This window comes from Helianthus annuus, chromosome 5, assembly GCF_002127325.2.
Source record: "Helianthus annuus cultivar XRQ/B chromosome 5, HanXRQr2.0-SUNRISE, whole genome shotgun sequence".
Taxonomy (NCBI): domain Eukaryota; kingdom Viridiplantae; phylum Streptophyta; class Magnoliopsida; order Asterales; family Asteraceae; genus Helianthus; species Helianthus annuus.
Genome location: NC_035437.2, coordinates 10841463 through 10913551, shown reverse-complemented (window position 1 = coordinate 10913551; position 72089 = coordinate 10841463). Strand labels below are relative to the sequence as shown.

The 72089-nt window shown below is 37.4% G+C and overlaps 2 protein-coding genes across 2 annotated transcripts; one reads left to right on the top strand and one right to left on the bottom strand.

Annotated features, from left to right (window-relative positions):
• Nucleotides 1-22726: 22726 nt before the first annotated feature.
• On the top strand, nucleotides 22727-25632 carry LOC110939960 (ethylene-responsive transcription factor RAP2-7). Its single transcript, XM_022181529.2, has 8 exons — nucleotides 22727-23401; nucleotides 23485-23510; nucleotides 24053-24083; nucleotides 24148-24235; nucleotides 24312-24466; nucleotides 24580-24644; nucleotides 24747-24880; nucleotides 25102-25632. Exons 1-8 carry the CDS (start codon nucleotides 22917-22919, stop codon nucleotides 25333-25335), a joined length of 1218 nt encoding a protein of 405 aa, XP_022037221.1. The 5' UTR covers nucleotides 22727-22916; the 3' UTR covers nucleotides 25336-25632.
• A 13704-nt stretch (nucleotides 25633-39336) lies between these two features.
• On the bottom strand, nucleotides 39337-39918 carry LOC110942663. The gene has a single exon (XM_022184435.1). The coding sequence runs from the start codon at nucleotides 39916-39918 to the stop codon at nucleotides 39337-39339; it is 582 nt and encodes a 193-aa protein (XP_022040127.1).
• Nucleotides 39919-72089: the final 32171 nt, after the last annotated feature.

The window sequence follows — 72089 nt, the reverse complement described above, 5'->3', positions numbered from 1 at the left end:
AATTACGTACAGTACCTGTCACTTAATCTTTTTGGAAAGTACGTCAGTTTACACTAGTAAATACAATTAACTGACTCTTTTGAAAACATTTATGAAAATTGATTTAAATGCACAAGGGACAAATATCCTTTTATAACTTGGGGCAATTATATTTAAATAATCTTGTATACAGATTTACATGTTCGTTATACATTCAGGGCCCGATATAGAAACCGAGTCAAGATTAACAGAAACACCACAAGTATAGGCCCACATGAGAGTGAGATACCGTTTTTCCTACGCAACCGTCAGGTGTATGCCTACATCACGTGCTTAAGATGTGGCCATTTCTTAATAAATGATGCCAAGGATATCTGGGACATGGTCATTAAACCCCCAAAGGCTTTGTTTCAAACAAGACAGATTAAAACGGGTTACCTCAATAATTTAATCACTAATCGATTAAACATTCAATACCCGACCAAGCGGTATTACTATAATACCGTATCCCAAGCTCGTATAGGGAAAATAAGTTAAAAGTATTTACCTGAGCTAAAATGTAATTTTATTCTCAGCCGTATATTCAAATCAGCAAGCACAAGTACCTCTACTGGGGCTCTCAATCTGGAACAAAGGTTTTATTAACCTATTAGATTCCTAACGGGTCTTATTTAAGTTGTAACTTAGACCGGTTAGTTTTAAGGAAAGGTTTACGGTTCGAAATCGCAAGATTAGGCGAAGACCGGATTAGAATGTGATTTAGACCCGACAAGTATGGAGACTTGTATAATATGGGTAAACTAAACACATTCTGAATTTTGAAGTGAAAATGATAAGGTTTGACCCGTCTTGGTTAATTTATGCAAACTAGTTACATAAACAGTACCGAACGCGAAAAATGCATAACGGGTAACCAAAAGAGTCATGAACATGTTTCACAAGTTAATATGCCTTAAATATGTTGTGATATCAGTAGGATATCTTCCATTATGCCCAAAACGGATTTAAAATCAATTTAAGCTCCGTAGGGGTATTTTGGTCATTTTAAAGGTTATAAAAGAGGTTAAATAATAATCTGAGGTTCTGGTCTAAATTGATCAGTAAAAATATTTATTTTAGTAAGTTATATCACTAAGATGTCATACATATGTGAAATTTATCAATTATGGCCAAACTATGCGCCGTAGGGGCGTTTTGGTCATTTTAGATATGTAATAAAGGTCAAATTTGGAAATCTAAGTTCAAAACTTTTACTTACTGTTTAAAGTATAAAAATTTATTCATAACATCAGTAGGTAACAAGCCTTAGGTGCCAAATATGGTTTTAAACCATACTATGCGCCTAAATCGCATAAAAGTCGGTATTTGACGATATTCGGGTTGATTAAGGAAATCTGAGATTTTGTTTAGCCTTTACTGTTTAAAATAACTTATTTAATATATAAAATCAGTAGAAAAAGGTTTGTTATGCAAAGAATGTGTAAAACTCATTTTATTAGCGAAAAGGGTATTATCGTCAATTACCGAGTCTATGCAAGAACTCTATGTTATGATCAGTTTAAAATTTAATAAAAATTTCCAAAAATCCCTAAATATTATATTACATCAGTAGGTAGAAAGTTTGGTGTCAAAATTTTGGGTTTAAATAGGCTTTATGCCGAAAATGTCGTTTAATTAATAAAAAGCTTTCAATTTACGATATCGAGCATAACTCTTAATTTAGACCTCCAACTGATGTCAAATTTTTAGGACATGTTTATAAATCAGTAATAAAGGTTTTTGTCCTCTCATATTTTCAAAAATCTCGTTTTAATATCATAAGGGCATAATGGTCAACTTTTAAGCATTTAACGGAAACATGCAATGAACTAGGATTTCTATGGAACCATGTTGTATAACCTTGGAGGGTTATACTAACATATAATATGGTCCTAAAGGAATCCTAAGGCATAACTAAACTAAGCTAAATCAGATCAGAATTGAAAGTCAAAGCAAAAGTCTACTTTTGCGACTTTCGGTTTCGAACCGAGCCTAAACTCAGAATTATCGGGTTGAACATGCCTAGACATGTTCAATTAATATTTACCAAGTTATTAAAGTGACAAAACTGATTTTATTGCCTTTACATCATTAGTAATGAATTTTATTCAAAAACCGACTCGTTTGACTTCTATTTTAATTACTTTGACCCGACAATTAGCTAAGTAAACGTGGTAATTAGGAGGTGCCCTTTTGAGGGTTTAATACCTACCTAATTACGATCACGTATCCATGTTCGTTGCGAACAATGGCTTGACCGTTTAAAAGTCAAAGCGTTTATTGTAACGCTTGACTTTTCGGCTTTCTAAGCTAAATAAAAATAAGTAGCCATAAGAGGGCACTTACAAGGGGTCCAAGCAAGGATGAATCTGATCTAGAATACTCAGGTATGAAGCATAAGGCATCAACTTAGAGCAATTTAGATCAAGTGTGAGAATGAGAGCAAAACAAGTGGGTATTTATAGGATTTCAAGAACCGTTAGGATCGTTCCTCGATAATTGAGCTTTGATCTGGACCTTACACATAAGGCACATGGTTTTAGAATACTAGGGGTGTCCAAAACCATCACACAGTATTGAGAAAAGTTACACTTAGGCCCCTAAAATTCAACCTGGGTGCTAAAATGAAGTTTCTGCCCAGATGAGGCCGTGGCGTCATGCCACGACAAAACCATATAGTGGTGGCGCAGCGCCACCACCTACCAGTGACAGAAACTTTGCTAAATTGTCAGGTTTGGTCCCTGCAACAACTTTGAGCCATTTTCGATGCGTTTAAACCCCGTTAACCCCATTTCAAGGCTCTAAAATGAAGTTAAAGTGTAGGTAACATGAAATATGCTCAAAAACATCTCGGATGTCGGTTCGTTTGGTCATACGGTTGCGTTGTTCGGTTAATTACGACGAAACTCGAATGCATGCGAATAACGATCCAAATTACACGACGAATGGAATTTTATCATGCCAATCACTACAATAAAATATTTTAATGATTACATAAATTTTTGGATGTCCGGATATATTCAGAATGTTGGATATGCGCGAAAATGCAAACTTATGCACTTTTTGATGCTTTTAGTCCCTGTTGATCAAATAAGTTTATTTTTGCGCACCAAACACCTCTAAGCCTATTTCTAAGCTATGTAAAGGATACTTAGGGCATATTTAACCTATGATCATATTCCGTAAGGTTCGATACCATACGAATCAACAGACTTTTGCAGTTTGACGCAAATAGTCCCTCTAATGCGCAAACTTGCGCATATCATCGTTTAATAGCATCGAAGCCTTATCTAATCCATATTAGGTATTCTTGAGAGTGTTATTAAACATCACTATGCTTCGGGTTCGTAAAAAGGTCATTCAGAGGTATGATCAAACATATTGACACTTTTAACCCCTTAAACTTGCAAAGTTGCGCGTAACGTCACTTAATGGCATAAAAGCCTTAGACGGCCAATAATTGGCATTCCCGAGAGTATAATCAAATATCATGAAGCTCCCGGTTTGTTAAAAGGTCACTCAGAGGTAAGAATTAACATGTTGACGCTTTTAACCCTTCATCGCGCAAACTTTCAATTAATCACGCAAACGGCTACTCTCGATCAATCAAGCGGCTCATTTGTGAATATGAATACTGTAAGAGGTTATTCAGAAACGTATTTTAAGCTTGTTAACACTTCCAGTCCTTCCATAATCAAAGTTTTCGACTTTTCGAAAAAATTAGTCCCTTAAATTCAACGTTTGACTTTATTAGGGTTTACTACACGTGTCAATACATCATTGGACGTGACTTTACGAGGTGTTACAAATTTTGACGAAGTTGGAGCTACACTGTCACACCCCCAAAATCCCACCTGCGGAGTACTACCGCTTGGAGGCGTGACTGACCAGGATCCAGCCACCAATCATACTGAACAAGCATATAATAATCATAATAGTTTAACCCATAGGATTGGTGTTTCAAAACAAACAAGTTAAGTCGCAAGCGGAAGCATAAGTTTAGAGTTATAACATAAGTTCAAATGGTTTCAAGCTTAACATAGTACGCAGCAATCCGTGTCCCACAACGACCCTCCTCCATGCAAGCTCCAGCTGAGTACCTATGGTCCTGCAAAGCATGTAGTAACGAGTCAACAACTAGTTGAGTGAGTTCACGATTGGGTGTTCGTTTTAGTTGTTTCGAAAACGGTTTACTTTAACTGGCATCCTGCCGTGGGGGGTTACCCCATAGTTTAAAAACGTGACATGTTCATTCTCAGTTACTCCGGCATTCCAGCCGTGGGGGCTACCCCATGTTAGTTATCAGGCATTTCGGCCGTGGGGGCTACCCCATGCGTACACTAGACTCGTTACCATATCGACTGCTGACTGTAGTCATGTTTATGTGCCCTGAAAAACATCAATGTCTATCATCATTGACGTGCCCCAGATCCATTAGTTCACGCCCGTCCTCTGCGGCACGGTGTGAGGCTTGTCAGACCTAAATAGCGCTATCTAACTAATGACCCGCTCGCCATTGGCCCGGCGATTAGTCGATACAAAAAGGAGGGACTTCGTGATAGAGTTTTAGTCTAGTACGTTTATCCGTCCATCCGGACGAGGAATCACATTCCTGAACCACTGACGTCCTACCCAAGGAGGACGAGGAATCCACGTTCCTTAACCCCGTTCCCAACCCAGGGAATCCCATGCTTTGTAGAGGGTGTGAACTCACCTTGGTTTGCTCGGCAGTTAATCACAGAAAGATCAATCAAGTCGCAAGTAGTCAATAACGTCCTAACACGGATATCACTTATAATTAGATTCAACCCAAGCAGTGCACGTACAAGTAGCAGTTACGGCATACAGTTTCTATCATGGCGGTTTAACAACAGTGCACAGTATCACATTTGGCCCACAAGTTCTACCTAAGCCCAATACACGTATTAATCAGTCAACACAGAAGTCCACAAGGCCGGCCCACCAACTTAGGCCCATAAGTGTGGTCTCGAGTCGCAACCGGACTCGCAAGCATGGTCTCGAGTCATGCTGTTTGTGCTGATCATAAATGGTTGCGAGTCGCAACTGGTGTCGCAACCATGGTCTCGGTTTATCATGCTAAGGTCTCGAGTCGCAACGGGACTCGTAACCTGTGGTCTCGGCTTGTCCTGTTATGGTTGCGAGTCGCAACCGCGTGGTCTCGAGTTGTCACGCTGTGGTTGCGAGTCGCAACCGTGTGATTGCGAGTCGGTATGCTGTCATTTTCACGTTCAGTGTTGATTCAGATATGGTCAGCTTAATGGTACAATGTAATCAGGCCCAAATCAGGAAACAACCAATAGAATTTCACTAACAAGTTTTCCTAATCAGGCTATTAGTGAGAATGGATCAAAATCATGAGGGTTTTCATATCTTCAACTATCATTCAAATTGTTCTTCAATCATTCAAGCATATTCATCACATATTCAACCTTTATTCAACCAAAACTATGAACCACAATGAAACATACTTAACATACTCATCAAAACATCTCAAAATCATATCTACACCTATCCGATTATCATAATACTACACATAAACAAAACCGGTTTTTCATAACATCAATACTCAAGGGTTTGTGTCATATTTGGTCATAAGATATCATGAGTTCTTTAGCAACACATTCAACATTAAAGCTTTTTAACATATATAAAACATCATCAAGCATATCTTACACTAGTTGAATCATATTACTCATATTATCATGAAATCAACAACAAACATCAATCAATAAACATGATAAATACTAACCGGTTGGTGAAGTGTGTGTGTGTGCCGATCCAAAGTCCAAATCCGAGAGTTCTTGTGCCAACCGATTGGATCCGAAAGATGAGGAGTGTTTGTGTTCTAGAGTTTTAGTGAGAGAGAAGATAGGAGAGTGTGTGTGTGTTCTTGTTCAACAAAATGGCAAGGTTTAACTAAGGTGTGGTATATATACTAGCTCCAAGTGTTGCACCCTTAATGGGTTTGTAATTCGGTTAAGGGATTTACGGCCCAAATGGCCCAACCGGCCAAGGTTCTCGGCCCAAGGCCCATTCGGTCACTATTCACTCGAGACCTCATGGTCTCGAGTCGGGTTCTTTGTTTTCGGGTTGGGTTCTCGGTTCACATAAAACACGTACACATATATATATACAAATGCACACATAACAAAGCACATAAAGTTCACGTTTATCATTAAGTTTGATCGGTTAGCTAGTCACATAACGTACAAGCAAGCTACATCACGACACAACGAAAGGTTCTAAATTTCGAGTTGTCACATCATCCCCAAGTTGAAAGAAATTTCGTCCCGAAATTTGATGGCACTCACTGAGGAAGCTAGTCAAGTTGCATGGTTTTCCTGGTTATCCTGGGGTGTCACATCCACCCCCCGTTGATCTGGAATTTCGTCCCGAAATTCCGTAGCTTCAGCCTCAGTAGTGGTTGTACTGTTCTCAAACAGTTGGGGATACTTTTGTTTCATCCGATCTTCGCGCTCCCAGGTAAACTCTGGGCCGCGACGTGAGTTCCAACGAACTCGAACGAGAGGTATTCTAGTGCTCTTGAGGACCTTAACATCCCGGTCCGTGATTTCGATTGGTTCTTCGACGAATTTCAACTGTTCGTCGATCGTGAGTTCCTTCAGAGGAACTACGTGCGTCTCATCTGACAGACACTTCTTCAGATTCGACACATGGAAAACGTTGTGAACTGCACCGAGTTCTGCTGGTAAGTTCAGTCTGTAGGCCACCTTGCCTATTTTCTCAAGGATTTCGAAAGGTCCAACGTATCGTGGGTTGAGTTTGCCTCGTTTACCAAAACGAACCACACCCTTCCAGGGTGAAACTTTGAGTAATACCCGCTCCCCAACCTGGAGCTCAAGTGGTTTCCTGCCCTTATCGGCGTAAGCCTTCTGACGGTCACGAGCGGCCGCCATGCGCTGTCGTATTTGAGCAATCCGCTCAGTAGTGTCTACCACATGTTCTGGACCAGTGATTTGACTATCCCCCACCTCTGCCCAACAGAGGGGTGACCGGCATTTACGTCCGTACAATGCCTCAAACGGAGCAGCTTTAATGCTGGTGTGGTAGCTGTTATTATACGAGAATTCCACGAGTGGCAGATGTCTTTCCCAGCTGTTGCCAAAGTCGATTACACAAGCGCGAAGCATATCTTCTAATGTTTGAATAGTGCGCTCGGACTGCCCGTCCGTCTGCGGGTGATACGCTGTGCTCATATCTAGACGTGAGCCAAAAGACTTGTGCATTGCCTGCCACAGTTCCGAAGTAAAACGTGCATCTCGATCAGAGATGATAGAAGTGGGCACCCCGTGCCTCGAAACAACTTCCTTGAGGTATATTTCTGCTAAAGTGGAGAACTTATCCGTCTCCTTGATTGCCAAAAAGTGTGCGGATTTTGTGAGTCGATCCACGATCACCCAGATAGTATCGTTTCCGCGCTGTGATCTAGGTAGGCCAGTAACGAAATCCATGGAAATTTGCTCCCATTTCCATTGTGGTATCTCTGGTTGCTGAAGTAGGCCTGAGGGTTTCTGATATTCCGTCTTGACTCGCGCACAAGTCAAACACTTGCTGACATAAGTTGCTATGTGGGCCTTCATGCTAGGCCACCAATACGTAGTTTTAATATCGTGGTACATCTTATCCGAACCAGGGTGTACCGAGTAGCGGGATTTGTGCGCTTCATCCATCACAAGTTCTCGTAAGTTGCCATAGAGTGGGACCCAAATGCGTCCTGTTACATAATAAGCACCGTCTTCCTTCTGTTCTAAGCGTTGCCTTGACCCGCGTAGGGCTTCAGCTCTAACGTTTTCTGGTTTCAGTGCTTCTATCTGAGCAGCTCGTATCTGCGAAGGTAGACTAGAATGGATCGTGAGTTGTAAAGCTCTTACGCGCTTAGGCGCAGTGTCCTTTCGACTGAGGGCGTCAGCCACAACATTGGCCTTGCCCGGGTGATACCTGATAGAGCACTCGTAGTCATTCAGCAGCTCGACCCATCGTCGCTGCCGCATATTCAGTTCCTTCTGCTTGAATATGTGCTCTAGACTCCTGTGGTCGGTGTAGATGGCGCACTTGGTTCCGTATAGGTAATGCCGCCATAACTTAAGTGCGAAAACAACAGCTCCCAGCTCTAAATCATGCGTAGTGTAGTTCTTCTCGTGAACTTTGAGTTGTCGTGAGGCGTAGGCTATGACTTTATCTCGTTGCATCAATACACAACCAAGACCCTGAATGGATGCATCACAGTAAACCACAAAATCGTCTGTGCCCTCTGGCAGTGAAAGGATAGGTGCACTACAAAGTCTATCCTTTAGATGCTGAAAAGCTAACTCTTGTGCATTTCCCCAATGATAAACAACGCCTTTCTGTGTTAGTAAGGTGAGAGGCTGTGCGATCTTAGAAAAATCTTTAATGAATCTCCTGTAGTAACCTGCCAATCCCAAGAATTGGCGAATTTCCTTTGGTGTGCGAGGCGCAGGCCAGTTCTTAATAGAGTCCACTTTGGATGGATCAACGTGAATCCCATCCTTGTTCACCACATGCCCTAGGAAATGGACTTCACGAAGCCAAAAGTCGCATTTCGAAAACTTTACATAAAGCTGTTCTTTCCGAAGGAGTTCCAGGATAAGTCGTAGATGCTGTTCATGCTCTTCTTTGCTCTTAGAATAGATCAGGATGTCGTCGATGAAGACTATGACGAACTTGTCCAGGTACGGCTTACAAACTCGGTTCATCAAATCCATAAAAACTGCCGGTGCGTTCGTCAGCCCAAACGGCATGACCAAAAACTCATAGTGCCCATAACGAGTTCTAAAGGCTGTCTTAGAGACATCCTCTTCTCGAACTCTCAACTGGTGATATCCCGATCTCAGATCGATCTTTGAGTAGTAGCTCGACCCCTGCAACTGGTCGAACAAGTCGTCAATGCGCGGTAGAGGGTAACGATTCTTCACAGTCACCTTGTTAAGTTCGCGATAGTCGATACACATTCTGAAGGTACCGTCCTTCTTTTTCACAAAAAGTACCGGAGCTCCCCAAGGCGATGAGCTAGGACGAATAAAACCTTTATCCAGGAGTTCTTGTAGTTGCGTGGAGAGTTCTTCCAACTCTGATGGCGCTAAACGATAAGGTGCACGGGCTACAGGCGCAGCTCCAGGAGCTAGTTCAATCTGAAACTCGACTTGGCGATGGGGCGGAAGACCAGGTAATTCCTCAGGGAATACCTCAGGATAGTCGCGTACAACTGGAAAATCTTCTAGCTTCTTCTCCTTCTCTGTGGTATCAGTAACTAGAGCCATAATCGCAGTGTGGCCCTTTCGTAAGCACTTCTGTGCCTTAAGAAGAGAGATGATGTTCTCAACAGCACTTCTCTTGTCGCCACGAATCATGAGAGGTTCACTACCTAAACCAGGAATACGAACGATTTTCTCGTTGCAAAGAATCTCTGCTCGGTGTTGGGATAACCAATCCATCCCAATGACAACGTCGAAACTACCCAAGACAATAGGAATAAGATCAATAGAGAAAGTCTGGTTAGCGAGAATAAGCTGGCAACCCTTGACTACGTGTGAGGCTTCCAAACTCTTACCATTAGCTAGCTCTACAGTGTGCTTGTCGCTCAGGGGTGTTGGAATACGCTTAAGCATCTTACTAACTTCTAGTGACACATAGCTAGTATCGGCACCCGAATCAAATAAGACTGTAACATAAAAGTCGTCGAGAAGGAACTTACCCGTCACCACGTTGGGATCATTCCTTGCTTCACCTTGACCAATCACGAACACTCGTCCCCTAGCACCATTGTTGTTGTTGTTCCCATTGTTACCATTCCCCTGATTGTTGTTGTTGTTCTGGTTCAGTTGGGGACAATCTTTCTTGAAATGACCTTCAGCTCCACACTGAAAGCACCCTTTGTTGTTACCCTGATGTTGTCGCTGGTTCTGCTGAGGTTGCTGACGATTCTGATTGGCGGGGTATGCGCTCCTGCAATCCTTTGCAACATGACCAGGCTTGTTGCACCGATGACAGTTGCCCCTGGTGCATGGCCCACTGTGGTGTAGATTGCAACGATTGCATTTGGGGTGATTCCCCTTGTACCCATCGTGACTCTGACCACCAGACGATTGCTGACTGGGGCTCTTGTGATCGTCCGTCTTTCTCTGCTGAGACTGAGTTTGCACCGAAGTTGAACCCCTGCTTGAAGTTCCATCCCATCTCCGTTTATCCCCACTAGAAGTACCAGAAGTAGTTGCAGCACCTATACGCTTCGGTAACTTGTTCTGCTCCACCGCTTGGTCAGTGAGACGGTGAGCCAACTGAACAACCTGCTGGATAGTAGTCAAGTTTGCTGATGTCACATGACTTTGAATCTCTGGCACCAAGCCCTTGAGATAGAGTTCAATTCGCTTATAGGGAGGATCCACCATAGTAGGACACAACAAGGCAAGCTCATGCGATCTCTTAGTGTACGCCTCAATCTCTGACCCCGTCATCTTGAGATTGTAGAACTCATCTTCCAGCTTGTGAATGTCGTCACGACTGCAGTATTCCTCCCTGATCATTTCCTTGAAAGTTTCCCATGGGGTGGCGTCGGCAGCAACCAACCCCAGCATCTGCACTTGAGCATTCCACCACGTGAGGGCTAAACCCTCGAGAGTACCAGTAGCATACTTTACCCTGCGCGCCTCAGGGCATTCGCACATTTCGAACACAGACTCCAGTTTCTCAAACCAGTGTAGGAGACCTACTGCTCCTTCAGTGCCGCTAAAAGTTGTGGGTCGACAGTCCATAAAGGTCTTAAAAGTGCACACCGGTGCCTGAGCATATTGACCTAAGGTAGGTGAAAGAAAGACAGAGTTTAACACAAAGGTTGGTTCACGAGAGTAGGATCCAAATGATCCTAGAACAAGTTCGGACTGCAGGATATACCTCCTGCGTTTGCAGCTGCAAGCGCTGCGGCAACTCGTTCGTTGATCAAAGCCGTCAACTGGGCTTGTGTCATGTTAACGCGTCCAGACATGATAATAAGAGTAATACGAGTGAGAGAGGTTCGCGAAAGTACGATAGTAGGATAGGGTAAGCACGCACGTGTTCAAACAACAGTAGTTATACTAATCAAATATACCATGAGCAATGTACTATACAACTAACAAGTAGGCAATATACACATATCATATTACCTAGAATGTCGAGCCTTGCATGCGGAGCGAAGTGTCGTTGTGGACCGTTGAGCACTAAACCGGTTATAGTCTGGTTTTAACAAAAACGTTTTCTCCTTTATTAAAACCAAGTTCACTATAACCAATGGCTCTGATACCAATCTGTCACACCCCCAAAATCCCACCTGCGGAGTACTACCGCTTGGAGGCGTGACTGACCAGGATCCAGCCACCAATCATACTGAACAAGCATATAATAATCATAATAGTTTAACCCATAGGATTGGTGTTTCAAAACAAACAAGTTAAGTCGCAAGCGGAAGCATAAGTTTAGAGTTATAACATAAGTTCAAATGGTTTCAAGCTTAACATAGTACGCAGCAATCCGTGTCCCACAACGACCCTCCTCCATGCAAGCTCCAGCTGAGTACCTATGGTCCTGCAAAGCATGTAGTAACGAGTCAACAACTAGTTGAGTGAGTTCACGATTGGGTGTTCGTTTTAGTTGTTTCGAAAACGGTTTACTTTAACTGGCATCCTGCCGTGGGGGGTTACCCCATAGTTTAAAAACGTGACATGTTCATTCTCAGTTACTCCGGCATTCCAGCCGTGGGGGCTACCCCATGTTAGTTATCAGGCATTTCGGCCGTGGGGGCTACCCCATGCGTACACTAGACTCGTTACCATATCGACTGCTGACTGTAGTCATGTTTATGTGCCCTGAAAAACATCAATGTCTATCATCATTGACGTGCCCCAGATCCATTAGTTCACGCCCGTCCTCTGCGGCACGGTGTGAGGCTTGTCAGACCTAAATAGCGCTATCTAACTAATGACCCGCTCGCCATTGGCCCGGCGATTAGTCGATACAAAAAGGAGGGACTTCGTGATAGAGTTTTAGTCTAGTACGTTTATCCGTCCATCCGGACGAGGAATCACATTCCTGAACCACTGACGTCCTACCCAAGGAGGACGAGGAATCCACGTTCCTTAACCCCGTTCCCAACCCAGGGAATCCCATGCTTTGTAGAGGGTGTGAACTCACCTTGGTTTGCTCGGCAGTTAATCACAGAAAGATCAATCAAGTCGCAAGTAGTCAATAACGTCCTAACACGGATATCACTTATAATTAGATTCAACCCAAGCAGTGCACGTACAAGTAGCAGTTACGGCATACAGTTTCTATCATGGCGGTTTAACAACAGTGCACAGTATCACATTTGGCCCACAAGTTCTACCTAAGCCCAATACACGTATTAATCAGTCAACACAGAAGTCCACAAGGCCGGCCCACCAACTTAGGCCCATAAGTGTGGTCTCGAGTCGCAACCGGACTCGCAAGCATGGTCTCGAGTCATGCTGTTTGTGCTGATCATAAATGGTTGCGAGTCGCAACTGGTGTCGCAACCATGGTCTCGGTTTATCATGCTAAGGTCTCGAGTCGCAACGGGACTCGTAACCTGTGGTCTCGGCTTGTCCTGTTATGGTTGCGAGTCGCAACCGCGTGGTCTCGAGTTGTCACGCTGTGGTTGCGAGTCGCAACCGTGTGATTGCGAGTCGGTATGCTGTCATTTTCACGTTCAGTGTTGATTCAGATATGGTCAGCTTAATGGTACAATGTAATCAGGCCCAAATCAGGAAACAACCAATAGAATTTCACTAACAAGTTTTCCTAATCAGGCTATTAGTGAGAATGGATCAAAATCATGAGGGTTTTCATATCTTCAACTATCATTCAAATTGTTCTTCAATCATTCAAGCATATTCATCACATATTCAACCTTTATTCAACCAAAACTATGAACCACAATGAAACATACATAACATACTCATCAAAACATCTCAAAATCATATCTACACCTATCCGATTATCATAATACTACACATAAACAAAACCGGTTTTTCATAACATCAATACTCAAGGGTTTGTGTCATATTTGGTCATAAGATATCATGAGTTCTTTAGCAACACATTCAACATTAAAGCTTTTTAACATATATAAAACATCATCAAGCATATCTTACACTAGTTGAATCATATTACTCATATTATCATGAAATCAACAACAAACATCAATCAATAAACATGATAAATACTAACCGGTTGGTGAAGTGTGTGTGTGTGCCGATCCAAAGTCCAAATCCGAGAGTTCTTGTGCCAACCGATTGGATCCGAAAGATGAGGAGTGTTTGTGTTCTAGAGTTTTAGTGAGAGAGAAGATAGGAGAGTGTGTGTGTGTTCTTGTTCAACAAAATGGCAAGGTTTAACTAAGGTGTGGTATATATACTAGCTCCAAGTGTTGCACCCTTAATGGGTTTGTAATTCGGTTAAGGGATTTACGGCCCAAATGGCCCAACCGGCCAAGGTTCTCGGCCCAAGGCCCATTCGGTCACTATTCACTCGAGACCTCATGGTCTCGAGTCGGGTTCTTTGTTTTCGGGTTGGGTTCTCGGTTCACATAAAACACGTACACATATATATATACAAATGCACACATAACAAAGCACATAAAGTTCACGTTTATCATTAAGTTTGATCGGTTAGCTAGTCACATAACGTACAAGCAAGCTACATCACGACACAACGAAAGGTTCTAAATTTCGAGTTGTCACATCATCCCCAAGTTGAAAGAAATTTCGTCCCGAAATTTGATGGCACTCACTGAGGAAGCTAGTCAAGTTGCATGGTTTTCCTGGTTATCCTGGGGTGTCACATACACTACCGGTCTTCAAAGATGAACTTAGTGGCGTAGCCCCACGGTGGGCGCCAACTTGTTGCTAAAACAAATGTAAGACCAAGAATAGTGGGTGGACCGGTTAGGCAAAAAGGTTCAAGAGTCTTGATTTTCTTAAAGCAGGTCGCGGGGTCCCCCTATGTATGTAATACGTAGGGTCGGATCACTCTTCTATTGATTGCTTCGAATTCAGGATTGAAAGAAATTCAACCCAGAACTGATGCATGCAATGTGATAGTGTTTTGATATGTGAAGAATATAACCTGTAAAGTATAAGTTCTATAGAGAGAGAGAGAGTAAGATTTCAAAATGTTTGGCTGAATGACTAAGTGTGATCATTTATAGCGAAATAGTAAGCCAAGAGTGGAAACCTGTGACTAGTGATCCGGTGATGCAGTGAGGGAGTTTCCCTTTTTGGTAGGTTGAAGGCTTCGGACCTGCGAGTAAAAGGATGTCACTTCTCACGTGCCTCTTTTGCGGTTGAGTGGGAGAAGTCACACGTAAAGTGTGATGGGACGTGACACTGTTCCATGCAGTGGTGTCTCTGAGAATTCACGTACCTTGTTTGAGCTCGAAAAATGTGCCCATATGCAGTGGCGGATCCAGGATTTTTTCCTGGTAGGTTCATTGATTTTAGCTTATCCAATTTCATAGGACCGGACATAAAAAAATTGGGTTGGTTTGATATTCAGGACGGGTAAGGTTCGTCATATAATAAAAATACCACATTTACAAGCCAAAGAAGTATCGTCTCCTCTTAGTGAACATCTTTTTATGGGTCACAATCCACATATAAATATATCTATCTCTTACAGATACTTACATTTCATTGTTTTTATATGTATTGACTGTATCTTAAAGCTATATTAAGTTATGGATTCTTTCAAGGTTTCCTCAAAAAGTATTTTGGGTAACATATACAGACTAGGCTGAGTAAGCATTTAACAGATGCATATATCATAAACTAAAGACGAGTAAATGACTACAACTATCGAAATAAAAAGATTTGTAATTGGAGTGACAAATATAATGAATACTAACAGTAATGACAATAAATTGAATGATTATTGGATTATCGTCATACATAAATATAAGAATTCAACTACGAACTATTCAAGTTTCAATAAATCATTCAGTTTTACATTTTCGCATTTAACATCTTGTTCATCATATAGTAGAATCAAAGGACACAGATAAGTAAAGATACTAGAAGTTTACCTCACAAAAAAACTAGAAATTGGAATAATTTGGAAGTGAACAAGTTGGAACCCGGTAGGGGCGACGAACAGTGGAGCCCTGGGGAGTGAGCGGCGGCCGGTGGTTTTCAGAAAAGGGGGAGTGAATGGGGAGTGTATGATGTTAGTTGATGGTATATAAACCCTAATCTGGATTTCCGCATTTAAGAAAAAAAAAAGAGAAACAAGGAAAGGAAACTTTAAAAAAAAACTTTTTGCAAGAATCGAACTTGGAACCCGTCGTTTAAAAGTGTGAAGCTTAACCATGGAGCTGTTTCAGTTTTTTTGTAAGGGTTCATACCACATTTTATTTATGGGTTCAACATATATATATATATATATATATATATCAATTTAAAAAAAATCTCGTGCCCCTCGAAATCATGGGCTTGTGCTGAAGTCCTCCCCACACACCATATGAGCCGCCCCTGATTCCATGTTTTTTGCTGTTCACTACAACTGATCGTATTTTGAACCCTTTAACCTTTCAACCCTTTAAGCTATATTACACTTATAGTTAGTTTATTAAGCTTTAGCTACTCACATCATCATCCACCTTTAAAATAGAAAAACACCTTAGAGCATTCACATCCAAAGAACTAAATTGTGAGTGTGGGATTTTTAAAATATAAAGAGTATAAAAAATGGTTGTGAGTGGAGGAGAGAGAAAATGTTACTGTTCATCTGTATATTTGGGGGGACACTGTTCACCCATTATAATTTTTTAATATATATTGAAAGTGGTTGTGAGTGAAGGAGAGAGAAAAATGTAATGATAAAGGTATAAAAATATTTTTTTAATTGAAAAGGAGAGATAAAAAGTATTTGTTTTTAGTGGAAATATATTGATATAGGAATTGTTTTTTAGTGGAATGTATGTATAATTTTAGGGAGCTGGATGTGAATGCTCTTACCATCACGAAGCATTTTTGTAACAAGAAGTTATCCTAATGTATAATTGATGACTACTTTTTGTTATAAAAAAAATTAAAAAAAAAAGTTGCTAAAGATTTAGACCGGCAAAAAAAAAAGGCCCCCCTTATTCCCACACCCCCTAGATCTTATTTTCACATCCCTAGTGTATACGGGCCGTATACAAAATATACGGCCCGTATAGAATGTTTTTGAAAAGGAAAATGCGTAGAGAATGTTTTTTTGTTTTATTATATACGGCCCGTATATAGTTATACGAGCCGTATACAAGTGTATACGATTTATAAAAAGTATACGGCTCAATGGATTTATTTCTGAGGTTTTTGATGTTTACCAAATGTATACGGGCCGTATAACTGTATACGGGCCGTATAGATTGATGTTTTTCAATTATCACGTTTTTTCCCGTAAAAGCACCATCATTCTAGGGTTTCAATTATCACGTTTTTTCCCGTATAAACACCATCATTCTAGGGTTTCTAAACTCTTCATAAAATCAAACCTCAAATCTGTTCCATTCTCTCTCAAAGAAAAACCCTTATCTCCGGACTCTTCTAATTAGCGTTGTTAACTACCAAAAGAATGCATACACAAATAGTTCTAGTGGACGAAGCAAATAAAACAAGCAAACATTGATTTTGCCAAGATTGAAGGAAAGAATCTGGCCATAAGCGTTGTGGATTCTCAGCGTTATTCGAATGTAAGTGGATCGGGTTCTGCTAGTTATTCGGAATGTTTCGAATCATCATAGAAAAACTCTTCATAAAATCAAACACAACACTTATGATTTGTTCATGTTTTGACTTTTGGTGACAATACACATGTTTTTGTGATATTTGCTGAGGGACCGAACCCCGGTTGGACCGGTTGAACCAGCCGGTCCGAACCGGTTACGAAAACCATGTTCATCACCTTTAAACAACGTTCGGAACACGCCGCTTAAATCGGAGCACAAGTAAAGTAACGTTACTGATCAGTCCGTTGATCAAGTAACTAGCAGAAGAACCCGACACAAACAAGTTCTCCACAGTTTGTTATTCAGATCTCTGTTCGGTCATCTTTCCAAACTACAACACATGATAACTTTAAACTTTATAGTGTGTGATTTGACCAGGAAATGATTGGAGGTGATTGCTACCTTTAATAAGCTGTCATAGTTGTCAAATTCGATTTCAACAAATCTTTTCCTTTTTCTTCAATTTCTAGAACATTCTCCGTAACATGAAGACGTGTCGGGTTCTTCTACTAGTGGTATTTTAATGAAGTATTGAAGATTGAATTTGCAAACCCAACCGTTTTTTACCACGGAAACGGTGGCTATGCGAAATACAAACCGCAACCATTTTTTACTACGGAAACGGTGGCTATGCGAAATACAAACCGCAATCTTTTGTGAGTATGGGAAACACAAGTTTTCTTTTTGAGCTTGATGGATGTCCGTTATCTCAGTTGAGGCCGGCATTGTTTAAATCTGAATATAAGTAGATGTTATGTGTAACTTCATTAAACCAAGAACAAAGCCTATTTCAAAACACATATGTTCGTATCAGCGTTGTTTATCACCCTGTGTGAGCATTGGAAACCCGACGAACAGTCTTGACAACTGTGACAGCTTATCTATCTGTGTGTGTCACATCCATCCTGTTATAGCAATCGATATGATTAATTTTACAGATTTTTTTTCTAATTAGCGTTGTTAACTACCAAAAGAATGCATACACAATTAGTTCTAGTGGACGAAGCAAATAGACCGTTGTTATTGTGTCTATCTCGGTTGTTCAGTACTTTCGTGATAATAAAACAAGCAGACATTGATTTTGTCAAGATTGAAGGAAAGAATCTGGCCATAAGCGTTGTGGATTCTCAGCGTTATTCGAATGTAAGTGGATCGGGTTCTGCTAGTTATTCGGAATGTTTCGAATCATCACAGAAGACGTGTCGGGTTCAACTCTCCTATATCAACATACTCTTCTCCAGACGCTTAGTTGTTACGAATGACAACTTGAGGGGTCTAGTTAACTTTCAGATTCAGATTCAGATTCAATTCAGGAAGCAGATGATTGGAGCGTAGGAATCAATGCAAAACCCTCACCCTCAAAATCAACCAGAAACCAAAGGAAAAAGGGCAGATAATGGCTGATGGTTCTTCGTTGAGGAAACCAAACGTAGACGGAAATGATAGGCCTGGTAACCGGAAGAGAAAAAACCCTAGCGCATATTCAATCTTCATTGCTTCATTAAAATTACAACACACGATAAAATGCTTGGAACTCACCTGATAACAAATAATCCGTTCAAACTTTCAACAATCGACATCTGGTCCTTGTTTTTCCACGTCATTATGTCACTTTGTGTGTTGACGAAGCTGACAAACACATTGGTATTTTCTCAAAATGTGCAAACTTGAAGAATCTCACATTAAAGGAGTTTGCAACAACGGGATCAAATGGTTTGAGTATCTTTCATCCTCATTTGGCTAATCTCACACAATGATGAACAGATGAATTTGTGTATCTAAATCAGGTTCTCTGCCTTAGATCGGTCATTCCTTGTGATACATGAACGTTGTATTCTTGTCTTTCAGAAGAGTTTGTATTGAACCAAGAATACTTATACTCTTCTAGCAGAACCCGACACGTCTTCTATCACGTGACGGACACAGGTGCAAGAGAATGGCGAGTTATTTTCAGTTATTTCTGTTGATCCACAAATTCCATTGTTTAAATCAGAATCAAGTTCTCAAAACAAGGATCGTTCTAATAGATTAAAGAGAATAAACCAATTTTTACCATTTTTTACCCATAGTATACGGGCCGTATAACAATATACGACCCGTATACAATCATCGTATACATAGTATACGATCGGTAAATATATTTTTTACCAGTCGTATACGGCCGTATAAAAGGTATACGACCCGTATACGCATGGTAAAAAATTTTGAAAATTCAGGTTTACCTTGTTAGTTTCTCAAACATTAATAAACATCTGCTTCCTGAATCTGAATCAGAATGTTAACTCTTTCCTTTTCATGAGGTAAAACCGGTTTCAACATCGAGGGTTGTATCGGAATCAGGCGTTGGAAGGATTGTAGTAGTAGGACATTGGTACCATTGTGAAAGTTGCACCAGGAAGCTCAACTTTAACGGACCGGTTATTCGACCGAGTAATCAATTGTATTTTTTTAGTTAATTCTCTTGTTAAGTTTTTCTGATCCAACCGAAATCCACAAATTCATGTCAAGGATCGTTCTAATAGATTAATGAGAATAAACCCTCGTTTCTTCATCTTCATCTTCAAGAACAATGATGAACAGATGATGTTGGGAATTAAACGCATGTACGTGACAAAACAAGGATCGTTCTAAAGATTAAAGAGAATAAAGCAACCGAAGAGGCAGCAAGGACAGATAATACTTCATTTGTCGAGAAACTATATTGTCAATAAACTACCATCTTTTACTCATAAACCCTTGAATCCCAACGCTTCGCTAAAAGAGCCTGTATTATAAACCATCCTATGCCTTTTACCAACCGAAGAGGCAGCAAGGACAGATAATACTTCATTTGTCGAGAAACCATATTGTCAGAATGTTAACTCTTTCACTCATAAACATCTGCTTCCTGAATCTGAATCAGAATGTTAACTGTTTCACTCATCAACATCTGCTTCCTGAATCTGAATCAGAATGTTAACTCTTTCACTCATCAACATCGAGGGTTGTATCGGAATTAGGCGTTGGAAGGATTGTAGTAGTAGGACATTGGTACCACTGTGAAAGTTGCATCAGGAAGCTCAACTTTAACGGACCGGTTATTCGACCGAGTAATCAATTGTATTTTTTTAGTTGATTCTCTTTTTAAGTTTTTCTGATCCAACCGAAATCCACAAATTCAAGTCAAGGATCGTTCTATAAATCAACCACAACTGACAAAGAGCTTGTATTAGAAACCATCCTATGTCTTTTACCAACCGAAGAGGCAGCAAGGACAGATAATACTTCATTTGTCGAGAAACCATATTGTCAAGAAACTAACATCTTTTAATCATAAACCCTTGAATCCCAATGCTTCTCTACACAAACTCTTCTACATCTTTTAACCAATTGTCCATCACTTAAGACCTTGAAAGATTTGTTGAAATCGAAGAAAAGAGTAACTAGCAGAAGACGTGTAGGGTTCTTCCAACAAACTGTGTATGTGCTTGTGCTGTAGAAACCGGTGATGAATTTGTGTATCTAAATCAGGTTCTCTGCCTTAGATCGGTCAATCCTTGTGATACATGAACGTTGTATTCTTGTCTTTCAGAAGAGTTGGTATTGAACCAAGAATACTTCAAACATTCTAAACCATACTTGGAAACAAACCAACAAAATCTTCTACATCTTTTAACCAATTGTCCATCACTTAAGACCTTGAAACATTCACGAACCATAATGGACTCAGACTCATACTACTCACCCTCCCCTGAGGAAAAGTTTTCCCGACGACTCAAGACAAAGCAGTTGGTTTGGGTTCATATCACCCTGTGTAATCATTGCATTACATCCCCGTTGAAAACAAGTGATTAAAACTCTTCTCCTTACAACTCTCATCAAATGCCTCACCCTTCCTTTTTATTACAGTCATACGACACGTGTAACAACCCTCACCCGAAACTATAAATTATTATTTTATTTAACCTATAGGAAACCCTAATTGAGACACCCAAGTAATTTGGCATAAACCCTAAAATTTTTAGAACAATCGGAATCAGGATCAGGGCCCCTAAAACTCAGGGGGGTAAAACCCTAGCTAACGATTATCTAAATAACTCGCTGTAAAATTTGAATTTATCGAAACTATCGACTCAGCAAGGCTAGTTGGACACGTACCTACCCTACCCTAAAAATGACATCCCAGGGGATACGCGGGAGGTTCCCCGAATTCTTCCGCGACACGCGGGAGATGCAAATTTTCAGTATAAATAGAGGGCCTTGGGACTTGAATCTGGGAGTTGAAACGACGTAGAAATTCCAATTCTACGCTGAGTTATAGTTCAATTACTATAAAATCACTAATTAGTAGAGGGGATGCTGCTACGATACAGGGTATTAACTCGATCGCTATTACGATTCATTTCCCGACCGATCAATATATCCAATGGATGTTTAAGTGCCGCCCACATTAGGGTTATACTTTGTCGTTCGTCGTTAAATCGATGGATGTTTAAGTATCGCACTTTGTCGTTCGTTGTGAGAATTTGATCTCGTGAGTTATCGTAATTGTTGTATTAAGTTACTTACCTAGTTCGTATGCACTAGGTTACAAGGCTAAATCAATAGGCTAAGCTCTGCATGTATAAATCTGCAATATATCAAGGCTTATCTGTAGACTAAACTTTGGCCGTATGAATCTGCATAATTATAATGTGAGTCATTCCCCTTTTATAAACTCTTTTCTCACAGTTTGTGAGTTATTCTCTTTTTATCAACTGTTTTACAATACTCCAAATTATTTTCAGAATTATAATTACAGTGATTAAGTTTATGTAATCACCAAATTACAGCCGGTATGTGGGGTATTGTGCACAGTATTATTATTATTGTTTCCTTCACATTAGGTGGGCGAGCCTAAATGTGACATACGTCACTCATTGGGACAGCCAATGGTGATATGACCACAGTCACAGAGCTGGTCTGTGACAAATACCTATTCTTGAAAGTTGGTTGATAATAAACATATGTAAAAACTCTTGATACTGTAAATTATAACAAATGTGTCGTTTTCAGTAAAATGAATGATTCACTCAGTATTTCCCGCTGACAAAACCTTTTTAAAACGCGTTTCAGGTAATTACAAGTAGATTGGAGTAAGGAGTGGATCCGACAATGAAAGACTTCAAGAAGTGGCTTATTTTATTTATTTAAATCAAATTAAGAAATATTGTTTTTATTAAAAGCTACCTTTGTAAAACATGGAATTTATTCCATCTATTTAAATAAAATCCGGTGTTTCTAAACTCTGATATTTTCCTAACTCACGGTCCTGATGAAATTTCCGCTGCAATATTTTTCAAAATAACTCACCGGTACCACTGGACTGCTCGCGGCTCCCGATTCCGTCCAGGGTGGATCGGGGGTCGTGACAACACGTTTTTTTTTTTGTGTTTTTCAGTCTTTGTTACTTGTTAAAGTTTTATTTTTTTCTACTTTTAGAAAGCTTTGACCACCTAACGACTGTAAAATGTCTCGTGTGATTGACACCTTAAATCCATTAAATACTTTGAGTAAAATCTAATTTCTTTTCATACGGGCCGTATAACTGTATACGGCCCGTATAAATTATTCGTATCCATTGTATACGACCAGGCAAATTATTTACACATGGTGTATACGGGCCGTATACAGTTATACGGCCGTATGGAATGAAAAAAAACTGACAAAGTCTGAAGGCACAGACTTTGTTAGTTTTATTTTATTATATACGGGCCGTATAACTGTATACGGCCTGTATACACCATGTGTAAAGATTTTAGCATGTATTAATATTAGGGGAAAAAAAAAAAAATTGCTAAAGATTTAGACCGGCAAACTGTCTAATCGGTCACCAAAGCATGAGTAGTTGTTCACCCTTAAATTGGGCCTGACTGCATGTTGCCCTCCATACGTCCCATCTCTTTACCCTCTCTCTCCAACCCTCTTCAATGGAGTCAAGCACTCACCAATGATTCACTTTCACCGGATATCATTTCTCCGTCAACTTTCCGGCAACAATTTCCGATAAACATATAGCTTCTATTTTACCACTCTTAACTAATCTCTAAACACTGTAAGAATGCTGGATCTTAACCTAAACTTTATTCACGAAGACACAACTACTACTTATTTACAAGGTGAAGTGGAGGAATCAGGTACTTCAAACTCATCTGTTGTAAATACAGAAGCTTGCAGTTCCAGTAACATCGGAGAAGACGACGAATCAGTCTCAGTTCCCGGTGACGCAGACAACTTCCATTGCTTCAGTTTTGACATCTTAAAGGTCAACGATGAGACTCCAACAAGTCCGAGTCAGTCCGAGTTCGTGACTCGGTCACTTTTTCCGGTGAGTCGTGAAGAAGGAAGGCAGCAGGTGAACTCGTTGGTGTTATTTCCCAATAACAATAATAACAATGAGAGAGTGGTGAATGTACAACAAAGTATGCCTACAGTACAACAAAATCAAGCTGGGAGAAAGAGTAGAAGAGGACCTAGGTCTAGAAGCTCACAGTATAGAGGAGTTACTTTTTATAGAAGAACTGGTAGATGGGAGTCACATATTTGGTTAGCTTTTCTTTTTTTTGTTTTTGTTGATATTTATGTACATGTTTTTGGTTCTTATTTGTTTACTTTTGTGTTTGATGTAGGGATTGTGGGAAACAAGTTTATTTAGGTATGGATGTTTCATGTTTCTTATTGATTGATAGCAAACACAATCACACAGAGTGTGTTGTAAAAATCGCGACTAGGCGGCGATTAGTCGGTGATTAATCGCTAGTCGGCCAGACTGAGTAATTTTTCGTTAATGAGTCCATTAATTGCTAGTCGGGCCTAGTCGGCCAGCCAAAAATCAGCGATTCCGATCATATTCCGGCAAAAAACCTGTATATTCCGGCCAAAACATCTAAATAGCGGCCAGTTTCCAACCAAACCATGTGAATTCCAATAATTAATCTTGTATACTTAAAAAAAATGAGTTGAGTAAGAGTTAAAACCTAAACTCTTAAAATATATACCTATAAAAATGTGTGTATGTATACCTAAAACTGAAAATTACATATAGAAAACCTGATCCGATTAATCCCGATTAATCTCGAGTTGTCGCTAGTCCCCAGCTCACTAGCCGACTAGCGACTAACGAGTTCTCCAACCTTGATCACACATTTGTTTTTTTGCCAAATTTCTTATTAGTTTTGGTGCTTGATATGATTTTAGGTGGATTTGACACTGCTCATGCTGCAGCTAGGTATGTAAATTTGATGTTATTGACTTATTTCATGTCTCTAATAGAGTTTGATTGTGATATCCAGAGCGTATGATCGAGCTGCGATTAAATTCCGGGGTGTTGATGCGGATATTAACTTCAATGTTAGTGATTATGAGGAGGAAATGAATCAGGTTTGCATTTGAAGTTGATAATGTAGTGGATTTGAATCAATTTATTGGTTTTTAACTTGTTGCTCTGTTGTGCTAGATTAAGAATCTTTCTAAAGAAGATTTTGTGCACCTTTTACGGCGCCATAGCAATGGGTTTTCGAGAGGTGGTTCCAAGTACCGAGGGGCGATGATGAACAACAAGTATGGTCTATGGGAAGCTCCAAATCCAATGGGGCAGTTTCTTGGAAAGAAGTGAGAAATTGTTACTTGATCATATAATTAAGTTTTAGATTATGCATTGTCTTTGTTTGAAGATCAAAATGCTTGAGTGATCATGAATAACAATCCATCTTTCTTGAAAATAGGGCTTATGACAAGGCGGCTATAAAATCCAATGCGTATGAAGCGGAAACTGTTGCATCTCATTGTGGTAAGTTTCGTTTCATGTCGCGTATTTTGTTACGTGCAATCGGCATGTCAATTTATAGGTTATATTATGCAAGAAGTTGAGTTTATGTACAACGCGATGCAGGAAACCGGCACAATTTGGATTTAAACTTGTGCGTTTCAACCCCTTCGTGTCTTGGAAACGGTCCAACTAGGAATGAGCAGTTGGACCATATGCAGATGAATCATGGTTTTCATGACCTTAGGAGGAGCTTACAGGTAAACCAATATCAAATCACATTTGTTAATAGTGTAGCCGAGAGTCTCTCTGGAAGCAGCCTCTCTATCCCCATGGATAGAGGCAAGGTCTGTCTACATCCCAGCCTCCCCAGACCCTATAAGTGGCTTTGCTATTTGTGGGATTTACTGGGTATGGTTGTTGTATTAAACAACTGAACAGTGAACAACACTTGAAGCTAATCTTGATTAAATAACAACAGGCTGGATCCCCATCTACAACAACACTTAAAGGACTACCAATAATATCTGAGCATGGTGAAACATGGACAGCCACCTATCCTCAAATCATTGGACTTGGAGGGTCATCACAGGGACCTTCCAACTGGGCATGGCAACCGCACGGTCAAAGTCAAACCCCAACCGCGTTGTTCACCGCAGCAGCATCATCAGGATTCCCAGCTCCAGCACCCCCAAACTATCTAAATTACAAGTAACAGAATACACCACCACCATGACCTTTACCTTGACTTTGGCTTGTGAGTTTTGGAGTAGTACTTGTATGTTATGCATAAGAAGTTGTACGTATAAGTTTTGTATGGATGCAACTATAGATGCTGCACATCCTTTTTGAACTGAACCCTTCTTTTGCATAGCTGGCCAATGGATGAGTGGATAGGTCAAGTTGAAGGTTCACTGGAGAGGGATTTGCCACGCCAATGTCGTTGATTTATTACCTGGAATTTCTGATTTTGTAAACTTTTAAATATATATAAATAAGCTTTAAAGTTCTATGGTAAGTCGGTAACTATATTATAAGCTTTAAAGTAACTATATTATAAGCTTTAAAGTTCTACTAGCTTTTTTGACGTCGCGCGTTGCGGTGAAACCGAGTAAATGATAATGTAAAACAGACGTGATTTGCAAATAAAGAATGTTGTTTAAAAAGTCAAACCATTAGAACGATTTAGTTTATTATCGTCCATTTTATGTTAACAAATAAATACTTTATTCTGAGTACAACTTCGTTTTTAACAAAACTTATAACAGAATGTCGGGGAAAAAATTAAACACAACTACATACTTAACTTTTGAGAAAAAAGTTATAACGTAAATTATTAAAAAAGTATCAAATTATATATCTTTAAAAAAAGAAAAAAATATATTAAAAAATGGTAAAGGAAATATAAATATTTTAAAAAAGGAAAAAAATGAAAAATATGTTATTAAAAGTAAATATAATAATAAAATATTATACTATACTATATTAAATAATAAAATAATAAAAAGCTAAATATTATTATAAAAATAAAGTTAATATTCATCATCACTCGTCAATAATATATATATATATATATATATATATATATATATATATATATATATATATATATATATATATATATATATATAATGGTAACTATATTATTCGACTTATTTATCATTAATATCGGAACAACTTGAACCTGAGGTCATTCTCAAACTCAATGTTTTCATAACTAGATCGGACAACGAATTGGTCGGTCATCTTACGGATTCACTGGTTGGGGGACTTAACTATTTTAGAAGTTTAAAAAATATTATTTATAAATTCATTTTATTTAATTAAGTGAAAGGTTACGGGGTATGAGAGTGGTGCATTGCATCATGAATTGCTACACGGGATATGGTTCTTGTGGTACACCACCCTATTTCTGAACCATGGTGGTTCGTATGGTTTAATCTATGGCAATCATGATTCTCTTTCAATTAATTATGAGATTTTGATTGGTGGGGGTCAATGATCCACACCATATAGGGTGGTGGATTAGATTGGTGGATAAGGGTGGGGTGGTGACACTGACGTAGAGGGTGATGGTGGTCATTTAGGTCATGACCACACCGTAGGGGTGCTAAACGAGTCGTGTTTGCGGGTTGGCGGGTTCAACCCGACCCGAACCCAACCCGGCCCGAACCCGAAAATCGTATCATACATAAGAACCCGAACACGACCCGAAGTTTCGTGGTTTGACGCGAACACGACCCGTTCAACCCGAACTTTTTTATTTTTTCTGAAATTAATATATTAAAATTAAAATTTACTTAAAAACACAAATGTATATAATACTATGATACTTAAATTATAAAATCTATATTAGTTTCTCTTTTTAAGTTATAACTTGTAGTTGCTCCGCCCGCGTTGCGGGGCGATGGCTGAATAATTCTCAATCAATTAAAAAAACACTACGATAATTTTGCTAGGAAAAAAATTAAAACGATGATAAAAGCGTAATTTTCGGCTCAGGGAAAAACTGTAATTTTTCAGGACTAATGAGCGAGTGTTAGGCAGCTCCTTGGCACCGAAAAAAATTAAACGAAGTCAACCAATTAAAAATAACTTTTAAAGTTTTGCTAAAAAAACTAAAACTATGGGAAAACGTAATTTTGAACTGAGGGAGAAATCATATTTTTCATTCAGGGATAAAATCATAAATTAAATGGACCAATGAGGGAGTCGCAGGCAGCTTTCGGCATGACTGTAATTTTCACTAGGGGAAAAATTGTAATTTAACCAGGAAAACAAACAAAAACGATGGAGAAAATGTAAATTTAAGCTGAGGGCAAAATCGTAACTTAGCTGTGAGAAAAAAAAACCTAATGGCAAAACTGTAAATTTAAATGTCGCAGAATCGTAAATTTGAACCGATGGCAAATTTGGAATTTTTAGCTGGGAGCAAAAGCGTAAATTTATTTTTATGTGGGTGTAAAAACATAATTTTGAACCGATGGAAAAATCATAATTTTAAGGGAGAAAAGCTAATGGCAAAACTGTAAATTTAAACCGGGCAAAACAGTAAATCGAACCACGGGCAAAGTTGAAATTTTTAGCTGGAAGCAAAAGCGTAAATTTATTTTTAAGTGGGGGTAAAATCATAATTTTGAACTCATGGCAGAATCGTAAATTTAAACCGGGATAAAATCATAAATTTGTTGGGCCAATGGGGGAGTGCCAGGCAGCTGCCTGGCACTATTCTCTTTGCCGCCCATGTGAGCCAATAGATGGCCACCATCACCCATTTCACCCAATAGGTGAAAACCACTATTCCCGCACATCGAATTTATATACGTTGAATAATCATGGCATAAAATACACACCCATTTAATTTATAAGATAAAATATATTGTAAAAAAATATAATATAGTATAAATGTGTTAAACGGGTCAACCCGCCAACCCGACCAGGTTGACCCGAACCCGACCCGTTAACCTAAACGGGTTCGCGGGTTCAACCTGAAACTGGCTCGTGAATTTCGTGTTAGGTTCGTGTCGGGTTTTCAGGTCGTATCAGAAATTCACACCCCTAACCACACCACATAGATTATTAATACTTAAAGTATACGGGGTGTGGGGCTTGAAAAGGGGCGGTTATGCGACATGTGGACGTCATGTCAGCACGCGTCAAAAAAGTGGCATGGTGTAAAAAAAAAGGGAGGAGTGGGATAGGGTATGAGAGAGTGACGTTATTCGACATGTGGCACACTTTTTATTGTTATTTCATATTTAAAAATTATATAGAATCTATTTAATTTAAAAAATAACATTAATTAAAAAAACCATTACGTATTTAAAAAAACAAACAAATAAAAAAATACCATCGATGGTGGTTATGACGGTGTTTATTTCACGCCACTTTAACAAGATACTATCATGTTTTTGGTAGTAATCTCGTTCCAACGTTGTATGATAAAGGTCGTTTATTCGATTCCAAAAATTGTCACTATCTCGGTTGGTACCTATTAAATATATATCTATATATATGTATCGAGGAATTATAGAGAGAAAACTCACTTCAGGTAAAAAAAACTCAAGAAAATCTTATGTAATAAACTTTTTTTTCTAAAAAAATTAGGAAATATAAGTTACATGTTATCGAAAGTTAAAAAAGAAACCAGAAAGCACCCAGTGGTTTTTGTTATGATTGTTTTTTTTTGAAAATTCAGTGTTATATATATATATATGCTAAAAAAACTGAATTTTTGAAATATTTTATAAAAAAATACCCTCACCGTTTTTTGTTTTTTTATTTTTGTTTCAAAAGGTTCGATAACATGTAACTTACATTTTCTAAATTTTTTTAGAAAAAAAAATTGTTACATAAGGTTTTTGAGTTTTCTTAACTCGATTGGGTTTTTCTTTCTATCCCTCCCATATATATAATATATATATAGGGCTCGGTTCAAATGAGAACCACCACGAGTTGCGAGAACCGTGAGAACTTTTTCTTCCCGCGCGAGCCGGGCCAAAATTTTTTTGCACAAACGTAAATAAAAATATTATAAACACATCTGTAAAAAAATAAAAAAAATAAATTGTCAAAACGGTACTTTTGACTGATGCAAGTTTTTTTACACGTTGGTGTAAATTTTGTACGAAGATAAATATTTTTTACGCCTCATGTAAATGTGAGCATGCAGCATTTTTAATTTTTTTTTTTTTTGCTGAAACAAGTGATTTTTTTATGACTTTTGAGAAAAAAAATTCGGTAAAACCTTTTGGATGGCCTAGTTCTCACTTTTTTCACAACTCAAGGTGGTTCTTATTTTAGCTCATTCATATATATATACACACACTATAAGTATAAAAAAACTTACATAACTATTTAAACAATTTTATATTTTAACAATAAATATAAAATAAATTATACCTAGAATTGATTTCTCCGAAATTGAAAGCCAAGCTTTCGTTGACACCAACTCTTCGTTATTTGTCCACGTATATATGCAACGATCCTCCTTTGTTTTTTCCTTCTCGGCCTCGGTTTTCTTTCTATGGTTTCGTTTTTTTGCGTAGAGGATTCGGTTGTAGATTGAGTTTCCGATAGAGATTCAGGTGTAGGGGCGTTTGGGGTAGAGGAGTGAGTGGTTGTTGTTGAACTTGCATTTGTTGTGGAAACATAAAAGGTAGGTTCGCAAGAAAATGCATGTACGCCAATTTGTTCGGATCGTGAAAACGGGGTTAACTCGCTTGAGACGGTGGGGGCGAAGTAGTGTGCGGTATTTCGCCCACGCCGTATGGGTTGTTCGGATCAAAATTGCGGTTGTGTTGATACATTTTTTTTATAAAAGATAGAGAATTTTTATAAAGTTTAAAGTTTTGTTAAAGAGAATTAGGTGAAAAAATGGTGGAATAGTTAGGTTTTCTATAAAAGTTAGTAAAAAATTAAATTGAAAATCTTCTTTTTTTTAAAGTAGCCGTTGGGTCCAATGTACTTGGCGTGAAGAGGCAACGACGTCGGAATTTCACGCTCACTCCGTATTATCTTAATATTTTTCAAGATACTAGGATAACAGATCATTTTAAGGGTGTAAGGGGTGCTCACCTAATAGGTGAGTCCCCCCTCTTACACACAACCAATCACATGGTGCCATGTCAACTCCCCTAATACACTCCCCTAATACCGATTTTTGATGGCGGCACTCCCCTATTAGGTGAGTTCAAAATTAATTTTTTTTTTTTTGGTAAAATTATGGATGTTTAAAAATTATATAAAAGACATTTCATTAAATTTAAAAAAAAATACATCGTCACTAGAAAAAAAAAACACATTCAAACTAGAAAAAAAAAACACATTCAAAGTAGAAAATAAAAATTACATTAAAACTAGGGGTGAGGAGGAGCGTCCATTGATAGCAAATTTTGAAAATAGCCGAAATTGGGTTGTTGGGTGTTGTAAAACGAGGGGTGTGGAGGTTGTTGGAAAAAAAACGGGGGTTGTGAAGTGTATCCGAAAGGGGGTTGTGGTTGAGCATTTGCACCGCTCGAACCATCTCGAGACGGTTTCGAGACCCGTCCCTTAGTTTTTTTCTTGGCCTCGCGGGATCGGTTCTCCATTGCTCGGTGTATAAAAAATAAAAAGTGGAGGAGGTTTGGTTGGAGAGTATAAAAAATAAAAAGTGAAATGGTTGTGGTTGGAGAGTTTAAAAAAATATAGAGAATGAGATGGGTTGTGTATAAAAAAAGGGTGAGAATGAGATGGGTTGTGTATAAAAAAAGGGTGAAAATGAGTTGGGTATTTATATTAGTTTAAAAAAAGTGATTTTTTTTTTTATAAAAAAGTCGACCGTTCAACGGTCATCTCCTCGATCAACGTGCAAATTCAAGCGGTAACCCCACACCCAAATTGAACCCCGATTCGGGACCCCGCGGGGATGGCGGCGGTGTTCCCGATCGGGGAAATCCTTCACCGCACCACTCCCCGATTGCGCCCCGTACACTCTAATAAAAATAAAAAAGGAAATCATGACAAATACTTCAGATGCTTTTTTTACGTAAAATAAATTAGATTGTGTTCACGTGTTATTTATATATTCTGATTAATTGTATTCACGTATAAACTGATCACACTATTACCTTTTTTTTGTTTATACGTCATTTCTTTTATCTAATATGTACATTTTGCGTATTACTTTTCTCATAATATATTTTAGTTCTCTACATTAAATGGTGGGTTATATTTGTCCAAGATATTTTTAGATAAAAATGAAGCATAAAACTGATACCCGAAATCTGTCTCACAATATCTAGTGGCTACGTATGGATGTATAAGGCTAAAGGATGTGGGGGTCATGGTTGGGACATGATTCGTCACCTAGGAACATGAATGGAAGGCTACACCATCCATTGCTTGATCCATCATGGTTTGTATGGATTAAACCATAGCAACCATGGTCCTCATTTCCATTTTTCAAGAAATCATTTCCTTTTTCTTTAGATAAAGATAAATTAATAAATAAGGGACTAGTGGTTTGGGTCATGACCACACCTTAGGGTAGTGGTTTTGGATGGTGGATTAGATATGAGTGACATAACACTAATGTGAAGGGTCATGGTAATCATGAGGGTTATGACCACACCCTATAGCCTAACTTTGCCTGCAGCCGTGCTTAGCGACTTATAATCAAGGCTTTCAGACATGGAACCGACTAATTAATCGGCCCATTTCAAATGTTTTATACCGCCGACTGGTGAAATGGCCGATTCTTAACCATCCAACAATGCCAAATTAGATTCAATAAACAATAGAGTTCTTGGTTCCATAATCGATTTAATTTTTTTTACATTTTATATTTATATATAATTACTAAAATATATGTTTAAAAAAAATCAAATCAAATAACACAATGAATCTTTTAGATTGTTTATGTTATTTCCCACTTAGATTTGTTACCATATTTGTCTACTATGATTCTTACCTTAAACATGCCTTTTTGTGTTCACGCAGAATCTCTCTCTCATGATTCATGTTTGGACAAACAAGAAGAGCTTTTAGATGTCACATGGTGGGCCATACGTATGAATTTCTAGATATGGTCCCCCTTATAGATAATTCCAAATCAATTCTAATAAAACCATATAATTTTTTATTGAGTAAAATGCACATATAATCCACGTGATTTGTTAAATTAACACTTATAGTCTCTAACTATTCAAAATTATATTTGTGCTCTTTGTGACTTAACAAGTTGTTACTCGAATAGTCTCTAGAGTGGATGACCGTTAGTTAGCTCAGTTAAGTGGGTGTAAAATGACATAATTACCCTTGCTAAAAGACAATCGTTCACCTCAGATACACCATCTACTTCACCATAACAACCAACAAATGCAACTAACCCATAATCTTCCACCAACCCGACCCGACAACCCAAAAACCCTATCATCCACCACCACCATCGGATTCTATCAACCCCCACCTGTAATCTAACCCTAACTACCTCCGACATGAAACCCCAACCTACAAAATACCGTGCATCACCATTTCCACTACCAGAAGCGAGTTATGATTGTCAAGTTCTTTGTCGACGGGATTGGTTGCAGGTTTCATCTGAGAAGAGAACACAAAGATTGTTTAAAATCAGGTTTGGATCCGATTATTTTCGACGCAGAGATTCAATTAGAAAGAAAAGATGATTGGTGATTGCAATTTGCTTTGAGATTGTTGCATGTGTTATTTTGCTTCATGGTGTGATGTTGGTGGACCAGATGGTGGTGGTTCATGTTGTGATGGTGGTGATGTTGGTGGTCCGGTAGTGGTTGTCGACAAATGGTGGCTGGGGAAGAGGAAAAAGGGGGTGGGGCCTATATTGTATAATAATAAGTTAATTTAAAAAAAATATTTTTTTTGTCTTTTAGCAAGGGTAATTATGTCATTTCATACCCATTTAACTGAGATAACTAATGGCCATCCACTCCATGGACTATCCGAGTAACATCTTGTTAAACCACAGGGAGCATGAGTGTAATTTTGAAAAGTTGGGAACTATATGTGTTACTTTGACAAACCACATGGACTATTTGTGCATTTTACTCTAAATTGTTTTACTCTTTCATACCAATTACCACATATTATCATAAATTCTTTTACTCTTTAATACCAGTTACCACCTAATCAACATGTAGTTGTCTGAATTTAAACTCACGTTACTTTTGTGAGGGACAAATACAAATACCACGTGACCATAAGACCATAGACAACTACTCAACACTACTACATAGTCTATTGGTTTATGGTTTGCTGATGTGCAGTTAAGATTACTATATTGGTGGTTGTTTGTGTGGAATTTTTGTTTGTGTGTATGTGATTTAGCGTTATGTTTGTTTGCAAGTATGATCCAAACATAGGGTAGTCCGTTTTGTTGGGAACTTTGGGATGGTAGCCGGTGGTGCTAGGATTGGCTAATGACGCGAAGATAGTCATTAATAATGTTGTATGCTATAGGCTTTAAATTATAGGATTAATAATTTCATATATATACCCTTACAAACTTTAAAATTTTTATATGTACCTAACAAAAACGAAAGATATCATATATGCCCTTACAAAAACTAAAAATATCATATATGCCCTTAAAAATCGTTAAAATAACAAATATACTCAATCTATTAAAAACAATCTAATAAATAATCATTTTACACTTTTTTTTTAACTTCTAAGTTTTATATATGCTTATCTTTTAATTTCATAGTTTTATATAACAAATTAGAATCAAATCAAAAGGCCCCTAAAAATAAGAAGTGTATAAATGCTCCTAAAAATAAACCCACTTCACAAAAAAAAAAAAAAAAAAAAAACTGAACACCCACCACCACCCAAAAACCTAACCCCCCAGGTGTTTAGGTTTTAGGGGGTGAAGGGGGTTTTTTTTTTTTTTTTTTTTTTTGGGAGGGGGGGGGTTAGGTTTTTTTAGGTTTTGGGGGTGGGGGTGGGGTGGGGTGAGGTTTTTTTAGGTTTTTCGGGGGGTGGGGGGTTAGGTTTTTGGGTGGTGGTGGGGTGGGTGGGTGTTTAGGTTTTGAGTGGTGGTGTAGTGGGTTTAGGTTCTTGGACACTTGTCACTCTATAAAGCCTTATTACACTTCTTACAATTAGGAGCCTTTGTAGAATAACTTAACCCTTTATATAACATATTTTATGCTTAAATTTATTTTTACCCATTTTTGTTTTTATTATTTTTTATTTTTTTCATAAACAATAATATTCTCCATATGTGTATACATATATAGGGTGAGGTTCTAGAGTGAACACTAGTGTATTTGTGAACTGAGTGAATTGAACAAATCTTGGCCATTGATTTACATCATCAAATAGCAAAACACACTAGTGTATTTTCATTATCAAATCCTGGTCATTGATTTACACTTGTCTATACACTTGTGTATTGATAATCAAGGGCTATGAGGCTATGATTGGTTCACTAGTGTTCACTATCAAGTGGGTTGTTCACAAATGAAGCTAACCCTATATATACAAAGGGAAAGGGTAAAATGAGAACCAATTTGAGTTGTGAGAACCATGAGAACTAAGCCTTTCAAAAGGTTTTTTCAAAATAAAAATTCTCAAAATGTTATAATATAACAAGGATTAACACAAGATTAGTGCTAAAACTTTAAGAACTTTAGAAATGTTATAAGAGAAAGAAGAAGAGAGTTGTATAACTTATAAAAATGTATACATGAGGTGCATTTTTCCTTCTACCTTGAGCTAGTATTTATACTACAAAAAGATTAACTATTTGGTGGACAAGGTTAACTATTTGGTGGACAAGATTAATTATTTAGTAGACAAGGGTTACCCATAAGTTTGACAAAGAGTTCATCCACTTGCTTAGGTAAAATCTTAGAGGTAAATCTTGATCTTCATGGTAAACTTTTATATATCCATAACACTCCCCCTTGGATGACACTTTGCAAACTTCGGGGTCTTTAAGTACTGCCTCATTAAAAACCTTACTAAAGAAAAACCCAGTGGGAAAAAACCTTAGCTAAGGGAAAAAGAGTGCAGTCTATAGCTCCCCCTCAAGTTTGCAATTTGTAAGGAATCACATTCTCCGCACATGACGCATGCCAATGTCATGAACATGTTTCCTGAAAGTTGCTGTAGGTAGTGCTTTTGTGAAAAGATCGGCTGAATTGTTGCTGGATTGGACATATCTCATCTCGACCTGATTGTCTTTAATAAGGTCCCGAGTATATGCAAAGAATCTTGGTGGTATATGTTTTGTTCTGTCACTTTTGATATACCCTTCTTTCATTTGAGAGACACAAGCGGCATTATCTTCGTGGATAGGACTTGGACTTCGATCTTTCTCTAGCCCACAAGAAGTCACTATGTGTTGTGACATAGATCTTAGCCATACACATTCTCTTGAAGCTTCATGTAGTGCAATGACTTCAGCATGATTTGAGGATGTTGCGACAAGTGTTTGTTTCTGAGAACGCCATGAAATCGCAGTTCCTCCGTTCATAAATACATATCCAGTTTGAGATTTTGCTTTATGAGGATCAGATAAATAACCTGCATCTGCATAACCAACTAACCCTTCTTTTGAATCGTTAGGATAAAACAAGCCTAAATCAACAGTGCCTCGAAGATATCAAAAATATGTTTAACCCCATTCCAGTGCCTTTTAGTAGGAGCTGAACTAAATCTTGCCAACAAGTTCACTGCAAAAGAAATGTCAGGTCTCGTATAATTCGTAAGATACATAAGTGCTCCAATTGCACTGAGGTATGGTACTTCTGGACCGAGAACTTCTTCGTTGTCCTCACAAGGACGAAATGGATCATTTTCGACATTAAGTGACCTAACGACCATTGGAGTGCTTAAAGGATTTGCCTTGTCCATATTGAAACGTTTTAACAGCTTTTCGGTATAATTCGTTTGATGCACAAGTATTCCATTGCTCATATGTTCAATTTGTAAACCAAGACAATATTTGATTTTTCCAAGCTCTTTCATTTCAAATTCTTTCTTTAAAAGAATAATTGCTTCATGAATTTCTTTTTGCATCCCAATTATATTTAGGTCATCAACATATACGGCTATGATCACATATCCTGATGTTGTCTTCTTAATAAAGACACATGGACAGATAAGATTATTTGTATAACCTTTACTTGTCAAATACTCGCTCAAACGATTGTACCACATCCTTCCAGATTGTTTCAACCCATATAACGATCTTTGTAATTTGATCGAATACATTTCTTTGGGTTTTGAACTTAATGCTTCAGGGAGTTTAAATCCTTCCGGAACTTTCATATAGATCTCACTATCAAGTGATCCATACAAGTAAGCTGTAACGACATCCATAAGACGCATTTCTAACTTTTTAGAAACTGCTAAGCTGATTAAGTATCTAAAGGTTATTGCATCCATAACGGGAGAATATGTTTCTTCATAGTCGATCCCTGGCCTTTGTGAAAAACCTTGAGCTACAAGTCTTGCTTTATATCTTGTAACCTCATTTTTCTCATTTCGTTTTCGTACAAAAACCCATTTATATCCTACAGGCTTTACAGCCTTAGGTGTAACAACAATAGACCCAAAAACCTTTCATTTGTTGAGGGAATCTAATTCAGCTTGCATAGCGCCTTTCCATTTATCCCAATCATGTCTATTTTGACAATCATTGACAGATTTTGGTTCAGGATCATCATCTCCACCCATGATGTCACTTGCTATAGAATAAGAAAATATCTCATCAATATTTTCCATTTCATATCGGTTCCATATGATATGTGTATGACTATAGTTGATTGATATCTCTTTGTTAGTATCATCAACATCTTTCTCATGGGAGTTTTCGGTATTTACTGTTTTATCAAGATCATTCTCTTTGTTGTCAATTTTTTTTACAAGTGCTTTTCTTTTTCGTGGATTCTTATCCTTTGAACCGATTGGTCTTCCACGTTTTAAACGTTTTTGAGATTCATGAGCTATCTTATTATCTATTGCCTTACTTGGGATCTCAACTCGAGCTGGAGGATTAGCAGCTGGTATATGAGATTTTATAACTCTGTTTGTATCAGTAAAAGCATCAGGCAATTGATTTGCAATGTCTTGCAAGTGTATTATCTTTTGAGCTTCTGTCTCACATTTTTTTGTTCTTGGATCAAGATGAGACAATGAAGGCACACACCATGAGACATCATTTTCTCATTTTTTATTTTCTCCCCCTAATGCTGGGAACATTGCCTCGTTAAAATGGCAGTCATCAAAACGTGCTTTAAATACATCACATGTTAGAGGTTCAAGATATCGTATGATGGAGGCTGTCTCATATCCAACATATATTCCTAACCTTCTTTGAGGTCCCATTTTTGTGCGTTGTGGTGGTGCAATAGGAACATACACTGCACAACCAAAAATTTTAAGGTGGGAAATGTCTGGCTCATGGCCAGAAACAATTTGTAGTGGGGAGTGCTTATGATTTGCACTTGGTCTCACACGAATCAGTGATCCAGCATGTAAAATTGCATGACCCCAAATCGACACAGGAAGTTTTGTTCTCATTATTAATGGTCTAGCGATTAGCTGTAAACGTTTGATCAATGATTCAGCTAAGCCATTTTGTGCGTGTACATGAGCAACAGGGTGTTCGACAACAATTCCCACAGACATACAATAATCATTAAAAGCATGTGATGTAAATTCACCAGCATTATCAAGTCTCACCCTTTTAACAGTGTAATCAGGGAAATGTGCTCGTAGTTTGATAATTTGAGCAAGAAATTTTGCAAAGGCAGCATTACGAGTTGATAATAAAGAGACATGAGACCATCTGCTGGATGCGTCTATCAAGACCATGAAATATCTAAACGGTCCACATGGTGGATGAATTGGTCTACATATATCACCTTGAATTCTTTCAAGAAACATTGGTGATTCCTTGTCAACTTTTAAGGATGAAGGCCTTGTAATTAGTTTTCCAAGTGAACAAGAGGTACATAGAGGCATTTTATCTGATCGGGGGATCTTTTGATATTTCAATGGATGTCCATGTGTGTTTTCAATAATTCTTTTCATCATTGTAGATCCTGGATGGCCTAGTCTGTCATGCCACAAGTTAAATGTCTCAGGATTACAAGAACTTTCCTTTACTGCCATGTGTGCTTGAGGCACATTAATGTGTGTATAATGCAACCAGAGTGGAGCATTGGCAGTTTTTCCAATATATGGTCTTTGCTCATGATGTGTAAATATTTCTTATTATCAACAGTCCTTGACTGAGTATCATATCCGTTATGATATATGTTTTTGAAACTCAACAAGTTTCTTGTTGATTTTGGGGAAAATAAAGCATTCTCTATTAAGAGCTTTGTACCATTTGGTAATATTAAATTAGCTTTTCCCACTCCTTCTATCAAGTTTGTAGGACCTGATATTGTATCAACGGTTCCTTTTGTTGGTTTCAACTCATAAAAATATTTCTTAGATTTAAGTATAGTGTGTGTGGCTCCACTATCCGCTATACATATATCTGCATCATTTGTCTGCTCTTGTGCTCCGGTGGTATTAATTTTAATCTTGAAAATATAAAGAGAAATAATAATAAGTGTATAACGAAGGCATTGTGAATTGTTTTATAATAAGAAGTTTATTTATTAGTTGAAAACGTTACATGAAAAGAAAGACTACTGAAACATAATAAAGATACTTATAATAAAGGAAATTACATAATTGTTGCATACAATTATTATGGTTTAGCAACATTCGTTTCAGAGTTCCATGTTATTGTTAAAGTCGGCGACATTCAGTTCGACGTTGATATCATTAAAATTATCCACATGGTTCATCTCTTTTTCTTTTCTTTTGAGAGAGGCTTGGTAAAGTTCACATAAATGTGAAGGTGTACGACAAGCCTTTGACCAATGGTTTGCACTTCCACATCTGAAACAAGAAGTGCCATTGTTTTCGGACCTACCAGCTTCATTCCTTTTGTTATACTGGTTGCGATTGGTATTTTGTGGAGTGTGGTAATTGGGGGTTCTTTGATTTCGACCACGACCACGACCGCGACCACGTCCACGACCATGGGAATTACCTTGGAAATTATTATTTCTTTTGAAGGAATAATTTCGACCATTACCTTTACCAAAATGGCAACGGCCACGGCCTCGTCCCCATTTTCTTCCAGAGTCTTTAGTATCATCATTAATAACAACATTTGCTTCTGAAATGGCTAATGCTCCAGTGGACGAGCTTGATGATTTTTCATTAGTAGCTCATTATTTTTCTCTGCTACGAGGAGAAATGAATTTAGATCAGAATATCTTTGAAACTTTTGCAACCGATATTGTTGTTGCAAGTTTATATTTGATGCATGAAATGTGGAGAAAGTTTTCTCCAACATATCTTCCTCCGTAACAGTTTGCCCACAGAATCGGAGCGTTGAGCATATCCTGTACAAAGCAGAGGTGTATTCATTCACCTTTTTAAAATCTTGGAACCAGAGATTGTTCCATTCATCTCTAGCAGTGGGAAGTAAAACTTCCCTTTGATTATCAAATCTGCTTTTTAAATCTTCCCACAAAACGTATGGATCCTCAAAATTTGAATATTCAAATTGCAACATCTCATCAATGTGTTTATGGAGGAAGACATCGGCTTTTGCCTTGTCTTGATCGCTACATTCGTTCCACTCCGTTATCGTTTCCAAAACACCCATTGACTTGAGATGTCGCTTAACATGTGCCGTCCACGGCATATAATTTTCTCCGGTGATATTAAGAGCCGGGAATTCAATTTTTGCGATGTTTGCCATTTTGTTGCTAAACATAAATAAGATAAATATTAAAATCTATATACTCATTAAAAATGAGAAAACATATAAAGGTACAGCTATAAACAAATAAATGAATACATAAGTACTGAAAAGATGAGGTGGAAGCTCATATATTAAGGTCGGCAACAATATTAATATTATGCCGGCCAATATTAAAACCGGGTGAATCATCTTCGAAATTTTTTTCTTGAATAACTTTAAGAAGAAGAGTGTTTGCTGTGGAAAAATGAGATTGATAATTGGTTATTTATAGTGGTAAATTATAACCGTTTTATAGCCGTTGTACAACGGTTATATATATGTATATGTATATATAATAAATGATGTATTAAGGAAATGTTATTTTATAAGATATAAAATTAGGGTGTGTAATAAGAAAAAAAAATGTTAGTATACATGAATGTAAACTCTAAATTAAATGTTAGTATGTGCGTATAAATAAAAGTTAGATGCATAAATAAATACAAGTGTTATCAAGTCTTTCAGTCTCTTTATTTTATTTTTCATTTTTTTTAAGTATGGGACTTAATTGTTTTTATGATAGGAGTGTCTGGATAACAGGGTCTCCTAAAGGAAAACAATCCCACGATATATAAAAAGACATGTTACGTTTTTGTAGTCCAACAACGATCGTATATCCATCGTAAGATACATCTGCACTGGTATTAGTTTATCATAACAATTATAGTTTATATATTAATCAAATGCTTACTTTGATTATAATTTCTTGAACGTTTCCTTGACTAGAGCCTCGTGCTGATAACGTGTTATAATATAACAAGGATTAACACAAGATTAGTGCTAAAACTTTAAGAACTTTAGAAATGTTATAAGAGAAAAAAGAAGAGAGTTGTATAACTTATAAAAGTGTATACATGAGGTGCATTTTTTCTTCTACCTTGAGCTAGTATTTATACTACAAAAACATTAACTATTTGGTGGACAAGGTTAACTATTTGGTGGACAAGATTAACTATTTAGTAGACAAGGGTTACCCATAAGTTTGACAAAGAGTTCATCCACTTGCTTAGGTAAAATCTTAGAGGTAAATCTTGATCTTCATGGTAAACTTATATATATTCATAACACAAAAATCTTTAAAAAAAATCATTTCTTCTTGCAAAAAAAAATGTCGCATGCAAAAAGTTTACATCAGGCATAAACAAAACTTACATCAGGCGTAACTACCGACTCGATAAATTTTTGTTTTTGTTATTACGAGTAAAATGCATGGATAGTCCCTGTGGTTTTCTAAAGTAACATCTATAGTCCCCAACTTTTGGAAATTACACCGGTGTTCCCTGTGGTTTACTTTTTGTTACGCGGATGGTCCCTGGAGTGGATGGGGGTTAGTTTTCTCCGTTAAGTTCATTTGAAATTACTTATTTACCCCTTGCTTTTATCAAAGTATAAAAAATCACACACACACACACTCCAAAACCCAAATCAACAGTTTCTCATTCGTCCATCCTCACATCTTCCCCAAAATTCTCACAATTCAACTGCAAATTTCTCACAATATAAATCACAAACTCCAAAACCCAAATCAATCATGGAAGATCGTACCCATAAACACCACCGAACCCACATCAACTCCAACATCATGTTCGAACTCACAGTCCTTTACATCACCAACTCCCACGACCGTCAATCCATCTCCTTAGTCTGCAAACGATGGTATGAGCATGACTCGCTCACCCGTAAACACATAACAATCGCTTTATGCTACTCAATGACGCCGGAGCAGCTTCGGCGCCGATTCTCGTAATTGAAGCCACGCGCCGCCATGTATAACCTGATCTCGGAGGATAAGGGCGGGTTTGTGAAGCCGTGGGTGGAGGAGATAGGGAGATCGTTTAGGTGCTTGAAGGTTGTTCATTTTATAAGGATGATTGTTACTGATGAAGATCTGATGGTGCTTGGCTGTGGGCGTGGTGAGGGTCTTCAGGTTTTGAAGCTGGATAAGTGCTCTAGATTTTCTAATCATGGATTGTTGCATATTTCTTGTTCTTGCATGTATTGGTTTTTTATGGCTAGTGTCGGGATGTGCTCGTAATTATACCGAAAATCGTCAAAATTGGCGTAATTAAAGAGTGGGTGGTGGTAGCATTTTTTCGACGGGATGAGATAAGGGGGGTGTTATGGTGGTGAAAGGTGGAAATGGAGGTGGTGGTGGTGGTGGTGAAGAGTGGGAAAATGAAGTGGGTGGTGGGTCCTACATAAATATTTAAATATTAAGTAGATTTTAATATTAAATGTGTGTGTGTGATTTTTTTATAGGGTAAATTACAGCTTTCGTCCTTTATGTTTGTATCAGGTTGCAATTGATACCCTTTAACTTCAATAATTACAGTCACAATCCTTTATTCGGAAAATTAATTACACCTTACGTCCTTTAGCCCTAACCTTGTTAAAACTTTCAGTATGTATGTGTGGTGGTTCTTAATTGAACCAAAGCCTATGTATGTATGTATGTATGTATGTATGTATGTATGTATGTATGTATGTATGTATGTATGTATGTATGTATGTATGTATGTATGTATGTATGTATGTATGTATGTATGTATGTATGTATGTATGTATGTATGTATGTATGTATGTATGTATGTATGTATGTATGTATGTATGTATGTATGTATGTATGTATGTATGTATGTATGTATGTATGTATGTATGTATGTATGTATGTATGTATGTATGTGTGTGTGTGTGTGTGTGTGTGTGTGTGTGTGTGTGTGTGTATGTATGTATGTATGTATGTATGTATGTATGTATGTATGTATGTATGTATGTATGTATGTATGTATGTATGTATGTATGTATGTATGTATGTATGTATGTATGTATGTATGTATGTATTGTATGTATGTATGTATGTATGTATGTATGTATGTATGTATGTATGTATGTATGTATGTATGTATGTATGTATGTATGTATGTATGTATGTATGTATGTATGTATGTATGTATGTACGTATGATTTAAGCTAAATAAATTAAGCTAGAAAAGAGTAGATATAATATTCGAAGTTAAAGGTTATATAATGAGATTTCAAAGTTATAGAGAAATAAAGTTAAATTGTGTTTTATTAAATTGGGTATGTATGATATTTCAACTATTTTGTAACGGTATATATGACATTTATAATTTTGCAGGGATATATATATATATATATATATATGATATTTGCAAATTTGTAGGGGTATATATGAAATTACCCCTAAATTATAATAGTTATAATACATTTATTGTTGAATGTTGACTGTCACATGTTTAAAAAAAAAAAATAATAATATCAAATTAAAACCCTGTCCTTATCGTTTATAAAATAATAAATAACACGCTTCACGACTTAATTTCTAAGACTATCCACTATTACAATCTAATCCAACCCAACCTTTTATTAAAAAACTAATTTCTCTCTATTCTATTGTCACGGCCCCCGACCCACCCTGGACAGAATCGGGTGCCGTGAGCAGTCCAGTGGTACCGGTGATTATTTTTATTTTGAAAAACATTGCAGCGGAAATTTCATCAGGACCGTGAGTTAGGAAAAATATCAGAGTTTAGAAACACCGGATTTTATTTATTAAATAGATGGGATAAACCCATGTTTTACAAAGGTAGCTTTTAATATAAAAACAATATTTCTTAATTTGATTTAATTAATGAAGTAAGCCACTTCTTGAAGTCCTTCAGTGCTGGATCTAATCCTTACTCCAATCTACTGTAATTACCTGAAACGCGTTTTAAAAAGGTTTTGTCAGCGGGAAATACTGAGTAAGTTCATTCAGGTTTTATAAAAACAGATTTGTTATAATTCACAGTATTAAGAGCGATTACAATGTTTTTATCAACCAATTATCAAGAATGGGTATTTGTCACTCAACCGGATCTGTGACTGTGGTCATACCACTATTGGGTCCCGTCGCCCCAATAGTGACGGTTTACTCACACAGAGTAATAATCACTCACATAGAGTAATACTCACTCACATAGAGTGATAGAGATAGTAATGTGCACAATACCTCACATACCAGCTGTAATTTGGTGATTACAAAGACTTAATCCCTGTAATTATAACCTTGAAAATAATTTGAGGTATTGTAATACTTACTCACAAACTGTGAGAAAATAGTTTAAAAAGAAGAATGACTCACATTATAAACATGCAGATTCATACGGCCAAAGTTTAGTCTACAGATAAGCCTTGATATATTGCAGATTTATACTGGCAAAGCTTAGCCTATTGATTTAGCCTTGTAACCGAGTGCACACGAACTAGGTAGGTAACTTAATACAACAATTACGATAACTCACGAGATCAAATTCTCACAACAAACGACAAAGTGCGATACTTAAACATCCATCGATTTAACGACGAACGACAAAGTATAACCCTAATGTGGGTGGCACTTAAACATCCATTGGATATATTGATCGGTCGGAAAATGAATCGTAATAGCGATCGAGTTAATACCCTGTATTGTAGCAGCACCCTGTTATACTAATTAGTGATTCGCGTGTGTGTGTGGTGGGGAGTATTTTCGGTAGTTAAACATATAGCTTAACAGAATGGAATACGTATTTGTGTAAAACCCAAATCAAACCTCAACGATAGTCACGAGATTCGAACCTTAACGAACTTCACAAAGTGTAGTCTTATTCAGACAGTACTTTGGCATCCGTTTAACGAACTCACAAAGTATAGCACTTTGGATTCCGCTTAACGAACTCACAAAGTATAGTACTTTGGATTCCGTTTAACGAAATTCACAAAGTATAATACTTTGGCATCCGTTAGTTGGTTCCTGAATCGACCAAACAGAATATCGTATCGGTGATTATTGGTTAGAACACCAACGTATAGAGAGAAGAAGAAAAGAAATGAGCAAAGAAAAATGAATCCTAAGCTTCTTATTTATAGCAAGCAGGCAAGCACCTCAATTCATAATTCTGGTCGATGTGGGATAAGTTGACGTGCCTACCTACCTGCTTGACGTGCTAGCTAGCTTGCTTATATATATTAATTCAGCTGCTTCACTCGTTTTTCTCGTATAACTTTTAAAATATAACGTTTTATAAAACGACGAATATGTCTTTAGAATGAGCATATTTTTATCTACGTTTTAACCTAAGTTTCATTAAAAACGGAGTAAGAAAAAAAATAATATATTTTATTATTAATATTAAACGTTCTTATACGACCCCATATATATCTATTTTTAATAAACCTTACTTAGCTTAATTAATCTTGTTAGCTTAATTAATATTGATTAACTGATTAATTAATCATACTAAGTATTAATTTTAGCGAGAGTTGTTACATCCTCCCCACCTTAATAAAATCTCGTCCTCGAGATTTGGACTATGATATTTTCTTGGGTTATGTTTATTCTTCTACTTAAGAGAAACAATGTATCGCGGAATGGAATCAAAAGATATTTTGAGGGGTATGAATTTTTAAAAATAGAAATGATTTATAGAAACAATTGGATTCAATATCCGAAATGAACTTACTTTGATCAATTAGGGGAGATTTTGAATTGATAAATATCTATTTGTGAATGGAAGTATGGAAAATGATTTGTCAATGATTATCCGAAAATCAATATCGTTTACTTAAATGGTACTGGACAATAGAATTTAGTGTATCGTAATCTGAGTACATAATTGTACCAAGAATATGACAAATCAAACGAATTGCGTATGAATAGGGTTTAGCACAGGCTACAAATCTATTCGGACGCTACAAAGTGTTTGTAATGATTGAAAGAATTCAATGATGACCGAATAAATTTATTGTTTTCGAATTTGAGAGTTTCAAGGAGGCGAATCTGGATATTTCAAAAGATGAAATGTTCAAACGAATAAGATGAAATGGTATATATTTTTTTTCAAGGTGATTGGGTTCAAGCCAAAAGATATATGATTTATAGATTCTTAAAATGAATGTGAAGAACTTTTTGGAATTAGTAAAATTCTTTGTCAGAAGAAAACTTACCTTGATTGGTACCTAAGGAAGACTTAAGATTGACCGGGTCAAAATAAAATGAAAACATGAAAATGTTTTGTCAGATATTAAATTATGATATGAGAAAATTAATGTGTTGAGATGAGTGAATTGAATGGATATACGAAAAGACAATAGAGTTAGTGTATTTTTGTCTTAATACATAATTGCAAAAATGTTTTGATTAAAGATAGGTGATATTTAATATCTTTTCCTTTTATGTTATCATAAAGTAAAAAAATAAATATAGAGAGTTTTAAAATATCAAAACCCGTGGTAATTTTGACAAAATAATGATATATATTTTTATAAATATGTTTATCCAATATCCTAGAACTTATGATTATCATTTTTAAAATCAAGTATGTTTAACTATAAGATTTTATAACAGGATATTTTAAATTATAGAAGTAAAATAATAAAGGTTTATTTTAATACCAAATATACTTTAAATATTGACTTGAGTAAATAACATTTGATATTTTAATATATTAAAATACATATATTATAAAATAATATTTCTATAAGTATTTAATAGTTGTAGAATATTAATCAAGATGAACAATTGTTTATAAAATGTCTTGTCCATGACTACTTGGATAGTTATTTAAATAATTTTATTCGTTCATCTAATTCTTGTATTTGTTTTATGAAAATATATCTTTTTCTTAACTGGTTATTATCATGGTTGGGTATTGGTTAGTGCTGCCTTGTTTAAGCATAGGTGGCCAGTCCATGCCTAATTAAGGCTAGGCTATTCAATACATGCCCCTGATAATAACTCTAGTATCTGAAAATAATACTAACACTATTACTATTAATATATTATTACTAATAATAAAACTAATATTAATTGCCAATAACAAATGCATAAACTTAAATGAGAATATACTGCAAACAAAATTTTATACGTAAAAATATAAATTCTTTACCTTAATGGTTTTAACAAAAATTTTAAATATAGGAATACTATATTGTAAGTTTCTATATATAATCAATTAAGTTTATATAATGTTTTTTTGATCAATGATGACAAGGTAAGAAATATCACGAAAGGCTCGATTGAGGTTGTAAGGACTACGGAATTAGGACATGAAATGGTGGATCATTATCTTAGCACACAATGGTGTTAAGATTGCTTTCATAAAATAAATCAACAAAGCGGATTCAATATAAATAAATAAATGATTATATAGATTAGCGCAATCTTCAAATTTGTGAAAATGTCATCACAAAGTGATCGTGATCAAAGAGATGATTTGATGAATTCGAAGACTAAACAAGCATGTTATGGTTCAAGAGAATTGAAGTGCTTGTTGGGACTATTTTGAATATGATGGTTTCAATCCATCATATGGGACTTCGAATTGATTACGTATTGAGAGCAAGTTAACTGGGTTTGGATAAAACGAGTTTTAATAAGGAAGTTCGGACATAATCACAACAGAAACCATGTATAACCTTCAAAAAGAAAATCGAGTTTTTCAAAAAAAAATTTATCGATCAAATATCAAAGAGTAATCATTTTTCAAAACGCGGTTTACAATGCAAAGATCAAGTATAGCGAAATGATATTTGAGGTTGGATAAAACAATAATTTGGAATGAAGCCTTCCTAGGGTCTTATAACTCAAATGAACCACATGCGCAACAAATAGTGCATGTGTATCGTATGGATTTACCAAGAAATGAAATGGATCAATATTTGCTATTATGAAAGAATTCTTTATGGTATGATGACCATTAAAAGAACACGAAAGTCAACTTATTATAGGCAGAAGTCAGAATTGCTACGAAAGGAATATAAGAACTTTTATCTGGAATTTTGTGTGAGAACCGTTGTTAAGTGACATTATCAAGGAATGTCGAATGAACTGAAATGGAATAGGGGATTTGCAAAGGTATGTGACTCCTTTTTCAGTGATAATAATTATGACTTAGTTTAGACTGTGCACCGATGATTGTGAAATCTTGTTCCAACGTACCTCAGCGAAATATAGATCGTTTGTAGGATCACGTGGCAAAGTGCTTCTTTTTTATTAGTAGTTTTCTACTGACAGAATTAGTATTGTTGTCATCGTGCCCAATTTATACTTTTCAAAGTTCTTGCCTTGGAAAATCGTGTGTGATATATTTCAACGTCTGTGGACGTATATTTTAAGTTTCATGTGTTTTCTCGTGCATTAGCACAACTTTATATGTTTCTTACTTGTGCATTGTAAATTTTTATACTTTCGATGATATCCCATCTTTAAAGGGTTCTCATTGTATGAGTTACGAGGTAAATGATCAAACAAAATAATGTTTGATATTGGAAAAGAGATTCCTGATAAAGAATTCTAGACACGGATGCTTGTGCTTTATTTCAACTTATCAATCCTTATGGTTTTTTTTTTTTTTTTTTTTTTTTTTTTTTTTTTTGGAATTTCCTTATAGATATACCTATCTATATAATCACATATTTCACATGCTGAAATAAACATACCATTTATCAGGTCAATGTATTTAACAGATTCATATTTCCAAGAACCAGTCAGGTATTTGGTCATGATACTATTTAGGAAAATCTTGTCACTGATTTGACATATCATTTACCCCGTCTTATCCGGTTCGCGCCGGAGTGGTAATCTCAATATGTCCGGACAAGCTGGAGAGTCTGCTACTCTATACCCAGTTTTGCCGGAGAAAATTTTCTATTTCCCATAAATAGTATCTTTTCAAAAAGTGCCTCTTTTATTAGGGCTTTTATCCAGAATCAAGGAAATTTGTATTCCCATAACATATCTTATTCTAGACCAAATAATATCAATAAGCAAGAATAAATAGCAATTAAGTGCTATTGCCTGCTAACCATCATACCAGTATCCATTATATTATACTTATATAAGTAATTTACCTTAAAGTTTATTTTAAGGCAAAATTCTTAAGTTCAAGTCTAAATACCATCCGGAGTGCTATCAGATAATATTAAGTTTCTAATTCTCCGTTTCACTTAGGTATTATTATAACACCTAATTGTGTAAACCAATGGCTTAGCTTATACTAAGGCATCTTTTCTTATGTTCAAGTCTAACTGCTATCAGCTGTGCTACCATTTAATAGAAATCTCCTAACTCTTTTTATTTAAGCTTAAGTATTATTATCACAACACTTATAGGCTTAAAGCAGTGGCTCTGATACCACCTTCTGTCACGGCCCCCGACCCACCCTGGACGGAATCGGGTGCCGTGAGCAGTCCAGTGGTACCGGTGATTATTTTTATTTTGAAAAACATTGCAGCGGAAATTTCATCAGGACCGTGAGTTAGGAAAAATATCAGAGTTTAGAAACATCGGATTTTATTTATTAAATAGATGGGATAAACCCATGTTTTACAAAGGTAGCTTTTAATATAAAAACGATATCTTTGATTTAATTAATGAAATAAGCCACTTCTTGAAGTCCTTCAGTGCTGGATCTAATCCTTACTCCAATCTACTGTAATTACCTGAAACGCGTTTTAAAAAGGTTTTGTCAGCGGGAAATACTGAGTGAGTTCAATCAGGTTTTATAAAAACAGATTTGTTATAATTCACAGTATTAAGAGCGATTACAATGTTTTTATCAACCAATTATCAAGAATGGGTATTTGTCACTCGACCGGATCTGTGACTGTGGTCATACCACTATTGGGTCCCGTCGCCCCAATAGTGACGGTTTACTCACACAGAGTAATAATCACTCACATAGAGTAATACTCACTCACATAGAGTGATAGAGATAGTAATGTGCACAATACCCCACATACCAGCTGTAATTTGGTGATTACAAAGACTTAATCCCTGTAATTATAACCTTGAAAATAATTTGAGGTATTGTAATACTTACTCACAAACTGTGAGAAAATAGTTTAAAAAGAAGAATGACTCACATTATAAACATGCAGATTCATACGGCCAAAGTTTAGTCTACAGATAAGCCTTGATATATTGCAGATTTATACTGGCAAAGCTTAGCCTATTGATTTAGCCTTGTAACCGAGTGCACACGAACTAGGTAGGTAACTTAATACAACAATTACGATAACTCACGAGATCAAATTCTCACAACAAACGACAAAGTGCGATACTTAAACATCCATCGATTTAACGACGAACGACAAAGTATAACCCTAATGTGGGTGGCACTTAAACATCCATTGGATATATTGATCGGTCGGAAAATGAATCGTAATAGCGATCGAGTTAATACCCTGTATTGTAGCAGCACCCTGTTATACTAATTAGTGATTCGCGTGTGTGTGTGGTGGGGAGTATTTTCGGTAGTTAAACATATAGCTTAACAGAATGGAATACGTATTTGTGTAAAACCCAAATCAAACCTCAACGATAGTCACGAGATTCGAACCTTAACGAACTTCACAAAGTGTAGTCTTATTCAGACAGTACTTTGGCATCCGTTTAACGAACTCACAAAGTATAGCACTTTGGATTCCGCTTAACGAACTCACAAAGTATAGTACTTTGGATTCCGTTTAACGAAATTCACAAAGTATAACACTTTGGCATCCGTTAGTTGGTTCCTGAATCGACCGAACAGAATATCGTATCGGTGATTATTGGTTAGAACACCAACGTATAGAGAGAAGAAGAAAAGAAATGAGCAAAGAAAAATGAATCCTAAGCTTCTTATTTATAGCAAGCAGGCAAGCACCTCAATTCATAATTCTTGTCGATGTGGGATAAGTTGACGTGCCTACCTACCTGCTTGACGTGCTAGCTAGCTTGCTTATATATATTAATTCAGCTGCTTCACTCGTTTTTCTCGTATAACTTTTAAAATATAACGTTTTATAAAACGACGAATATGTCTTTAGAATGAGCATATTTTTATCTACGTTTTAACCTAAGTTTCATTAAAAACGGAGTAAGAAAAAAAATAATATATTTTATTATTAATATTAAACGTTCTTATAAGACCCCATATATATCTATTTTTAATAAACCTTACTTAGCTTAATTAATCTTGTTAGCTTAATTAATATTGATTAACTGATTAATTAACCATACTAAGTATTAATTTTAGCGAGAGTTGTTACATCTATCCCCCAACCCAACCCAACCCAAACCCAAACCAATCTAACTTTTCACTCACATCCACAACCCAACATAAATCAATATTTTATAAATAAATATGAGTTATAAAGTAAAAGAAAAATATTGTAAAAATAAAAAGTCAAACAAAAAATATTATAATAATCAATTCAAGGTTGCAAGGATGAATTGGTTGTGGTACTATTTAATATTTTAATATTTTAAAAGTTAAATGTTGTTTGTCTTATTTGAAGGTGGCAACCGGTTGTGACAATGGTTTGTGATAGTGGGTAGTCTAAGCTTATAGTTTTTGACTTGGTTACCATATAAGGGTGTAAGGGGTGCACCTCTCATGAAATTGGGAAAAATTTCCACTCACTCAATCATATTGTGTCATGTCATTTCTCCTTTCATTCTCTCCTCTTGCCCAAAAAACATAAGGGGTGATTTCCGCTCATGCCATGAGGGTAAATTATTTTTTTAAAATACTTAATTAATAAAAGTACAATAAATTAAATAAAACCATTACATAATTATACATATATTATTAATTATTAATTAAAATTAAAAATTGAATGAAATGAACAGTGACACAAGTTTTTATCTTCACTTACAAAAAAGAGACTAAGACTATGGGGTATGGGGTGTGGGTTGGGTACAAACGGTCAAGTCACCACCTCGGGTGGGCTTGGGTTTTGTCGTGGCCCCTTGGGCGGGGGTTTTAACCCGGGCGTTGGGCGTGCCTAGCGATCTTCCGTGGCCGGCTCTCATTAGCTGGTTGGCTAGCTTATAGCGGCTAGGTTTAAAATTTAAAAAATAACCGTTTGGCCAAGCCAAACGGTTCACCCAACTCCTATACGACAGCGTCCCGGGTGGTGATATAAGTCACGAAGACCGGGTGGCGGTGGCCAACATCGAGTTCCGGGGCAAGGAGCGGAAGTCGTTTGACAAGCTCGCCCTGTTCGAAATCTACCTAACGCTTAATTAAGCTTTTTTTTTTAATTTTGTAATTCTTTTTTTTAGGATTAGCCATGCCCCGCTATACCGACCCAAGACGTCACTCACCAGCGGTGCCCCTCGAAGTCCACGTGTCAACCCATGCCCCAAACCCCCGCTCCACCATACCCCACGGTCTAACATATTTTCAACATCTACAAACAACAGTGTCGGTGGCAATAGTTGTTGGCCTTTATTGGTTGACATGGGCGGCAAGGGAACATGCCAGGCAGCTGCCTGGCACTCCCCTATTGGCCTAATTAATTTATGATTTTATATCCGCTTTAAAATTACGATTTTGTCATCGGTTTAAAATTACGTATTTGCCCCCAGTTCAAAATAAAATGACGCTTTTGCTCCCAGCTAAATTTCTCAATTTTGCCCTCGATTCAAATTGATTAGGTTTTGGCCACAATTTAAAATTACGCATTTGCCCCAGTTAAAAATAAATTTATGCTTTTGCCCCCAGCTAAAATTTACGAATTTCCCCTCGGTTCAAAATTACGATATCACCCTCAATTCAAAATTACGTTTTTGCCCCCAGTGGAAAATAAAAATATGGTTTTCCTTAACTAAAAATTAGGATTTTACCCTTGGGGAAAAAATTTGATTTTTCCCCCAAGTAAAAATAAAAATATGACTTTGCACTCAGCTAAAAATCGTGTCAAAGAGTTGCCTAACATTGTTTTTACTTTTTATTTGTAGCAAAACTTTAGTACTGTTTTTTAAATTGGTTGAGAATTATTCGGCCATCGCCCCGCAACGCGGGCGGGGCATCACCTAGTTAAAATAAAAAAAAACATTACATTAAATTAAAAATAAAATAAAAATATTACATTAATTAAAAATACTTAAAATAAGCTAGATTAAACTAACTAAATTTATTACTTTTCATCGGATTCCACCAATAGGTGGGGTAAATTCATTCTTCCGAGATGCTCAACGAGATCATGTTTTAGTCTCCAATGCGTATCTTCATCCATAAGCTCGTTTAACACACTGTCATCGAGCGCGGACTCGAGTGGAGGATCTCGAATGTGTACCGGTGCTTTCGCGTTTCCGTCATCTTTTAAAATCATGTTATGTAAAATAATACACGTATACACCACGTACCTAATTTTTTCACACTCTTAGCACGTATTGGCCTATTCATTATACCCCATTTTGACTTCAAAACACCAAAAGCCCGTTCCACGTCTTTTCTTGCCGCCTCGTATTGCTTCTTGAACTTTTTTTCGTCAAGTTGGTGAGGATATGGAAATGATTTGACAAACATGTACCAAGGAGGGTAGATTCCATCCACGAGATAGTAACCACGTTTGTATAAGTGGTTGTTAACGTAAAATGGACATTTTGGGGCCGTTCCATTTCGTTTAGTTTGATAAAAAATGGAGATTGCTGAAGCACATTGATGTCGTTTTGTGCACCTGGTAGATCGCAAAAAGCATGCCAAACCCACAAATCTTGAGAGGCCACCGCTTCGAGCATAACCGTAAGGTGACAGTGATCTCCTCTCATATATTGGCCCCGAAACTCTGTGGGACATATTCTCCATACGGAATGGGTGCAATCAAGGCTACCCACCATAGCAGGAAGGTGATGTTTATCCTCATGAGCTTGGTACGAAAGCGCCATGTCGTGGCTTGTTGGCCTACGTAAGAACTCGAGAGCGAATATTTTACATACCGTTTCGCAGAAATATTCTAGACACTCGCGGCAAGTCCTTTCGGCCATATGTAAATACTCGTCGTTCTCGTCTGGAGTGTTACCGGTTCCAAGTTGTTTAACAGCCGATGTAACTTTTTGCAACGGTGTAAAACCCTTCTTCATTCTCGCATCTATGCCATCTTCAAACCACGGGTTATTCGCTTCCATGTCGGTCACAATTTTTAGAAACAAACTTTTTGACATACGGAATCAATGACGAAAAATTTATTCGTTATATTCAATTCCTCGACAAAATAATTCGCTATAAGGATTTAGTGGCCACTCTCACGACCACGACGAAGATAACATTTCTTACTAGATGTGTTTATGTCTTGTAGTTTGGCTTCGTCGATGAGTTTTTGGGAAAAAAAACTTATGCTACTATTGGATGAATCACTACTATCGAGTGGGAAAAACACTGGTATTTCTTCCACCATTTTTAAATAACATAGGGGTAAAGATTTATAGTTTGGAAAATAAGAAAGTGGGTTGGTGTGAATTTGTTTAAAATGGGTATAGGTTTATATAGATTTATATAAGAAACCTTTTTAAGTTAACGACTTTATAGACGTTTGAAACAAGGTCCAACGGTCAAATCAAGCCAGCCATCCATCTCCCCGCATGCGGCAACCTTTCCCCGATTCATCTCCTCCCCGCGAAACATAATTAGGGTGTATGTGTTGGAAGCGGCAAGGGGTGTGACAAGCCCCTTTGCCGCTCGGGGAACACCGCCGCCACCTAATTATGTCGTGCGGGGAGATGGATGGATGACTTGATTTAACCGTTGGACCGTGTTTTAAAGGGCTTGTCGCACCCCTTGCCGCTTCCACTCCGTACACCCTAAGTATTTAAATAAGAAACCAAATAACTGTGTAGTTAAGTGTATAATGCATTATTACTATATGATATTAAGGGTATATTTGGCAAAAGTAGCTGGTAGCTGTAGTTTTTTTAGATATATTTGATGTTTGGCAGAGTAGCTGGAGTTTTTAATAAAATGTAAAAAAATGATCAAAATAGACATAACTAAAAATTTAAAAAGTTTGTGTATTAAAAAATTCATTATCTTTAGAAGTTAAAAAAGTCTTTTTTTTTCCTAAAAGCTTGTAGCTCCTTCTAAACGCTACTAGTAGGAGCGTTCAACCAAAAGTTTCAAGCTCATAACCTAAAAGTTTTAATCTTCTTCAACCAATCAAAACTTTTTTATTAAAAAAAAGTTTTTTGTTAAAAACTTAAAGCTAAAAGCTCATAAAAACTCGGTGAAAAACATGCCTTAAGTCCTTAACTTAACTTAGTTAAGTTAACTTAGAATTAAAACCATCCCGTGGACCCAAAATGTTGTAGGGGATTTGGTAGGTGAAATGGGGATTTCATATCTTTATGCAATATCATTACACTAGGATAAAAAACTATTTAAATTCTGTGGCAAATATTCAGACAACTCTTATAACCCATCGAACCACAACTCCTATGACCCATCAAATTGGTGGGGGACAAGTCTCTTTTATGTTACACGATACATTTGTCTTTTTCCTTTCAATTAACAACTTATAAAAAAAATCTGTAAAACAATGGTATCTTACAATAGAATGAGCATTTGGTATCGGATATCAGTACTGAACTGTACCAGGTATACTCGGTACTAATACCGATACCCATTTTTCTCGTTTTTCGGTTCCGGTAGTTATGGGTAAAACATTGGAAAATACCGGTACCGTTACCGAAAAGGTATATTCGGTACCTATACCAATTTTTTTCTATTTTTCGATACTAGTACCGGTTCGATACTGAACGGGTACCACGCTTATCCCAATCTTAAAACACTTTTGAGCTATGGTCTATAAAAACGTTTTATTATGCCGAATCATTTTAACAAATGGTTATAGGCGGTTTGCCCCTACCTCGTTCCTCATGTCCAATTTCATCATCAGAATTCTGGAATTTCGATTTCGAACTTAGTATTTCTTTTTTCAATTTTAAAAATTTTAATTTACTTCTTTAGAGCAAAAATGTGTGAGTTTTTATTTGAGTAATGTATGTGTTTATTTAAGGCAGTTAATTTGATTCCTAAAATCCACTTAAAAATAGCCTAGTGATGTTGGTGAATTAGATAACGTTTAGGGTAGTAGGAACTCATGAGTTCAATCCCCATGTATGCACGTTTAGCCATTAAAAAAAATTGATTCCTAGATAGCCAACTTTGGTTCTCTAAAATTTGAGTTTGACTTGACAAATTTAGATTCATCCTGTAAAAGAGAGTTTTATATATGTAATGGTTTCGGTATTCAAAGCTACATTCTTTTATATGTGCTTCTGCTAAATCGAAACAATCCATTTATATGGCATTTTGTTAGTAGGTGTTACATAAATGGCTCTGAATGCATTGTTTACATGAGAAACTAAGGATTTCATTTGCATAAAACTTGCAATACTACATGCTCCAAGTTTCAAAGTATTATAACAAATTGTCTTAAACAAAACAAGAGTACTGAAATAAACAAACAAACAAACATAAAAAATGTCCCTAAAAGTATGTCTATGTGTCGCCTTCTAGTAGCACTTCGCGAAAACATGATTAATATAAAGATAGTTGGCGAGTTAGCAGGTTTTAAGACATGAGAATACAATTTTACGAATCATTTTCAAAGTTAAGTGAAATAACAGTTTTTCTGTGCTTCACACGTTATGATGTAAATTACGTGAGCCCACAATTTTTTTTTGAACGGCAACATCACTTTATATATATATATATATATATATATATATATATATATATATATATATATATATATATATATATATATATATATATATATATATATATATATAGGGGATGGTTCAAATGAAAACCACTTTTATTGTGAAAACTCGAAAACTAACTAAAAAAAGCCTAAAAAACACACAATTTTTTTTTTCAATTTTTTTTTTATAAAAATCGCTGGTTTTTATATATAAAAAAAAACTTTTTTTCAAAAAAAAAAAAATTTTTTTTTGTAGTACACATGTGTAATAATACACATGTGTAGTACACATACACATGTGCAGTATTACACATGTGCACTACACAAATTTTTTTTTTTTTGAATTTTTTTTTTGTTTCTATAAAAAAACCTGCGAAATTTGGTTTGCAAAAAAAAAAAAATAAATAAAAAAAAATTTTTTTGTATGTTTTTTTGGCTTTTTTTAATTAGTTTTCGAGTTTTCACAATAACTAGTGGTTTTCATTTGAACCTTCCCATATATATATATATATATATATATAAAGAGCCAGCAAAAAGATAGGAGCTGATACAAAACACACCAAAACAACAACCGGAAACAAAACAGAACTTACAACATTATCGAAATATCAAAGGACAACCAATTAACAAAAGACGGAACCGAGCCCACAATTAAACCTTGAAGCGGTGCAACCTGAAACACAAAATCACCAAAACACCAATCTTGGATATAAATGCATTAATTTAAATCAAGGCTGGTGTGACCAACCTTAAATGGGGTTGTCAGCCCTAGTACTACTCATCTATCCAACGGCTTAGTAAAGTTAAATTATCATAGCCAACAGGTGATACTGATTTGGTGTCCCATAAGACTATAATGTATGGTGATGGATCATCCTTGGAGGATGATCCGCCACGTAGGCGACACATTATAGTCTTTTCAAGGATGGATCATCCTCCAAAACTAGGGGGCATGGGAGGATGGTCCTAGTCATAGTCTTCCACCACTTTTATGTTTTTTTTTTAATCTTCTACTTTTTTTTTAACATTTAACAAATAAAGTAACAAAATATTTTCATTAATATTAAAAAACATTACATAAACTTAAAAAAAAAATTAAACTTAAAAAAAATAAACTAAAAAAAAACTAAAGTTAAAAAAAAAAAAAAACTTAAAAATATCCTAACATATTAAAATAAGCTACTAGTCTTCGTCTTCCATGTGGTGGCCGGGTTCGTTTTGAGCGTTGTTCCAAATGTACTCTACCAAGTCCGCTTGTAGGTTGTGATGTGTATACTCGTTACGTAGAGCGAAGACGTTCAAATCTTGTTGTTCCTCACTAACTGGAACAGAATTTCCAGTAGACGCGTTTTCGTCGTACTCGTATATCGCTCTCCCTTCGTCTTCAATGATCATGTTATGAAGGATGATACAAGCGTACATAATGTGTCGTAACCTCCTTGGTGTTTGCGAACGTGCTGGAATAGAAATGATGTGCCATTTTTTTTGTAGAACACCAAAAGCCCGTTCAATATCTTTTCTTGCGCCCTCTTGAAACTTTGCAAACTTTTTTCTTTTGTCGTCGGTCGGGTGCGGGATAGTTTTAACGATTGTCGAGTACGTTGGGTATATCCCATCGGCTAGGTAGTAACCTCGCCTGTACTCCACCCCTGAAACCGTAAAGCTTGTGTCTGGACCTGTACCCGCCACTACATCATCAAAAATCTGTGACTGGTATATGATGTTGAGGTCATTGAGCGAACCAGGTAGACCAAAAAAAGCATGCCATATCCAGAGATCCTGTGACGCAACAGCCTCTAGAATGATAGTCGGATGTCCCTGATCTCCCCTAGTATACTGACCTTGCCATGCAACTGGGCAGTTCTGCCACTGCCAGTGCATGCAATCAATGCTCCCGAGCATTCCTGGGAAACCATGTCTCTGTTCGTGTGCTTGATATAATTTTTGAAAGTCGTTTGCGTTCGGTTTCCGCAGGTATCGCTTGCTATACAATCTGACAACCCATTGGCAAAACTTGTGCAAACATCGACGTGCGGTTCTTTCAGACATCCTAATGTACTCGTCTAATGCATCGGGTGCGAAACCATACGCAAGTTGGCGAATGGCCGACGTACATTTTTGTAAATTACTGAAACCCCTTTGCCCCTAGCATCGTTTCGCAATGTAAAAAACGGATCAGACTGGGCCATGTTGCCTGCAATACGTAAAAACAGTGGACGACTCATGCGGAAACGACGTCGAAAAATCTCGGCCGGGTACACGGGTTCGTCGGCAAAATAATCGGCTACTAGTTTATCGTGGCCGGCTATACCTTCTTGATCTCGGTTATATTTTGCTCGTCTAGTTAGCCGTTGGGACGACCCTTCATCGGCCGCCATGAACACCTGAGCCGCGTTCATAATCATGTTGTGCATAATAGCATCCTCTTCCGAAGATGATGAATACCACGCGGACGAAGACGATGAAGACATAGAAGAAATTGAAGAAATGGAAGAAACGGGTGAAGCCATGATAATTTTTTAGCGAGAGATGGGGTGGTAGCGGGTAAAAAATGGTACAAAATATGATGAGTTTTTATAAAAAGGGAAGAGTGGTTTATAAAATGTGAGAGAGGTGGGGTGGTAGTGGGTGAAAAGTTGTGAAAAAAGGGATTAAAGATGTGAGTATTTATAAAAATGGAAGTGAAATGGGGTGTTCTTTAAATTATAGCCGTTTGAAATTAATTTTTTTTTATTTTCAACGGTCAAAAAGTGGGGGGGGGGGGCCACCACTTTTGCTTCGTCGCAAACGGCTAGAAGCCGACGGAGAGGACGGGACGGGATGGGGGCGGCACGGTGTTTGGACCGTCGCCGACCCGCGACGAACCGGGGCCGCACCCCATACCGTGTAGCCTAATGAAGCGTTTGTTAGGGTGTAAGGGGCACTCACCTAAGAGGTGAGTCCCCTCTCTTACGCCCAACCAATCGTCTTGTGCCACGTCAACTCCCCTCTTAAACTCCCCTAACACCCTAAATTGATGGCGGCACTCCCCTCATAGGTGACTCGGTTTTTTAATTTTTTTTTGTTTATTTATTTGTTGAAAATATACATGTTTATAAAAAAAATATCAATAAAAATTAAATATAATTTAACAAAAGACATTTTAAAGTAGAAAATAAAAAAAATTAAATTCAAAGTAGAAAATAATAATTAAAGTCAAACTAGAAAATTAAAATAACATTCAAACTAGAAAATGAAAATTACATTAAAACTAGAAAATTAAAATTTTAGAAATCGCATGGCCACCCGTACTTGTTAGCGATTTCGCGCTTTCGGGCGAGGATGAACGGCAACATACTTGGCGGAGCATCGTCGTGCGGCTTGAGGAATGTTTTCATATCTCGATCGTAATTGTAGTTTTTCATCGTCTCGCGTTGTTCCGATATGAGCTCGCGAGCCTCCGACTCTCTTTTTTTCCTCAATTCGATCGCCTCTAATTCTACCGCTTGCTTCGCTTCTTTCATGGCGGTGTACTCTTTGAATTGTGCCGCCAACTCGGCCGAGCTTCCTTCGGACGATGTAGCTTGACGCTTGTCTCGGCGTTGTGGTCTTTGTGGCGAGAGGTCTTCGTTCATATCCGGTATCGAAGGGTCCACGTCAACGGGCTTTCTTTTATGTGCCGAACCTTCACCTTCCTCACTCAACAATGGGACTTGGGCCCATTTCTCGTGTCTTCGAACGACCTCCCACGCCTCGACATGTTGAAAACCGTTCGGAAATCTATCTTTAAATTCTGTTAACGCGACTTTCATCACGTCGAGATCCTTACATCCGCTTCCTCGTGTACGATCCTACATATTATAAAATAATAAAAATATACAATATAAAATAATAAGTGTTAAAAAAATATGAAATTAGTAAAGAAAATTAAAAATATACAATGTTAAAAAAATATAATTTTTACCGCTTGTTGGTATAGGCCGTTGAAAAAGTTTATTTTCGCCATCTTCGGGTTCCATTTAGACCGTACTTGATGAACGGTCCGGTTACTTCCACCGACGGTTTTGTTAAAATGATCTAAAATCTTACGCCAAAAACTATCGCGGTTTTGTTGATTGCCCTTCTTTTTGTTGGTAGAGCAATGTACCCACGCCTTTGCCAACGCCTCTTCTTCGACCTTTGTCCAATTCGTGCTCTTCGTTTTTCCCTTTTTTTCCCGAGCGTCATCTTCTTCGTTGCCCGCGTCTTCATCCACATTATATTCATCTTCCTCGTCATCGTCGCCCAAATTTTGAGTTTCGGGCACTACCGCATCGTCCTCGTCTTCGTAAATAGGTAGAGGACGTTCGACATTTCCTCGTGTAGATGGAACTTGTGGGGTACGAACAGCATATGGGTCGAAGGCGGGGGATTGAGGAGGAGCGTCCATTGATAACAAATTTTGAAAATAGCCGAAATTGGGTTGTTGGGTGTTGTAAAACGAGGGGTGTGAAGGTTGTTGAAAAAAAAAACGGGGGTTGTGAAGTGTATCCGAAAGGGGGTTGTGGTTGAGCACTTGCACCGCTCGAACCACCACGAGACGGTTGCGAGCCCCGTCCCTTAGTTTTTTTCTTGGCCTCGCGGGGTTGGTTCTCCATTGCTCGGTTTGAAGTGGGTGTGGTTTGAGAGTATAAAAAATAAAGTGAAGTGGGTGTGTTGGAGAGTATAAAAAATGTGTGAGGTTGATATGGTTTGAGTATAAAAAAATTGAGTGAATGGGATGGTTATTTATATATGTTTTAAAAAAGTGAATTTTTTTTTATTTAAAAATCGGACCGTTGCAATGTTACCGTTCCTCAATCTTCGTGCAATAACAGCGGTGACTCCACACCGATCTCACTCCCCGATTCGGGTCCCCGCGTTGATGGCGGCGGTGTTCCCGATCGGGGACAACGGTCACCGAATGGGTTCCCCGCTTACGCCCCGTACACCCTTAGTCTAGTTAATTTAATAACTATAGGACAATTAGGTGGGTTAACTTAATGACTTTTAGACACATTTATCTAGTTTAAAATTTATAAGAAATAATTATTACTTTGACTAAACACATACAATGGGCAAGTGTGCCTATCGTTTGGGTAAGAACCAAGTATCGAACCCAAATGATACGACTTTTATTACTGAGCTTTAAATTACCAACTAGTTAATTAATTATCTTTTGTTTCTTTGTTAAATTATATTTAAAACCAGAAAATAAAAGCAAACATAGAGAATTAGTAGAGAATATCAAGAGCACGAAGAGTGGTGCTTTGTGTTTTCGACTCCACTTGGGATGAATTATAGTTAGGTTATTGGCAAGTTGTGTGGTGAGTTTAAGTAGAAAGACCCGAATAAAGGATTCCTATTAGATTTACAAATTATGTTTTGAGGTTAAAATAGAATTAGGTCCGATTAAAGTTAACTCATTGCCCTTGCTTAGGAGAAGACTCCTTTTAAAGACAAATATGCTAAGTTTGGGTTAAAGCCATCCAACTCTTTTTCTTCTTCTATAACATTATACTTTGCGATCCTTCTAGTCGTGATCCATCTTATGGGACCATCAAGGATATATATAGGTGCTTCGTTACTCCGTATAGGTGCTAATGACACTTGTGATAGGTTAAGGTGATTGATCTTTGTTTAACGAGAGGCGCTATAATACTAAATTATATATAAAGACGTATAGATTTTAACACGGGTTCACCAACTCTTGGTTATTGCCAAATCTAACATAGAGACCGTGTTATACAGGTCGCATAACCAAGTTTTGGATTATCATTGAAGCCTAGCATATAGACCTTTCAGCCAAACAATGATATCCTTGATCAACGAGAGTTGATCACAAGATGTGTTTCTTGGGTTGTTCATGAGCCGAGCCGAGCCGAGCATGGGTAAGCTCGGGCTCGGCTCGATTATAAACCAAGCTTGCTCGGTTCGGATTTGAAACCGAGCTAGAAATCTAAGCTCGGGCTGCGCTTGGTTTTAAACCGAGCTAGCTCGGCTTGACTTGGTTTGGCTCGATTCTTAAAAGAAAAATTAATTCATAGCCCTCAAAATTCAGTAATCTAAAAAATTATTCAATAGTTCAATAGAAAACATCCAAAATAAGCTCAACCTAATATATTACAAGCCAAAATCAAGTTCAACACATTACAAGCCAAAATCAAGTTCAACAACACAACATAAGTTCTACATTTTAACAAAATACAATATAAGTTCGTTAGCATGGTAATCAACCTTCAAATACGCTATAGATATGAAATTACACTCCTAAAAACATGTAAATAATAATATTTTTTTTTGTAATATATTATGATGTATATTTAAAAACATAGTAAAAGTAAAAATAATCTGAGCTAAGTCGAGCCGAGCTACCAATCGAGCAAAACTAACCTAATCAGGCTCGTTACGAGCCGAGCTAGGCTCACTTTCTAACTGAGTCGAGCCGACTTGACTCAATTTCAATCCAAGCTATATCGAGTGAGCTTTTTCCGAGCTAAATCCAAGCGAGCTGCGAGCTTTTTGGACAACCTTATGTGTTTCCACAAATGGGTCAATCTCTACTCCAAAATGGGACCCCCTACTAGTATATGGGTTGTCACACAACATGAGTGTGCTAATAGACTTCACACCACTAAGGTTATCAAGAACATCCACAAGATTATAATCTAAAACCGGATCACAAGCCTCATCAATGAAGAAGAAGAAGAAGCGTAGAGGCACTTATCAAAGACATAACACGCCACTTTGTTGAAGTTTAAACATTTAATTCATACCAAGCTTCATCTACAACCTAAGCAACACTAGATCTTTAGCCAAGAATGGCCATAGTAACTTGTCCACAAGCAATGACCATGGAAAGGATCATAATGAATTTGAGGATTTCAAGGTCAAACAGTTTAGCTAGGTTGGCAGGTATTCTGAGTGTGGACGTTTCATTAAACTTAACATTCAATATTTCTTCAATTACTTTAGTTTTGGAGTTAAAGACTCTGTAGGCTTTTAATATCCATAGTCTACCTTGGCAGCAAACTTTGATATGGAATCTTTCAGGTTGAGAATGAAGCAAGGACAACCAAAAACTTTGAAGAAAGAAATCAAAGGTTTGATCTTCATCAGTACTTCATAGGCAGTCTTTTGGGGTCTTTGATTGATCAAAACCCTGTTTTGAATATAACCAGCAGTATTCATTGCTTATGTCAGAAGGATAGTGGTAGACTGGAGTTAGCTAGCATGGATGTAGCAGCTTCAATTAATGTTATGTTCTTTCTCCTAATAACCCCATTTTGTTGTGGTGATCTTACACACTGTATTATCTTACAATCCCTTTACTGTCTCAAAATGAATCAAGAGTGCAATTTTTGAACTGTTTTCCATTATCACTTCTTAGCATCTTGACATGCAGATCATGCTGCTTCTTAATCACGATAATGAAGTTTTTAGCAATATCAACAGTTCCATCTTTTGAATGTAGGAAATAAGTCCAGGTGAATCTTGAATAGTTATCAACAATGACTAAACAATATCTCTTTTAACTAGACTCATTATCCTCACAGGGCCAAACAAATCAAGATGTAGCAATTGAAGGCATCCAATAGTTTTGGATTCTTCAATAGACTTATAAGAGACCTTATGTTGTTTTTCTTAGCTTAGCTTATGTTATGATGTTCAACTTGTTGGATCAGTTCTGTTTAAACATGATGGAAAACATGAATTACATACCTGTTACAGCAGACAGTGCAGTGGAGAATCCAGTGATAGATGATGCCATCGAGTTAGACATGTTTGTCAGTGTGATCTGGTTCCTCCTTAGGGTGCTGACTGATGATGGTGATAATGAAAAGCGACAAGGGAATCGGTTATGGAGATGGAAGTCGAATGTGATGTTATGCTTATGGGGTATGTCTAATTGTGTAACTGTCTAACCCCTTAACCTCCACATAAGTCTCCTTATATAAGCACCCAGGAGGAAACCTAATTAGTTAATAAGGGTAGTATGGTCCATCAACAATTACCAACTAATTATCTTAATAGGTTGTTATATATTTTGATCTATATTATGTAAATGATTATAATGGCTATAGATTAAATATTAATACATAATATATTTAATCTTACATTCTCCCACTTAGCCGAGTAATCATTTACTATGAGTATTAAATAAGCCTGATCAGGAGTTAACACTCATTTTAGCCTTAAACAAGTACTATAGCAGAGAAATACAACCGTTGAATCATTATGCGACTCAGGACTGTCACACCCCAACCGATGGCGGAATCATCGGGGTGTGGCACTGAGCGAAACAGATTGTCTGGAAGTTTCCATAACAATTATCATTACTATTCAATTTATATAATACGTCCCATACCGTACCTTAAATAGCAAACAAATTATTACAGATAACATCAAGTCAAATATTCTGTTCCGACAACTCAGATTTAAATATAAAAATTGTTCAAATGCTTCTAGAGACTCGATCTGCAAGATCTACAGACAACTATGCTCTAGACGCTTATTCTAAGCTCGCCTTCCTAGCAGATGAGCATCCTAATTGCCTGTCACATACGTTAAAATAAAGTCAATACATAAAATGTAAAGGTGAGCATACAAGTTTGATAATAGCATATAGAGTTCGAAATAGTTTACGCATAACCAGCACGTACACAGAGGAAAACGAAGCATGCTAATTATCGACATGGATCTATCGATACCAATGACTGCGGGTTGACTGCCCAGGGCAGTTCGCAATACATGAATACCACCGTAATCCATGCAAGTAATTGTCCTTAATAACCCCCGTGTAAACGGGTGCTGAGTCCAAACTATAGTACTATCGTCGTTAAAGCAGGTAGACAACATTCCACGTATAAACATAACAACAAGCATTCATTTAGTCACGTAATACATGCGGTAATGGTTAGCGATTGAAAAAATTGAGTAGTGTGTTCGATTGTGATTTAGAATAAGTAACGTATGCAACACCCAAAAGTGCTAAAGCAAAAAGGGTTCGAGTATACTCACAGTGATTGATGGATTGAAGGGAGCACTTAAGAGTAGGGTTAGCCTCAATAGTTCGATAGTATAACGATGAGTACGCGTAAAATGGAAACAAGTGTTGGAGGGTCGGACAGCCTGGTCGATTGGACGGTAGGTCTGATTGGACGGCTTGATCGTTCGGTTAACTAGTCCGTTCGGACAGTCTGTCCGGTTGGTCGGTAGGCCGATTGGATGGACTGTTCGAGTGGATTGTTTCTTCCTTTGAGAAGGATGTGTTTGTGTATGATGGCTTGACCTTTTGCGGGTTTCGTTGTAGTATTTGAAAACATTGAAGTATCCTTACTTTTCAGGTCGGTCGATCGAACGGACCGTTCGATCGGCCGACATAACCGATCGCTTAGGTACTTCAACAACAGTTCTTATCAGGGTGTCACCTGGTCGGACGGTTCGACCGATCGGGCGGCACTCCAACGTGTTGAACAAGTTGAACATCGATTAAGTGTTGAAGCATAGTATCTCATGATCCGAAGAGTAATTCAAATCAGACCGTAGCCCGATCGAACAACACTTCGTTCAATAATAGACTTCATGAATTTGTTAAAGTGTGGGGCCATGTTCTAGCCGATCGGTTGGCCTGGTCGATCGGCTGGCTTATCCAATCGGCTGGGTTGTCAGCCAGCCCGATCGGTCAGCTTCCTGACCTGGTCGGTCGGTTCGTCTAACACTTGGCTGCTTTGATTGTTGGACGTTATATCGAGGTACTTTGACAACGAGTTGAACCATAGGACTCTCGTTCTTACTTGTTTCTCCTGCTCGGACAGGAATCATCCAAATCCGGCCGATGAACTGTTCGGAACGGAGTTTAACGTTTAACCCGAAGTCAGTGAATCTCGTGGATAGAACCCTAATCTTGAACCGCACAACTAATAGTCGGTTCAAAACTCCGTTTCTACCTGTCTGAAGGCATTGAGTATAAAAGAGTTGAAAGAAAGTCGGAAAACATTCTTTCAATCCTTTTCACCGTGCAAATGTTTAGATCTATGATAGATCTTTGTTTGTTTATTGTGGAAATCGGCTAGATCCAAGTTATTCTTGGTGGATTGAAGCCAAAACATGGAGTTCTTCAAGAACACCATGATGACATCATCCTTGAACACTTGAATCTTGATGATTTCACGGTTAAAAAGTAAGATTTGAAAGATAGAAAGGTGTAGGAGTGTGTGTAGATCAAGAAAGTACAAGATTTAGGATGAAATCTTACCGGAATTGGAAGAAATCTGAGAAAAGGAGGGGAGCACGAGCTGGTCGGTTAGAGGTTTCCAAAAGTAGAAAGTTTGAAAGTGACAAGGGGTATTTATAGGCTTCCAAAAGAGGAAAGGGCTGGCCGATCGGTCAGGCAACCCGATCGGACAGCCTGTCCGATCGGCTGGTCTGTTCGATCGGCTGGGAGCCTGATCGTTCAGCTGCCTGATTCAAGCGTTTGGTGCGACGATTCTCGATATTTCGATTTCGATTGCGATTGATGAGAATACGATAGAGTTTCCTATTCAAATTACTTTTAATCCCAACCACTATATCTAACATACAATCACCTATTTCTCGCGCTGTCTTTTCGCTACCAATTATCGTAATTCAGTTTTGATTGAGTTTGATTGAGTTTCGAGTTTCGATTGATTACCACACATAACATAAGGTAAACATGCACAAGTAACACATAAGGCACACACCGTATACTATCACCAGAATTCGCGTAATTCGAGTCTCGAGTTCGATGATGATTAGATTAGCTCGATTATTGATTAATTGACTTTATCCCATTGTTACTTCCTATTATTCACAGTCGTTTAGCGTTTTGCATTGATTTGAACATTCGATTACTTTGATTAACAACACTTACTCCACATAATACAACTAACGTAATCGCAAACATAAAATAGACTAACTATGGTCAAAGAAGTCAATCTTGACTTTGACTTTGACTTTGACATTAGGTAACACGGGGTGTTACAAGGACCCCCATTAATCATACTATAGCCTTAATTTAAAACCTAATCGTCATGATCAAAATACGCATAAGCCCTTTGTTTGATTTGTAACTTTATTTGTCTATATGCCATTATACCGGTTGAACATATTCTAAGAGACATACAAAATCAAACTGAGGAAATTTCATTAATCATAAAATATAAGCTAGTACAATATGCTCAAATAAGGTCTTTACTAAATCCCATATTCCGAACATGTTCTTCATAAACCTTAGGAGGGAGACCTTTAGTCATCGGATCCGCAAGCATATCTTTAGTACTAATATACTCGATACAAAGATTATTTTCCTCAACTCGTTCACGTACGAACATATATTTTGTATCAAGATATAAACCAGCTCCAGTCGAACTGTTACTGTTCGAGAAACTAACGGCAGCTGAATTATCACAGTAAAGCTTCAATGGTCTAGAAATGGAATTAACAATTTTGAGTCCAGTGATCAGATTTCTAAGCAACATTCCATAACAGGTTGCGTTATAAACAACAATGTACTCTGCCATGATTGTGGAAGTTGTGGTCAACTGTTGTTTATGACTCTTCCATGAGATAGGGCCGCCTGCTAACATAAAGATATAGCCCGAAGTGGATTTCTTGTCATCTTTGCATTTGGAAAAGTCAGAATCAGAATAGCCCACCACTTCTAAATGATCACTTCTTCTATAAGTCAGTCTATAGTCTTTCGTCCCTTGCAGATATCGAAGTACCTTCTTAGCTGCTTTCCAGTGATCTAGGCCAGGATTAGTCTGGTAACGGCCTAGCATTCCAGCAATATAAGCGATATCTGGGCGAGTACAGACTTGAGCATACATCAAGCTCCCAACTACTGACGCGTAAGGTATCTGGATCATTTGCTCCTTCTCAACCTCTGTTGTCGTACACTGGAATGAACCGAAAACATCTCCTTTAACTACTAGAGCGACGGAGGGTTTGCACTGTTGCATGTTGTAACGTGTAAGGACACGATCTATGTAAGCCCTTTGGGACAATCCTAAGATCCCTTTGTGTCTATCTCGGTGAATTTCGATGCCAATGACGTAAGAAGCATCTCCGAGATCCTTCATGTCGAAGTTATGCGAGAGTAACCGCTTCGACTCATGCAACATGTCTAAACTATTACTTGCCAATAGAATATCATCTACGTAAAGGACAAGTATAGTAAAGTTGCTCCCGCTCATCTTGAGGTAGGTACATTGATCCACTTGATTCTTCATAAAACCTTGCTTCTTCATGACTTCATCAAACTTGAGGTACCCCTGATGTGATGCTTGTTTTAACCCGTAAATGGATTTCTTCAACTTACAGACTAGATGCTCCTGACCTTCAGGTTTAAAGCCTTCAGGTTGTTTCATGTAAACATCTTCGTCTAAGTCTCCGTTAAGGAAAGCGGTTTTAACGTCCATCTGATGTAACTCTAAATCAAAATGAGCTACTAGGGCCATGACGATCCTTAATGAATCTTTACGAGAGACAAGTGAAAACGTCTCTTGATAATCAATTCCCTCTTTCTGAGTGTAGCCCTTTGCAACCAATCTCGCTTTGTAGCGTTCAACGTTCCTATTCAGATCCAGTTTTGTTTTTAACACCCATTTGCATCCTACGGGTTTGACACCGTTGGGTAATTCTACCAAATCCCAAACGTCATTTTTCTTCATGGATTCAAGCTCATCAATCATTGCTTTATTCCATTCAGAAGACTGATCACTGCTAATGGCTTCATTGTAAGAGATATGATCATTGAGCTTTCCGGGATCCATTTCAGTCAGGTAGGTAACATAATCATCCCAATTAGTAGGCCTTTTGTGCCTAGATGACCTCCTGAGTGGATTATCGGGTTAAGCGTTGTCTTGGTTATGAGCGTTTGATGTGCCTTCGTCATGAGGTATAATGGGTTCTGATTGTGGAGGTGAATTTGGAGTTGGTGCAGTAGCTTCAGGTGCAGTAGTTGCATTGGGTACAAGGGGAGTAATCGGAGTAATGGTTAGCGACGAGTCTCTCCCCCCCGCATCTTGTACTTCTTGCAATTCTTCGTAAGGGTTGGTACTGCTCCCATTGACCTTGAAATCCTCCAGGAACGCGGCACGCTTGGTTTCAACAATACGGGTGACATGGGAAGGACAATAGAAACGATAACCTTAGAATTATCAGGATACCCGATAAAGAAACATGTAACTGTTTTAGGGTCAAGTTTCCTTAGGAAAGGATTGTAAAGTTTTGCTTCAGCAATGCAGCCCCATACTTTCATATATTTAAGACTCGGTTTCCTTCCTGTCCAAAGTTCATAAGGATTTTTAGGGACAGACTTAGAAGGAACTCTATTGAGTATATGAACAGCTGCTTTTAGCGCTTCAGTCCAGAGGAATAATGGTAAATTAGTGTTGGCTAACATACTGCGCACCATGTTCATAAGGGTACGGTTTCTTCTTTCAGCAACACCGTTTTGCTGAGGTGTACCAGGCATGGTGTATTGGTTCACAATCCCCTGGCCCTTACAAAACTCATAAAATGGACCAGGAGCTTGACCCACATCAGTATGTCTTCCATAATATTCACCGCCTCTATCTGATCTCACAACTTTAATCTGACGATCTAATTGCTTTTCAACTTCAGCCTTATAATCTTTAAAAGTTGTAAGAGATTCAGATTTCTCCTTGATAAGATACAAGTACATGTAACGAGAATAATCATCAATGAAAGTGATAAATGAAGTATGTCCTGTTATGCCAGCGATTTGGTAGAGACCACTAATGTCAGTATGAATGAGTTCTAATAAATTAGAGCTCCTAGTGGCACCTTTCTTATTCGCTAATGTCATTTTACCTTTAAGACATTTGACACATGTTCCAAAATCAGAGAAATCAAGAGGAGGTAAGACTTCATCCTTTACGAGACGATTTAATCGTTCTCTTGAGATGTGGCCTAAACGTTGATGCCACAACATGGATGAAGTTTCTAAGTCTCGTTTGTCTTTCATCTTTGTGAGTGATTCATTAATGTTATATGACAACAAAGATTTGGAAAAGCCATCATCTAGTTCTAATCTATAGAGACCACCATCCAGAACACCAGTACCATAAAGAATAGAATCATAGAGGATAGAGAGTTTGCGATGACCATGGGAAACAATAAAACAGTCCATGTCTAACTTTGGTCCTGATACAAGGTTCCGAGTTACCTCAGGAACATATAAAGTATCATAAAGTTTAATACATAAACTAGTTTTCATAACTAATTGTAATGTTCCAATGGCCTTCACTTCTAATTCTTGATCATCCCCAACCTTAAACGTTCTTTGGTTTTTTTCCAGCTTCCGGATTGAAAGGAATCCCTGAGTTGAATTGGTAACATGAACCATAGAACCAGAATCAAACCACCAAGAATTAGCAGGAACACTTAAATCATAGGACTCAAGTATCATAAAATAATCGTTACCTTTCTTAGCCAGCCACTCCTTAAAGTCAGGGCATTCCTTCTGCATGTGTCCTGTCTTTTTACAGAACTTGCAGCGGATACTGCCTAAGGAGTTCTTAGAGCTGGAAGGTGCACTTGTATTAGGATTAGGCCTTTGGACTTTTGAAGCATTCTTCCTCTGATGATTGTTCTTCCTTTTCTTAGAGTTGGAGGTGGTGAAGTTAGCAACATCGGTAGTGCGATCCATCCTCATACGCTCTTCCTCCTGTACGCACATGGCGACCAGCTCACTCATCGTCCATTTGTCCTTCTGAGTGTTGTAATTGATCTTGAATGCTTCAAAGGACGAAGGAAGCGAAGTAATGATAAAATGAACAAGGAAACCATCACTGATTTCCATTTCCAGCCCCTTCAGCTTATTGGCCATGTCATTCATCATCATGATGTGCTCGCGAATGCCGCTCCTCCCATCATACTTAGTCGTCACCAGCTTGAGAATAAGAGTACTAGCGTGTGCTTTAGACGTCCCCTTGAACTGCGCCTCCACATGTTCCAAGTAGGTTTTAGCATCTTTAGAATCAGGAATAGCTCCTCTGATTGCATTGCTTATGGACTGCTTCATAAACATGAGAGACATGCGGTTACACCTAGTCCACTTTTCATGAGTTAACTACTCAGCAACATTACTTTGAGTGGTAAGGTCCGCTGGCTTATTCTCTCTTAGAGCATAATCAAAATCCAGCAATCCAAGTGTAAGCATGAGAGCATCCTTCCATGCAGCAAAGTTATCACCAGTCAAAGGTGGAATCCCGCAATTGGGCGCTGATAGTGGAAATAAGATGAGCAAGTTATGATACTAAGGAAGAAGTCCTAATGTGATCTAAAGGCACGTTAGACTAAGGCATGCATAAATAATGACCATTTTACATTATGAAGTTGTGATATTGTCTATTACTAACATCAAAATAATAGACTTAGTTAAAAAATTCTACTTAAACGAAGACAAATCAGCTTTGGCCAGAAGTGTAATCATTTAAGCATATGTGCAAAGTGGTTGTAACAAATCAGCTTTGGCCAGAAATTGAGACAATCACTTTAGTTATGCACTTGTTGAGTATGCCATCTATGAAGGAATTAAATCAGCTTTGGCCAGATATTAAGACATTCAT

What these genes read in the sequence shown, in the direction of transcription:
- LOC110939960 (XM_022181529.2), top strand. Translation starts at nt 22,917, where the DNA reads ATGCTGGATCTTAACCTAAACTTTATTCACGAAGACACAACTACTACT. An exon ending in TGGGAAACAAGTTTATTTAG is followed by an intron (nt 23,511 to 24,052) that starts GTATGGATGTTT and finishes ATATGATTTTAG; the next exon opens with GTGGATTTGACACTGCTCAT. An exon ending in ACCTTAGGAGGAGCTTACAG is followed by an intron (nt 24,881 to 25,101) that starts GTAAACCAATAT and finishes AAATAACAACAG; the next exon opens with GCTGGATCCCCATCTACAAC.
- LOC110942663 (XM_022184435.1), bottom strand. Translation starts at nt 39,918, where the DNA reads ATGGCAAACATCGCAAAAATTGAATTCCCGGCTCTTAATATCACCGGA.